Consider the following 68701-nt stretch of genomic DNA (forward strand, 5'->3'; position numbering starts at 1 on the left):
AAGCTTACGGTGTCACCCTTGGTCATCGGATCAAGAGGAACAACAACATTGTTTGGAAGAGATTATGCGAGAGGTCAAAGGTAGATTTGTTTGCATTTACTTCAGTTGCATTGGATATCTCAATGGTCGTGATCCCCATGTAGTTCTAAAGAGGGGGTGGTGTGTCATTATAAACCTTGTCAAAATACAATCTCAAACTCTTACTTGTCTACAAAACCTAGCCAAACCTATTTTTGTGGGGGTGAATCTTCTTGATGTCGTACTTTCCTTATCCAGACTCCAAATTATGTATATTCTATGTATGCATTTCTCTCAACTAAGTCCATTATGCATTTTCACAAAGTTGACAAACTTGGTCCGGCCAGTTTACCCCAAAAAAACCAAGATCAGCCTCCCTCAGACAAGTTTAATTGTCAATATATGCCCCCAGCTTTTTATTAAAGCTTGCATACTAACAAATATCTTCTTAACCAAAATTGATTCATCATGCTGCAATCAAGAATTAAATTTGTATGGGTAATTGACTGGAGATTAACTTAACTTAAAAAAGTGGCTACTATCTGAAGCGGACTGTTACGCCTAAGAGGGGGGGGGGGGGGTTGAATTAGGCAACTTAAAATTCTAACTCTAAACTATGGCCTTTTTTCTAACCTTAGCAAAACCTATGCAAAAGATAAACTATCTAAATGTACAACTACGGTTTTGCTAGTGTGTTGCTATCTATACCGAAAAAGGAGTAATGTAAACCATGTAAATGCGGAAGCTAAAGAGCAAGGTAGAGATACGCAAACTCCCGTCGACGACTCCGGTATTTTTACCGAGGTATCGAGAAGCGTACAAGCTTCCCCCTAGTCCTCGTTGGAGCCCCTCGCAAGGGCCAAGCTCCCGGTCGGGTAACTCCGTGGATAGCCTCAGACCTTCCTCACGCGCAAGTGGGTCTCCGACGTGCCTTCCGGCAAGACTCTTCCAGATGCTCCCCGCCGTCTTCACTATCAAGCTTCCGGCCGAAACGCCACGGGCCTTGTTCCCTCCGGTACACGATGGCGACCACACGACAAACGCGGTTGGTGTGATCTCGCAAGACTACAAGCCCCTCCGATGTACAACATTGGTGTGCGCAAGCACCGAGTGGTAAGAGGTATGCAAACCTCACTAAACACTAGGCCTAAACCTAGAGCAAGCGCATAAGCAGTGGTCTAATCAACCTAAGCACTTCGCAAAGCACCTATGATAACCACCTAATAAATCACTAATCACTATGCAAGTGGAGATCACTAAAATGGTGTATCAACACCCTTGATATGTTTCATCAACTCCACTCCTCTCAAATGGCCGGTTGGGGGTTGTATTTATAAGCCCCACTGAGAAAGTAGCCGTTGGGGACGAAGTTCCGCTTTTCTGCTACTGACCGGACGCTGATCACGTCCTGACTGGACGCGTTCGGTCGTCCCTACCGTTAGAGCTGCGATCAACTGATCGGACGCTGCCAGCGTTCGGTCACATGCCACCGGACACGTCCGGTCGCATTTTCGCCGCTCTGGAACCTCTCTATGGTCGATCGGACGCTGCTGTCCTACGTTCGGTCGATTTGCCGCCAGCGTCCGGTCCAGCGTCCGGTCGCTGCTGCTGATGCCTGTTTGCCGAGCCTCTTGATCGGAGCGTCCGATCACTTTCTTCCAGCATCCGGTCCAGCGTCCGGTCGCTTCTTCCAGCGTCTGGTCCAGCTTCCGGTCACCTCTGTGAGCTCATTTCTTCACGATCTTGCGTACGGCTTGGTTCCTATCTTCGTGCTTGGACTTTGCTTGATATCTTGGGTCTTCTCTTGTGCTCCTAGGGTCTTGCTTATGGTGTTGATCAACGGATCATCATGTCGCCTTCGTCCAAGTCACGTCTTGTACCCTATTGAACTACAAAACAAACACTTGCAAATTCATTAGTCCAATTTGGTTGTGTTGGTCATCAAACATTAAAATCCAAAGTAAATGGGCCTAGGGTACATTTTTCTTACAATCTCCCCCTTTTTAGTGATTGATGACAACACGACCAAAGCAAGCAAATAATAAAATTTTGGAATTTAAAAACCATCTACTTGCTAGAATGCAATGAAAGGGGCAATGTTATATGATGCTAAAAGATACTACATGTAAGACTAAAAGATACTACATGAACACTTATCTTGCCCTTGCAAATGTCCCCATGTGGCATTATGGATTTAAGCTTTGCTTCCTACAAATTCTCCGCATTACTTAGACTAATCCATAATCCACTATCCTCCCTTTCTCGGACCATTATCACTTGTAGACCAATACCACTTGTAAATTAATATGATTTAGCTTTTGGTCCTTCAAATTAATGCTTGCTTTTGGTACTCTAAATTCTTCCCCTTTGGAATCAAACACCGAAAAGGAAGACATTAGTACCACAAGAGAGGATCAAACTTTGTGATCCTTTGTGTGTAGAAAGGAATAGGTCACAAAATTTGACTCTCACATTATATAGATTAAGCTCCCCCTAAATCTATGCATACATATGGTAGAAGGCAAAGCATATGCATAATTGACAAATTATTGCTCGAGGGAATTTAATCTATATAATGCATGGAGAAAGCATATAAATATCAAAATGAAATCAACATGTTGATATCGGTTTAGAAATACCACATGTGGAAATCAATTTGATTTCTACCACTTGCAATAGGTGGTGGATATTTGAAGTATGATGCTTAACTCTGGGGACTCCATTTTCCTTGCAATGAGACTACTACACACATGATAAACTTAAAAAGGCGTTAGTCTCAAAGCATCCAACTTGTAGAGTAACCTCCCCCTAAATTTGTGCACACAAGTGTGGAATACTTGTAGGAATCGTGCATATTGATTTTAGAATCAAAATACCACTTGAAAGATGACATCGCATGAATGTGAGAGTCATTTTTGATGGCGATATTCAGGAGAAATTATCTACAATTTGGACTTTGGCACATATTAGATGAACAATTGTAAGACAAGCTATGTGCTGTGCTCCTAAACAATTTTAAACCATGTAGGTTTGCTCCAAGGGTTAAGAATGAAACCAAGCAAGCCTACCATAAGATATACCTAGTGTATGCATGATGAAAGATATAAGTGTGCAAATGCAAACATAGGCATGAAGAAGTAACTAGATGCTTTAAGATGCCAATTTGTAAGAAATACCACTTGAAGGAAGTACCAATTGAAAGTAATAACATCTAGTTACCTAACATGGGAAGGGGAATTTGGATCCATGGTATTCACTAACCCACTTGGCAATGATCTTGTCCATCGTGATGCACCCCATGAAATGCACCCATACTTTGCTAAGTCTCCAAATTCCCCGAAAGTCCATCAGACTTCTCACTTTCCTTTCGGGATCCAAACCTTCTTGGTGTTCTTCATGTTGGAAATGATTTCCTTTGGCACCCAAAAGAGTTTGACCCCATTATTGGCTTGCTTGTTCACCTTGATGGCCACCACCTTGTCATTTTTCTTTTTCTTTAAGAGATAAGGTGTGGAGGCCTTCTTGTCCACCTTGTTGGTGTAGGTGTTGGAGAGCTTGCTTGTTTGCTTATTCTCTTTCTTCTTTGCTCCTCACCCATTCTTCACCTTGCACTCATAGGACTTGTGACCTTCCTTGTGGCACACGTAGCAAACCATGGTTTGTCTTTCATCAAGCTTCTTCACTCCCTTGGCGGTGTTATCTTGATGAAGTTGGGCTTGCTTCGCTTTGCCTTTCACTTGAGTCAAGTCCTTGGTGAGGCGAGCTACTTCTTGCTTGAGTTGCTTATTCTCCTTTGCAACCTCTTGTGTGCATGTATCTACAACAACTTTCTCAACATAAACTTGGTTGCACAAAGATGAGTCTAAACATAAATCATTACAAGAAGTAGAGGTGTCCTTTTTAAATATGTTAGAGATAGGACTTTTCTTTTTAGATGCCTTGATGGGAGTTGTACTAATGACTTCAAGCTTAGCAACCTTGTTAGTTAGCTCATCACAATGTTTGCACATGGTTTTCATTTTAGTAAGCAAACTTTATAAGCATCTTGTGAGCTAGCTAACTTTTCTTTTAATTTTTTATCTTTCTTTAGAAGTTGCTCATCATTGATTGTGCATGCATTTGTTGTTGCACTAGCGTCAAGTTGCTCAATTTTAGTAGATAGTTCAATATTGAGATTAGAAAATGTCTCATATTGTTCAAGCAAAGTTTTATATGCTTCTTGTGAACTATCTAGCTTCCCTTTTAATTTTTTGAGTTTCTTTTGTTGACTAGTGTAAACTTTAGCATAATTAAGATTTTATTGCACAATTTCCTAATAAGAAGGCATTTCATCATCACTATCACTCTCACTAGAGGGTGAGCTTTCTTTACCTCGTGCCATAAGGCACATACGAGAAGAGCTTGATGATGAGTGCTTGCGCCTTCGCCTCTTGTGATGGTGTTTTTCTTCACTTGAAGAATCCTCCCATGACTTTATTGATGTGATGGCTTGATTCTTGCACACCTTCTTTTTTGTCTTGGGTGTGGGTTTATTTGGACAAACTTCCACAATATGCCCCAACTTGCCGCATCCATAGCATCCTCTCTTTCTTTGCTCATTTCTTTGATTAGTGAAGATGATATCTTGGATTTGGATGGGCACACCCTTGACATCGAGCCTTTGGATCACCTTCTCCACCTTGTTGATAAGTTTCATTGAGTCTTCATCAAGGTCGGAGGTGGAGGAGGAAGATTGATCATCATCACTTGAATCATCATCATCATCATCATCATCCTCATCTTCTTCATCATCTTCACTTGAGGAGCTTGAGCTTGAGCTTGTCTCAACTTGCTTGCCCTTCATCTTCTTTTTCTCACTACATGCGAGAGCTTTGCCTTTGCTTGATGAAGAGGCTTCTTCTTGACCCATCTTGCGTGATATTTCAAATGCCACTATCTTGCCGATTACTATGGCCGGGGTCATGGAGCTCAAGTCCTCCATGTTGTGAATGATGGTGATGATGCTTGCATATTTCTTTTGTGGAAGCACGGAGATGATCTTCCTCACGATGTCCGCATCATCTAGCTTTGTTAATCCTATTGAATGGAGCTCATTGACAATTAGATTCAAACGAGAATACATATCACGAACAAGCTCATCATCATTCATTGTAAAGAAATCATAATTTTATTTAGCTAGACAATGTTTTTGCTCACGGACATTACTTGTGCCGTCATGGAGCTCTTGGAGTTTTAACCAAATTTCTTGTGCCGTATTTAACATGAACACTTGGTTAAACACATCCATGCTAAAAGATTCAAACAAGCAATTCTTAGCTCTAGCATTGAAATGTATTTCCTTTTCATCACTCTTTGTGGGTTTTTCGGAATTCTTAATGGGTTTCATCCCATCACGAGTGACTCTCCAAACTCCCAAATTAACTGCCTCAAGGTAGCAAGCCATTCTAGCATTATAATAGGAGAAGTTAGTGCCGTCAACGTGCGGAGGCCTAGATGTATCCATCCCAACCACTCCAAATAGCGTCGACTCGACGGCGGTTAAGCCAAAGATCCAAATTGAGCCAACCGGCTCTGATACCAAGTGAAGCGGACCATTACACCTAAGAGGGTGGGGGGCGGGGTGAATTAGGTAGCTTAAAATTCTAACTCTAAACTATGGCCTCTTTTTCTAACCTTAGCAAAACCTATGCAAAAGATAAACTATCTAAATGTGCAACTATGGTTTTGCTAGTGTGTTGCTATCTCTACCGCAAAAGGAGTAATGTAAACAATGTAAATGCGGAAGCTAAAGAGCAAGGTAGGGATATGCAAACTCTCATCGACGACTCTGTTATTTTTATCGAGGTATCGAGAAGCGTGCAAGCTTCCCCCTAGTCCTCGTTGGAGCCCCTCGCAAGGAATCTCTCGCAAGGGCCAAGCTCCCGGTCGGGTAACTCTGTGGATAGCTTGGGGCCTTCCCCACGCGTAAGTGGGTCTCCGATGTGCCTTCCGGCAAGACTCTCCCGGATGCTCCCCGCCATCTTCACTATCAAGCTTCTGGCCGAAACGCTGCGGGCCTTGTTCCCTCCGGTACACGATGGCGACCACACCACAAACGCGGTTGGTGTGATCTCGCAAGACTACAAGCCCCTCTGATGTACAACATTGGTGTGCGCAAGCACCGAGTGGTAAGAGGTATGCAAACCTCACTAAACACTGGGCCTAAACCTAGAGCAAGCGCATAAGCGGTGGTCTAATTAACTTAAGCACTTTACAAAACACCTATGCTAATCACCAAATAAATCACTAAGCACTATGCAAGTAGAGATCACTAAAATGGTGTATCAACACCCTTGATATGTTTCCTCAACTCTACTCCTCTCAAATGGCTGGTTGGAGGTTGTATTTATAAGCCCCACTGAGAAAGTAGCCGTTGGGGACGAAGTCCCGCTTTTCTGCTTCTACCCGGATGCTGATCACGTCCTGACCGGACGCGTCCGGTCGTCCCGACCGTTAGAGCTGCGATCAACTGATCGGACGCTGCCAGCGTTCGGTCATATTTTCGCCGCTCTGGAACCTCTCTGTGGTTGATCGGACGCTGTTGTCCTGCGTCCGGTCGCTGCTGCTGACGCCTATTTGCCGAGCCTCTTGATCGGAGCGTCCGGTCACTTTCTTCCAGCGTTCGGTCCAGCGTCCGGTCACCTCTGTGAGCTCGTTTCTTCGTGATCTTGCGTACGGCTTGGTTCCTATCTTCGTGCTTGGACTTTGCTTGATATCTTGGGTCTTCTCTTATGCTCCAAGGGTCTTGCTTATGGTGTTGATCAACGGATCATCACGTCGCCTTCGTCCAAGTCACCCTATTAAACTACAAAACAAACACTTGCAAATTCATTAGTCCAATTTAGTTGTGTTGGTCATTAAACACCAAAATTCAAAGTAAATGGGGCTAGGGTCTATTTTCCTTACACTATCTACGTTTATTGTGAGGTTAAAACAAGATGGAATGTTAGCCACACATGTGCGTGCCAAGTTGTGACACACAAGGGCTTACACTCGGCTCGCTAGGCCCTAACATAAGTGGTGGGTGGTTAGTGAGGTTTTGTAACTTCAAACTAAGTGAGAGACTAATATATAGTCCTCCGAGATTACTCATCGGCGATACAATTTTATTATTATTTTTGGTCCTCGTCTCCAACTACTTTATGGTAATTTTTTTATAAAAAGGTTGTTTACGTTTTTTACAACACGTCTGTTGAAGCGCTTTCATAGAGAGGAGAAAAAAAGGTTGTTTACGTGAAAGCGCAAAAAACAAACTATATGTTCAATGTAGAGTTGCATGCGAGCGAGCAACCAAATGGATCATCCATCTCTTCCTTAGGGCACCCGCAACAATAAGAATCGGTTACTAGCTCTAAGTCAACCTCTCCAAGCTTTAAGTCAGCCTCTCCAGTAGTTGTAGCTTTTAGCAATAGCTCATAGTATGATTAGAGCATCTCCAGCAGTTTCCCAATAGGACCTACAATCCCCATAAACCTGTCATATTGGGGGAGATGAGGCAAATTTCTTTCTCCAACAACTCCCCTGGCCCCATTTTTTAGTGGCCACAAAAAATAGCCCATCTCTGCTCAAATGAAGGGGGAGTTGTACCTCCCCCAATACCGCGGGCCCCACCGTAACTGTCGCTTCCTCCTCTCTGCATAGCCATGGCGCGCAGGATCCGGCCGCTCCACCTCCATCTCCGGGGCATGGCGCCAGGGTTGTGGCCATGGCCGGGGGCGCCATCGATGGCTTGGGCTGGCTGGAGGTGGAGGAGGGCAGGGGCTAGGCGTGTCGATGGTGCGGTGGTGGCCGGGACCGGGACGGGGATCGTGGGTGTGTCGGTGCCTCGGTGGTGCGGACTCGCGGCTGGAAGAAGACGACGTGAAGGAGAAATGAAAGATAAAAAAAATTAATCTGACATGTGGGTCCCATTTTTGGGGGGAGATTTTTGGTGATCTGCTGGAGCATCTCTCCCAATAATTAAAAAGGCAGTATTGTTGGCCACCAATACCATCCTACTGGGGATGAAGTACTGGGGGACTGCTGGAGATGCTCTTTGGCCCACATAACACTCTCAAATGTTCTTAAAATATGTGTACGAGCCTAACTCTTGATCGAGAGCTAGCTTTACTCTCTCTCTTGTATTAAAATATAGAAAAAATCCTTGTAGCTGGCTTATAAGTCAACCATTGTCGGTGCCCTCGAGTTATTTGCATTGGGCTGTGGGTTCCCTTATGTTATTTGCATTGGGCCGTCCGCAGCTAGCATGGCGAATCGATCCGGTTGGCCTGTGTAAATTAAACTCATCAGCTCGGACACGAATACTCTTTCGGTCCAATCCCCGTTAAGCCCAGACAGAGTCCGACTACACCATGTACGCAGGCGGCAGGACGGTCAGCCCCTGCTTTGGCTATAAAATCCGCACCCCCTTTGCTTTGCATTGGCAACCATATCGCGATCCTTCCATCTATCGTCTTCACGACGGACACCACATACATTCATACTCGAGGGCAAATCGCCCGCTGGGCGGGATTGCGATCAATGAACGGCGGTGGCCGCACTGGAGCTCATGCACTACCGCCGCCGGCGGCGGCCGCGGCTACCAACAGTAGTAACCTGGTGATGTCGTCCGGGACGACGAGGAAGAAGAGGCCACCGACCATAGATGAGACGAGGGAGGAGGCGAAGAAACCGCGGCAGCATCACCGTCTACAGGTCCTTCTAGGGAAGAAGAGGAAGTACGAGGAGGACGAGTCCGACGACGAGGTTGGCTGCAGGGAGAACGACAAGATGTTCAAGTGCAACTACTGGGAGGACCCTGCCTACGCCAAGACGCTGCAGCGCGATGGCCTCCAGCGCGCGCGCATAGCCGCGCTCGACAACCAAACCGAGCGCCTCCTCATGTACATGGAGTTCCACGAACCGGCGCCGGACGCGCCTCAGCAGCAGCCAGAGCCGCTGGCCGGAGCCTCCGGTCCACCCATCATCAGCCGCCCGGAAGTCCCCAACTGCCCGGATCGATATCGCCGATTCGACCATGATTATTGGTAGCCGATTGTTCTCTTTATTTTGCTTCCTTTTTAATTGTTTTAGTATCTATATTTTTATCTATTCTATACTAGGTGGAATTGTGCATAAAGGATCAAGAATTTTCAAGAGCCTAGAAAAATATCAGTGTGCTGTAACGGGAATAAAGAAAAGACCATAATAATTGTGCCTTGCACGTGTGGTACCGTAACTAGAAGTCTTGACTCTTGAGTATGATGTTTGCAATATTCTGTTGGTAACTGTCAAAATTATATGAATGTTATGAAGTAGCTAGTCACAATTAGCACTGAAGCGCATACTTCAATTCTTTTTACGAAAATTTTGAGGTTAGAGCGTCCGTAACCGACGCTCAACCCACTCTCTGCGCCACCGCTGCGGCGCCCACCAGCCCTCTACGCCACCGCCGCCCATGCCGCCCCAACCTGCCCTTTGTGCGCTGTCGCCCAGCTCTGCGTTGCCGGCGAGCTCCGCACCGCCGGTGACCGTGATGCGCCACCCACCTGCCCTTTGCGCCACTGCCGCCCGTGACGCCGCCACGCCATCCTCTGTGCACTGCCGCCCAGCTCCACGTTGCCGGTGAACACATCAGCGATCTCAACACGCCGACGAGCTTCCATTCGCCGAAGAAGCAAAGAGATGTTTGTGTTGAGAAAGCTCATGTTGCAAACGTATGTTTCAGATGTTTCATAGATACGTTGCAAGTGTTTTATATCAATGTTGCAAAAGTAGATTGGGATGTTGCAAAATTACATCGAGATGTTGCACATGTTGCAATGGCAACAAGGAGATGTTTGCGCTGAAAGCTCATGTTGCAAACGTATGTTTTAAGTGTTTCAGGTGTTTCATAGGTATATTACAAGTGTTTTATATTGATGTTGCAAAAGTATATCAGGATGTTGCAAAATTACATCGAGATGTTGCACATGTTGCAGTAGCTATACACATATGTTTCAAGTGTATGTCCCAAATATTCCATCTGTATCATACGTATGTTGCAAGTGTTTCATCTAGATGTTGTAAAAGTATATCTAGATGTTGCAAATACATGCTTGTTGCAATCATATATTTCAGGTGTTTCATATGTTTCATACGTATGTTGCAAGTATTTCATCTGGATGTTGCATATGTCTGCAATGGGTTTCAAGTGTTTTTAGGTGTTTTGCAAGTGTTTTATACGTATGTTGCAAGTGTTTCAACTATTTCGGATGTATGTTGCAAGTGATTTATCTACATGTTGCAAAAGTAAATCTAGTGTTGCAACATGTTGCAATGGGACCCATCTGTCGTAGCCACCTGCTGCAGCTGCTGGGGCGCCGCCGAGCGGGCACAGACGGGTGTGCGTGAGAAACCGAGTGGGAGCATGAGAAGCAGAGGATGCACGAGCGGCCCCCGCGCATGGTCTAGCGGCATGGGTGACATCCGAGCGGCACGGGCCCGCTGCTGGGGTGTTGCCGAGAGGGCGTAGACAGCCGCGTGAGAAACCGAGCACAGGTGTGGGGCCCACACGATGGGGCGCGCGAAAAACAAGCGTCGCGGGCTCCATTTATCTTGCACGTGTGGCACCGTCCAACGAGCGCTAGCAAGTCCCATTTTTATGTGAAATTCAAGCAACAAAATTTTTACCATAGTAACCGTGTTCATTAAGACTTTATTATATGACGTCTTGCCCATGATACGGTTAAGATAGTTTTTACTCCTGCAGGAATTAAGAATCTCTTGGAATTGCCATAATAAGTCAATAGATGGATGGACAAGTCCTTCAACAGCCTTTGTCCATCCTATGAACAAGTCAGATATAAAGTTAAAAAATCTCATGTAGAATTAAATAATTTATTCTAAAAGTACATAGGATTATACACCATCATTTCTGCCCACCATATTGAGTTATCTATTATTCCACGCGTGCGCCAACATGTGTATGCTCATAATAAAAGAAGTTGTCACTATCTCCACATAAGAGAATGACTAAATAGGAAACTATATATATATGAAGTGGGATGTGTTTTGCGCACCCCAAACGTACAACATGTGAAGGTAAAACTGTAGAAACTAGAAGGATGCCCCACATATTGCTGTGAGACTTACTTAGAGATAAAACCGTACCATTTTATGTATGAGTTAAACCTACATGTTTTTACGAGAATTCAATAAAAAGCTAATAGAATTGGAGCAAATTATAAGGTGTTGCAAAGACGAAACAAATGGCAATATATGCATGCTTGGATATATTGCATTAAGAGGTTAAAAGTTAGTGGGAAGATATGGCCATTAGTGGAAAATGATTTAGATGGTTAGTAAGAGATGATATGGATGGCTTGCATGTTGAAATAGAACTTATAGTGGGGATATCTGATACCTAAAATATATGTAGAGCCAAATTTGAGTTTTACTGGGGCCACATGTCTGCTGGACAGCTCATTTGCCACCCAAACAGAGAAAAAGAAACTGCAGCCGGGCCTATTTCCTCCTGTCTCTCCTACTGTCACGGTAAACGCGTGATTTCAATGGCGTGTGTTAGTTACAGGTTAATGGCTACAGTTGTCCAATGCTTTCCCGGGAAAATCCAAGAGCAGCACGCCCTCCCGTCTCCCACTAAATGCAGCCAATCGCTGGCTTTCCCTCCGGATTCAAATATCCCTCTCTCCCTTCCAACCTCCCATCCAAACTTTTGGCCACCACCTTCTCCACCCTCCTTCCAAGAGTAACGATGAGGGCGCCTCTCCTCTCCTTCGTCGTCCTCGTCCTCGCCGTCGTCGCCACCGTGCCCCTAGTCCCGGCGGTGTGCATCCTGCGGTACGAGAAGCCCGAGAGCAAAGTTGAAGAAGCAGGCGGATATGGACCACCGGAGAAGGCTACCGAGAAACCCATGGAGCAGACCATGGACGCGCGAGCCACACCAGCGATGACCGCCAACCCCTACGATCAGAAATCCATTGACGAAGCTAACACGGCCACGGCCTCCACGGCTCCACTACAGAGGTAAAGAAAGAGAAATCTGATGATTCAGCTGAATCTGCATATCCTACGAAGGTAAAGAAGGCAAAGAAGGAGAAGTCTGATGAGTCTTCAGATAAGAAGGAAAAGCAGAAATCTGATTATTTGGACGAATCTGTATCTTCCAAGAAGGAAAAGAAGGAGAAATCTGAGGATTCTGGTGCATCTTCATCTTCTAAGAAGAAAAAGTCTGAAGAAGATGCATCTCGCAATAAGAAGGAAAAGAAGGAGAAGTCCAGTGATTCAGACAAACATGCATCTGGAAAGAAAGAAAAGAAAGGCAAGTCAGATGATTTGGACAATACATCGCCCAAGAAAGAAAAGAAGGAGAAATCCATCGATTCCGATGCATCTGCATATCTTAAGAAAGAAGAGAAGAAATCCGGCGCATATCTTATGAAGGAAGAGAAGAAATTCGGTGCGGACGAAGTCACGTCTCTTAAAAAGGAAAAGAAGGAGGAGGAGAAATCTCTTAAAAAGGAAACGAAGAAGGAGAAGAAGAAAGAGGAGGAAAAATCCAGTGATTATTTCGAGAAGGAAAACAAGGAGAAATCCGAGAAGGACGCCACGCCCGTTGACGCCTCCACGGACGACGCATATGTATCGAAAAGCATCTAAACATAATGAATATTATGTCAGAAAGACTAAATGATTGGCTTAAATGAGATATTTTACGAAGCTGACGTGATCAGTGGATATCATAGGGGGATAGGAGGATTGAAGAAACGCTGGGATCATGAGCGTGAAAGCTAGGTGGTCGGTGGGTATTTTTTTTTTGCGAGCAGAGGTCGGTGAAATAAGACGGAGCGTCTTGCTATGTAATTGAACTAGTGATTTGCGCGTGCCCATGCATGCGAGTCACTGGCCATGCTTGTATCTAGGCAATGGAAAATTCGCAATGGAAAAGCACTGATAATGAACACAATAGGCATTTGCCTGCACCGTTCAGCTAAAAGGTAGTCCAGCAATGCATTCTAAAACAACTATGATCACGTGCGATATGTCGAAACAACACATATATATATATTTTACGCGAGACATAAAGAGTGTTCAAATAGTACTTAGTCTTACACAAGGCAGGCCTACACTGACACGTTAGATATCTAAGCGGTACATATATTTTACATAGAACAGTCTTAGGATAGAAGACAAATGAGGCATACACTGCGAGATGACACAACATAGCATACTGCATATAACAAAAGTCATAGTAGTAGATGATAAGATGTAGCCCCTAAGGAAATTGGCATATGCTTGAGAGGCCTCCCTGATCTCCAGTGCCATAGGAGCACCATGCTTAGCACATGTCATAGGAGCACAGGGTTAGCTATAATATTTAAGGGAAGTAGCTGCTGCTCTTGAGCTTCTCCTGATCTTGGTTATGAAATGCCACTGTATTGAAGCATTGGGTTCTAGCTGAATATCATCTCTACGTTGCTGCTCATAAGCTTCTTCAAGGATCTCCCTACCCACGTCGAATTCTTCCGCTGGTATACAAATGTGAGAAAAAGTGTTCATTGAAGTAAACTGGCAGCGAGAATGGTAAATGACATATAAGATGATTGTTTGCTCTGTCTATAAAAAAAAGATGACCATCTGTTCATTACATGTGCTACCACCGAAGCATAGTTTTTTTATGTCGGTATGTAGGTCTGTTAAATCAGAGTGACCGCAAAGGTGAACCTTAATGAAACTATTTTTGTAATATCCCATGGAAATGTGCGAGTAGCTGTGGCTGCAACCTGTTTTCTATTGACTGCAATTTTCCTGGCTTTCAAACTCTAATCTATAAATAGTATATCAACAATAACATATTAATAATATAAATGTTACATCTTATTTTGTGTTATTTTATAATTTGCATAGAGAGTCTAGGTAAGTTATTTTTAGGATGACATACATAATGCATCTGCTTAAAATGGTCTAGACCCTGAAACAAGAGTGATTAAAATACCCCAGCTAGAAGCAGTGTTTCCACTCTATTCTTGGCTTGATATGCTCCTATTAATATCAGTAATTGGATGCCTGATTCTAGGATTTTCCAAACGCAGTGAAATGACAATTAAATTACTTGGGTAAATCTTTGCCAGGCTCCAAACAGTAACAATATTTAATTTAGCTTCAACCTCAATATACACCGGGAAAACAGACCTTTACAAAAATAGAAAGCAAATTAATTTGTGGAGCACATTCATAGGACAACACTAAAATGCTAGCAAAATATATAGAAAGACATGTTAACGGTGCTTAATTGCTCTCAAACTTTAATCTCGTAGAATATAATAGGACATACTCAAAGCATCAGATGATTCAGTGTCAAAAACTACAGAGTTGAACATATAATCATAAATATATTTTATAGACTGGCTGTTCTTTTGCTTCCTGTGCGATAATAACCGTATGACCAGACTGTAATTTAACAACAAAAAAGAGCTGGCAGGAAACATTGTTCGTGCTTTCAGATCTAGACCTTTTGGAACACCAGGCAACATTTAACCCAATTACCCAATATTGTTAATAAAATGTTCATTTTGTTGGCATACATTTAACCCAACATGCTTTATATGCAACACATCGGTTGGTTGTGACAAGAAAAAAAAATGAACACTGTAAGGTAGCTATCAGTTCAGAGCATATAGAGAAGAAAGGCTGGGACTTAAATAGTTTCTAATAAAATCCAATTTTAGAGAATGCGTAAAGTAATCAGGCATTGGACCTGAACACTTTCATATGAAAAAACAACCAGCCTAACATTCATTTATGATAAGTATTTTAAAATATGACTTTCATACAAGGTTAGGGCCAATCATACATTTACCAATAGACCGCTGCAGCTCTTGCTCTGGTTCCTTCCCCTCTTGCTTTTTATCTGTCCAACAATTATTCCATGAAGAAATTAAAAAAAAAGTGTGTGAATGAAACCTAGATTCTAGGAGCAATCTGATAGAATATATGATGGGAGGAACCAAACTGTGATTATTGTAGGATGAGAGCACATTAGGTACTGAAATTATTGTAGTGGTTTGCGCGCGCCCATACGCGTCGAACAGAAAGCCGGATTTCTAAACCATGTAAGACGTTCAAATACTATATATATATATATATTACATGAGACAAACATAAGCCAGATTTCTAAACCGATATGCAAGGTGTCTAAATAGTACATATATCTTGAGACAGTCCTAGGAAAGAAAGCCAAGGAGGCATAAGGTCAATTAACCACAATTAACTAGAATTTGCCACAATACAGAGTAAGGAACATAAGGTCAATCCTAAAAGCAGAATCTCTAGACTGGATGCTGAGATGCTTTGTAAAGGAATACGTACCTAAGGAGGTAATCATCCCTCCAAACAAAGTACCGTGAGCCCATGGCTCCTTCCATTCCTGCAATTGAAATGGTCATATCAGTTAGTGCTGAAAGTTAAAATACGCATCTCAAAAACAAGGTTTACTGGTGGTCTGTTCTTATCAGCACAACCCAACATGGCAACAGTTAACCATATAAGGCTAAAAATGCTAATCTAAACTGAAAGTGAGTGTCTTGCATTAACCAACACATTTTTTTAGCCTGGTAAAAGAACTAAAAGTAAGCTCTGAATATTTATGTTAAGAGTGAGCCATATACATGCTAGGAATCCAAAGTGCATGGCGCCTCTACATGAACATCTTTTCCTGTAGAGTAAAATGGAGAAAGTAGATAAATGAACATGTTTTCCAAAGTGCAAACACCAATGCAGTTGATCCCTTTTTTAACCAATCCATTTCTTTAGCCATCAGAACTGACGAGGTGGTCATGAATATACATGGGCGCGAAGCATCTACAGGACATTTAGATCAAGATGATTTGGACCTGTAAAGACCAACAACTGTAAGCAATCTGATGGAAAACACACATGACCAGACAGAACATGGCAAATCTAAACGAACAAGACACACGAAACAACTGAAAGCAAAGGATGTACGGGTCATCTCTGAACTCTGATTCTAATGGACTGTACGAATCGATTTGTGGAAAGAACCCCCATCCCTTCCTTGACCTCGATGCATCGTAGTACACTGAGGAATAAGCATTAGCAATCAACAAAGGGAAATAGGAAAGCCCAAAATCCTCATGAACATAGAAGCTAAGAGAAGCATAGAGGAAACATGATCCATTTGTCTCTGCGTTTTGGATCAGGCATGGCTCCTCAACTCTCCAACCGCGCAGCATAGAAATCAAAATGAAGAAAAAGAAACGAAAGCACACAGGAGTATAGACGAGAGCACGAACAGATGCATTGAGAAAGAAAATGTGGTCTGACCTCGCTGGAACCCTGCACGCTGGATCTAGGTGGTGTTGCTGGGAGGGGGCCGACTGGCTGGGTCACTGCTGCACCCACCCGCGCCCTCGCCCGGGTTGCCTCCTTCCACTCCCGTCGCTCCATCGGTCGCCCCATCCGGGTCTTCCGCGCCCTCGGTCGGGCTGCCGCCGAAGACCCACCGCCACGCTCGCCCCTACACCTTCCTCCTCGGTCGGGCACACGCGGACTGTAGGGCGGAGGTTGGGGATCTAGCCTCGACGAAGGGAGCGGACGAAGTACGAGCCTGAGAAAGGACTGGGAGATCTGAGCATCACCGGAGCTAAAAAGAATAAGAGCGAGAGAGAGAGGGGAGAGACGGTAGTCTACCTCACCATCGACGCTAGATCCACCGCTACCTGTGCCAGGGCTGCCACGCCGGGCCGCCTGTGACCGGGGCCCATCCATGCCGTTGCGCCGCCATGTCGGAGGCCGCTCAGGCCTCCGCGCGGGGTTCCGCCCATGCTGAGGCCGCCATACTAGGGCCGCTACGCCGCCGCGCCGGCATGCTCGCCCGCACCCTCATCCGTACTGCTGTGAGAGAGAGGAGCGGTGGAGGCACATGAGAGAGAGGGGAGAGCGGTGAGCAGTGTGGAGAGAGGGGAAAACGCGGTAGATAGGGCTGATATTTTCTTTTGCCGCGCGCTCGCGCCACGGGTGTTGAGAAGCGCGCGTCGTGCAGTAGCGTCCCTGGCCAATGGCTGCTCGACAACGGAAAGCGCTCCCTGACGGGTGACCCGGCGCTAGCCATTTCCTGCTCGACAGCACACTAGCATAGTGGGGCCCGCCGGTTTCAGGCCAGCGACGGTCAATGCAAAGAGGGAGGAGGTCAGCCAAATGGGGCCCGCCTGGCCGTACCATCGCCGCCCCTGGTCAACGAAAGCACCGCCGATCATCCGGCATTTGACTCATCGACGTGGCCATCCTGAGGCCGCGCCGGCTCCTGCTGTTATCTTGTCTTTAGATACCTCATGTACTCACTTTTTTTTTGAGCAACATGTACTCACTTTTTTAATCATATATATAAATAAAAGGTCACTAATAGAGGATTGATTATGCGGTCCGATGCTGGTTTTCGACATGAATGTCCAGACTTTGCTTGTTTCTTTCTTTCTTTTTTTTGAGCAATTCAGACTTTGCTTGTTAGGTTCTGGTACAACAAAAAAAGACGCCAGCCCAACCTCACATCTTTTCGTAGCAAGCCAGGGCATGGGCCAATTTTACATGGGCCAGGCTAAGCCCAAATAAGCCATGGGTGCCATTTAATTTGATCATTTGCATCAACAGCTCATAAATTTTTTGTTTCCACCGATACAATTTGCTATGTACTTGCTCATGGAAGATTCGCCATGTTAATTCGCAGAAGAAAAGAAAATTCACTGTGATATCATCCACGGTAAAATTTCTACGCGAGCAAAGATCCGAAGAAGAAAGAGAAGCGCCATTAAGGCATTCATAGTGCAGAAACCCAAGGATAATTTCAACGCCCTAGGATCCTGCATCAAGAAACTATGATTTCACAATGCAACTTTTCTATCATGGAGTCTATGCAATCATTCACCCTCCTCGGCACCGGATCTTCTGCTCCCGAACTGCCCGCACACAACGTGCAGCTGCCTCGTGGACGGCTGCAGCTACCGTGGCACGCTCCTGTCCAAGCATGTTCTAGACATCCAGAACATCCAGGACATGGCCGAGTACATGGACCACGCCGAGTGGTACGGCGCGTCGATGCGCTCCGTGTCCTCCTCCGCCCCTGTCTCCGCCTCCGCCGCCAAGATGCTGTACGCGTACGAAACCGTCTCCGCCTCCGCTGCCAAGACGCCGTGAACCCAGAGGCCCGAGTTCCTGGGCATCGCCGGCGCCCGGCGGGGATGGCGGCGGCCAGCATGCAGGCTCCATGGGCGGCCATCTCCGGCCGGACGCGTTGTCGAGCTGCCTGCGCGGCCGAGGGTCAGGCGCACAGGATCTACACGGTAGAGATGGAAACGAACATGTCCTTCCCAACGCCAAAAATAGCAGTTTCTTCCGCCTCGATGCTCTCGTAGACTTGGTTTACGCCATTTCTTGTTTTTTTCCTTCTTTTTCTTCGATAAATATGGTGCCACATCAGTAAAAATCAATAAATGGAGAGGTAATAAATAGCCATAGAAACCATACCAGAGTCTGCATTGGGAGTGCCCTTACACCGTACAAGCACACATTACAAACTACAAGAGGATTAAATCCATCCGGCCCCCTTTTTCTTCGTCCGGCACCCGCAATGGTTAGAGCTAGTTACTAACTCTAAGCCAACTTCTCTAATAATGCTAACTTTTAGCACATAGCTTTTAACATGAATAGCTCCATATGATATTCTCATATCACCTTGAAATGTGTGCAAGAGCTTAGCTCTTGATTAAGAGCCAGCTTTTCTCCCTCTTCTATTTAAATATGAGAAAAATGCTTAGAGCAAGCTTAAAAGCCAATCGTTGGAGGTGCCCTGATAGCAAATTGCCATCTAATATTAAATAGTAAATTATTCTTATAACAACATTGAAATCAGACGGAGGCAACTTCTATACTGAACTTAACTCTGAATTTGGGGATAAAATTTACAGAAACGTTAGGACCTTGCTTCTCTCAAATTTTTGATTGAATATTAGAGCCTTAAATAAAAGTTCTAGATCTAGATCATTAATTAAAAGTTCTAGATCTAGATCTATACGAACCTTGGACTACTTTACTTAAGGTCAACCAAGCTGTTGTGTGTTAAATCAGGCGATTAGCTAGGTTCGATAAGAAAGGGCAAGTTCAGACTTGATATCATGAACTAGAGGTCATCAGCATTAGCAGCTTGCTGCCACGCTTGCCGACGGCCACCGCTCGGCCGCTGCTTGAGCTCCACCGCGTTCCAGCGCATCGTCACATAGCTATACTCTGCCTTCTCCAACGCAACAGTCACAAGCTGCTGTCGTCAATGTCAACATGTGAGGCATGGCACGCTCGCCTAAGGGACGAGGTGGCGAGCTCGAACTTTTCTTCTTCCTTCTCTATTCCATCGTCGGCGGAATCCTCCACGCCGGCCAAATTTGAGGCACTTACTCAATCCCGTCTCGATTCGTCTTTCCCACAGAACCATCTTGGAGTCACGAAGCCCCTAGCTAGCTCTTGTTGACGAGGGTCCCCAATGTGGCATTCCTGTCCAGTCGAATTCCTGAATTTTTCCACCATGGCCACAACGACGTACTCACCGTGCACTACCACAAAACAGATTAACCTTGAGGGTCGAAAACCCTCAGGAAAAGTAACAAAACCACCAAAGAAATTACTCCTGGCAACCAACACTCAATGAAGGACCGCCAAGGGTAGAGAGTCAAGGAAATAGCTATTACCTTGAGGGACGGCCGCCATAAATCAATTCCTTAAGAGTTGAGCCGCCAAGGAAACAAATAAATGGGCAGATTTTTAACACCGTCAAGGAAATGTAACAACACCCAAGGATATATGTTTCCTTGAGTGTCGATGACACCCAAGGAAATGTAACACCCCTCAACGATGTATGAATATTAAAGAGCCTAAACAATTTCAAATGAAAAAACACTATGCCAGAAAAGCACATTAGTGACGCGTCTAGAGAGTCATTAGCGACGCGGAAAAACACGTCACTTACATAGCCCTCAACAGTGACCTGTCTGGTCAAGATGCGTCACTAATGACCTCTCAACAGTGATGCATACAGCCAATATGCGTCACTAATGAATATTCACTGTGACTCATTCAGCCAAGACGCGTCACAAATGAATATTCACTGTGACCCGTTCAGCTGAGAAGCGTCACTGCTGTGGACCTCATCAGTGACTCTTTCAGCCAAGACGCGTCACTAATGACAATTTACAGAATTAAAAAAAAGAAATATCTCGAACGCAGTACTGTGCTGCTGTTCGGTACCCATTCTTTTCAGCTGCAGAAGCTTTGGCTGCAGATCTTCCTCACACATTACACATGTTTCATCATTTACAAACTTTAGATACAACATATGCTACAAAGTATCTGCCCAATGAGAGGCATTCACCTTATTGATACCACTTCCTGATCTGTTTTTGTGAATCCTTCGTTATTCTTTCTATGCAGCTGGAGACAGCAACGGTTGTACTGCAGACACACAATTTCAGTCATATTTTCAGCTGTTAATATCAGGCACCTAAGGTGCCAACCAGAGAAACATATGAGAGCAAAAACATACTCATATACGGATACACTTTAACAAGTTCAGTGCAAATGTAATACCCACGGTGCAAACATATGAGAGCAATTAAAATTAAGTCTAAATAGCACAGTCCCCAACCTTGGGATTTAGAACAAAGCTGTTAAAATTAATTCTAAATAGAACAGACTGCAAATTAAAGAAAGGACATGTTTATTCAGGTCTTCTTTTGTACAGAAGTTGCCAACACTCTCACGGTGCAACTAGTCAGCATAACACGCCAAAGAAGCGGTTGGCTGAGCCAGCCCGGGTTCGAGTCACGTCACCAGCTTCTTAAGATGAAAATCAGGGGGACATCTCTCCCCCTGGTCAAATCTTTTGTACAGAAGTTTGCATGGAAGGTGTATTCATAATTAGAACCAATCTAGCTCAGGCCAATAACTAGAACCTGATGATAATCTGAATCAGAATGTCTCTAGCACTACTAGTAGCAAGCAACACAAAGTTCCTTCTTTTGGACAGAAGTTGGCATGGAAGGTGTATTCTTAATTTTTCTGTGTTGTCTCTTAAATTTCATTGCTTTTGCAAGATAATCTTAAGAGTTTTTTTTGTGAATAATAATCTTCAGAGTTAGAGTGGTCTGAATTTACTATCAGTTCACTAATATTTAATTTTTTATGATCAGACAATATTTTCTAGAACTGTTATCATACGATAGGTACTTTAATGGCTGATAATTTTGGCTGATAATTTTTACTCATGAATAGCACCAGAAAATTGGCTGTAAAAAAGCCTAGTATATGCTGCAAATAATTAATGCCTACACAGCCTAGTATTTTAACTACTGCTATTGTTGTCCCAGTGGCAGTTTACCTGCAAGAAGAGGCCATTGGGCACCCTGATGCCGGCCTGCACCCAACAAAAAACAACTGGAGCATGTAAATAATAAATTGACCAAAACCACAACTAAGAACCGAAATGGCCTGTACCTAGCAATTGTATTGCCGGTGAAGCCAAGGTCAGTGGAAGTGCTCTCCAAGTGCTTTCTCCAAGGGCTCATTCAACACCCTGCGCCATTACCATCACGGCACCAAATAAGCATAAGTTTCAAATAACAAACTGAGGCCTGCACCAGTATGAGCAGCTGAGGCTGCTTAAGACAAGCATATGGAAGAAGTTTTGGTGATATATAATGTTTGGCACCTGCTATTCAGTTCAGCTAAGTTAGCACTTGGCATTTGCCATTCAGTTCAGTTGACAAAGATAAATAGCAACAGAAGTGCTTGAGACAACTCATGGTCGGCTAATCTCTCTCAGTAATTCTTTTAAAAAAATAACTACAGTTGAACTTTGTTAATCAACAGTGAATCGTTTTTGAGTGGTCGTGCCATCCAAGCAAAACCCAGGTATACATTTGTAGAAAACAAACTGGCAAGAACAGCATATCAAACTGAAATAAAATCCTATAGAATATATGCTTTACCACAAGGCATAGATGACTGATTGACTGAACCACCACCACAAACTTCTTCTGTGACATCTGTGAAATTTTGGGTCCCACTCCTGGGCTGAATTTCCTTCTTGGTGTCACATTTCTCCTGAGGGTTCGAGTTTCTGCCTTGCTGGGACAAACACAGGAAAAGTCATTAAAAAACAGAGATTTTTTGAAAGCGATTCCTGCATGAATTCAGATGTGCAGAAGGAAATCCCCTAGAACTTTCATATTATCACGTTTCAAAGGAAAGGCCATTTAATACATGAATTTATTATCTAAGCCACAACTACACAAGCTGTGATTTCACCAAACTAAATGTTTTTTCTATTGTTTCATCTTGGATGGCTGGACAGCAGCGTGCGTGTTAAAGACAGCAGCATGCACTAGATGGCTGCTGCTGTGTTGGTTGCTCTCCTGGTCCTATCCTCTATTCTCTTGTCCACCTATGCAGGTACGCTCAATCAATAATCATGCATGTAGCTCTACTGCTGTCGTACAACAATTAAGCTTCATATTAATTAATTAATTATTATCAACCTGTCCATCAGTCTCCAATCCCTCCCTTGCATCTCTTCTGTCAAAACAGTATCAGATTTGCAATAGTCATAATGTTTAACCATACTTCAACTAAGTCTACCGTATCATAGTCCTATGGTCAAGCAAGAACTAATCAACTAATCAATCTACACTGCCATTGAAAGACAACATCTATCTAATATGTTCAGTGTTTTAATTGATGTTCCATACAGTCCAGATGTAAAACTTTAAAGTTTAAATCATTAAGCTTGCTTCAGCATTACTATCAGCAGTTCATTTAACTAATTTACCATAAGTGCAGATGCCATCACGGCCATGCTCACAACTGTCACTAGTAGAAAACAGACCTTTTGTCTCGGCATCATTTTCGGAGTTACTCCCGGCATTTTTTGAACCCGGGAGTGAAGGAGATTTAATCCCGGCTATACCCTCGAGCCGGGAGTAAAGGTCGCTGCCCAACACTGCTGGCTCGGCAGGCAAACCTTTAGTCCCGGTTAGAGGCTATAACCGGGACTAAACCGGGACTAAAGATCGACATTTAGTCCTTGCTAGAGCCATTAACCGGGACTAAATGTTTAGTCCCGGCTGGAGGCTTTAGACGGGAATAAATATTGCTTTTTGTTCCTGGTTATAACCTCTAACAGGGAATAAAGCTTCCGCCAGTAGTCATTAAAAAAAACAAATAGTTTTAGTTTATTAGTTTCATTTATATTCTTTTCTTAAGTATACTTTGATTTTTAGAGTCTTTTGTTGAAAAATAGTTTTAGATTTTAGGGGAAAAATATAATTTTCACACAGAAGTTTTTAAGTTTTATTTTACCGTATTTTGACGCAAAATTTTAGTGTTTTCAATCTATAATTCACCGTATTTCGTCTCACGCGGCACAAAGAAAAATGTAATAATAAAAATAATTATCAGAAAAACCTAACATCTTGTGTGGGCCCATATTTTGGGGGTAAATGACTGCCAAAAAAATTTCAAGCCATTTCGACATAGGCGGAGTCGACGTGCTTCACAGAGATATATAGAACCTTTCGTCGAACCCTATCTATACACCTAAGTTCTTTGGGATTCTGAGGTCCATGTGCTTTCTAGTGCCGGATTGGTCTCAAACTTTTTCTCAAGACTGCAAATGCCCTGTGTGAAGCCACCACCAAGTTCGAGATTTTTCTGAGCTAGTTTGGTGCTTTTTGCACTTTAATTGAATTTCTGCGTGAATTCACCGATTAATTATACGTTGAACTGAGTCCACCCCCGAAAAGATCCGGAATGGTGCCAAACTTTGCCAAATGGTCTCTTGTGCCCTAGGAGACAAATATTTGTGGAGGTTGATGCAAAATTATATTGTTTTGAATATGTAATTCGCCGTATTTCGTCTCACGCGGCACAAAGAAAAATGTAATAATAAAAATAATTATCAGAAAAACCTAAGATCTTGTGTGGGACCATATTTTGGGTGTAAATGACTGCCAAAAAATTTTTAAGCCATTTCGATATAGGCGGAGTCGACGTACTTCACAGAGGTATATAGAACCTTTCGTCGAACGCTATCTACACACCTAGGTTCTCTGGGATTCTGAGGTCCATGTGCTTTCTAGTTCCGGATTGGGCTAAAACTTTTTCTCAAAACTTCAAATGCCTTATGTATAGCCACCACCAAGTTCAAGATTTTTCTGAGCTGGTTTGGTGCTTTTTGCACTTTAATTGAATTTCCGCGCGAATTCACCGATTAATTATACGTCGAACTGGGTCCACCCCCTAAATGATCCGGAATGGTGCCAAACTTTGCCAAATGGTCTCTTGTGCTCTAGGAGACAAATATTTGTGGAGGTTGATGCAAAATTATATTGTTTTGAATATGTAATTAGTCGTATTTCGTCTCACGCGGCACAATGAAAAATGTAATAATAAAAATAATTATCAGAAAAATCTAAGATCTTGTGTGGGGCCATATTTTGGGTGTAAATGACTGTCAATTTTTTTAAGTCATTTCTACATAGGCAGAGTCGACGTGCTTCACAGAGGTATATAGAACCTTTCGTCGAACCCTATCTATACACCTAGGTTCTCTGGGATTCTGAGGTCTATGTGCTTTCTAGTGTCGGATTGGGCTGAAACTTTTTCTCAAGACTTCAAATGCCTTATGTATAGCCACCACCAAGTTTGAGATTTTTCTGAGCTGGTTTGGTGCTTTTTGCACTTTAATTGAATTTCCACGCGAATTCACCGATTAATTATACGTTGAAATAGGTCCACCCCCTAAATGATCCGGAATGGTGCCAAACTTTGCCAAATGGTCTATTGTGCCCTAGGAGACATATTTGTGGAGGTTCATGCAAAATTATACTGTTTTCAATATGTAATTCACCGTATTTCGTCTCACGCGGCACAAAGAAAAATGTAATAATAAAAATAATTATCAGAAAAATCTAAGATCTCGTGTGGGGCCATATTTTGGGTGTAAATGACTGCCAAAAAAATTTCAAGCCATTTCAACATAGGCAGAGTCGACGTGCTTCACAGAGGTATATAGAACCTTTCGTCGAACCCTATCTATACATCTAGGTTCTCTAGGACTCTGAAGTCCATTTGCTTTCCAGTGCCGGATTGGTCTCAAACTTTTTCTCAAGACTACAAATGCCCTGTGTATAGCCACCACCAAGTTTGAGATTTTTCTGAGGTGGTTTGGTACCTTTTTAACTTTAATTGAATTTGCGCCCGAACTCACCGATTAATTATACAATGATTAATGAAGAACCTAAAGATTTACATTACAATTACGTGAAAACTAATTTCCTATCGAAAACCAATAAATTTAATAATTTCAATTAAAGTCTACATTTTTGCATTAACGAAAATAGTGAGTATTAGTTGCATTATGTTCAACATTTATAATAAAAAACACAATAGTTTAGTTCATATATTTTTTTTGTGTGCAGTAAATGAAAATAAAGTTTATTACTTTTTCTAAAAAAAATTATGCCTAGTATTGAATTTACTGCATAAATAATAAGACTTAAACATTTAAATACAAAACATATATAAAATAAACTGATCTGCTTAAAAGTTGGTGGGAAATGAAAATATAGCCCACCTTTAGTCCCAGCTCCTACCACCAGCTGGGACTAAAGGTGGGCTGCATTTGGCAGTCTGCCAAAAAATCCTTTAGTTTCGGCTCCTTCCAACAGCCGGGACTAAAGGTCCCCCCTTTAGTCCCGAGCGGTGGATGGAGCCGGGACTAAAGGTGTTTTTGTCCCGGGCGGTGGATGGAGCCGGGACTAAAGGTCTCCCCTTTAGTCCCGGCTGGTGGCAGGAGCCGGGACTAAAGGTGCTTTAGTCCCAGGCGGTGGATGGAGCCGGGACTAAAGGTTCCTCTCGTATAAACCGCCGCATCCCTTCTCTCTTTCTCCTCATCGATCGTCTTCGTCTTCAGCGCGTCCCCAGAGCTCTGCCGCCGCCGATTCGCCTCCCCGGCCACCCCCGATGCCGCCTTCCTCATCAGAGGGCACCCCGAGGCTCGCCCACCTCGTCGGAGTAGCCCCGATGCCGTGCCCATCACCGAGGAGCCCCCGGCCACCCCCGATGCCGCGCGTGCGCGCCACGCCGCCACCGACGCCGCGCCTTCTTCCTCACCGGAGGGCATCGTCCCGATGCCCCCAACGCCACGCCTTCCCTGTGACATCCTGTTGCTCGTAAGCTCGATTGTTTTCCCAGTCGTAGCCCAGTCACGTCGGAGTGTGTCTCGCCGCCGTGGCCGCCATGGCTGACGTAGAGCTTCCTCCGGTGCGTGTGCTGCTGTTCTAGGTGTCGGGGTAAGTTCGCGGGGTGGTGTTGATCATGCTGGTGCAGTCCGCCTCGCCGGAGCCTCGCCGCCGACGAGTTTGGTCGGCCAGAGTCGGCAGCACCGCCGTGCGCTCTGTTTGGGTCGCTGACATGCGGGGCTGGGTCGTTAGTGAGAGAGAGAGGGAGAGAGAACAGGGAGATTTCTTATTTTCTGGATTTTGAATAGTGTAGCAACTTTGGAAATTCATAGGAAAATAATTACAGCTCCAAAAATTTTGAAAATTTATGTGTAGCTTCTGTACATATTCTATCATGGTTTAAAAATATGAAACTTGAAATTTGAATAAATTTTTAATGTTCAAAAATTCAGTCAATTAATTGATAAATGTAATTTCCATGATTTTTGTAGGCCACTGTATAACTCCAAAAATTATGAAATTTGTTTTGGTACACTAATTTGTCATGATGAAGCTTACATAAAATTTTGAGGTAATTTGGAACAAGTTCATTTTGAGCTTATTTCCAAATTAATTCAAAAATGGATAAAAGCAAACCCTAAGTGTTAGGTTTAGGGTTTGATCTTGTTTTGGTCATATTTCATACACCATGAAAGCATCATGTTTACATTATCATCATGTAGAATCCGAGAGTGAACCGATTCTAGTTGAGCAAGTTGTGGAAGAATCCCCGATTGTCTCGGGATTCGATAATTGTGGTACTGATCCGGAACCCGAGATCGTCAACGAAGGCAAGCCCCGGTTTATGCATTAAACCATTACCTTGTTTACTTTAAAAAGTTTATCACCTATGTTACCTATTGCATTAAGTTGATTAATTCAAATTTTACCTACTTGATGTATTGCCTACCTTGTTAATTGTTTACCATCCTTGAAGATGATTTCATTTACAAAGACGTAGAATTGCTTAGTATGCTTTATGGTAGGCTTTCAAAGTAAAAGTTTCGATACAATCAAAGATGGCATACTAGCCAAAGAAAGAAAGAAGATAAAATCAATTGTGTTATATTCTGATACCATGTGGCCTGTACCCTAAACCCTAAACCACCCTAAACCTCCCTGGCCACCGACCCAGTCACCAGGAAGCTCGTCCATGGCACAAAACTCAAAAGAGCAACAGAAAGGTTGATTCAAATTCTAAAAGCTAGAGATAGTGGACTATTCCGGCCCAACATAGAGAAAGATGAACTGACATATTCCATCAGGACCGCTGAGCATTCTGGACGAACTAGAGGCAAAGGGGCCGTTCCGTGGGTGCAAGGTTTCCCTGAATGGATCTATTCATATAGAAGCCGCCAGAGATGGAAGGATGAGGAGGCAGAGAGGATCCGCATCTTGCAGCAATATGTTATTGAGTCATGGGAAGCGATGCTTGAATCACAAAGGCGAGAAAAAGAAATGCAAGCGAAAATGCAAGAGGAAGTCGCAAGGCAAGTGCAAATCCAATTGAGTGCCCACGGGATTACAACAGCTCCGGGAATCAACATTAGCCCCCCCGATTAGTTGAGAAGCAGTTGTGCTTCTACGAAGCTGCCTGATGCCATAAAAGATGCAGAGCTGCGCTTCCCCGTGGATGACGTCACTGAACCTTTTACATCATGTGAGCTACACATTCCAAAAGATAATGGCACAGTGAAGGTGGCTATTGGTGTTGTAAACACTATCGACCGTACCAAGACACCAAGAATCCATGGGGCAGTAGTACCAGCTGGATATACTACCTTCTCGGTGGATAAAGCTATTGAAGGTTTTAGCGATGTGCCTCTTGACATTCATGGAGGTGACGGGGAGAAGGCCGTGGGAGAAGCAGAGAAGTCATTCATTGCATGGCGCAAGCGCTACATCAATATTCCCGGGAAGCCGTTGCTGCACAATAGGTACGGATGAAAGTGAATAAAACAATTTTTTATTAATTTTATATTGCCTCTTAAATAACAATTGACTCATTGTCTTCTGTACGCACACAGCAGGGCCTCCCCCAACCTAAGTCCAATAGTACAATCACCAGACAAGCATAGTGCTCCGGGCGGCGGTTACGATGGGGTAGAAGACACGGCTGCATCCCCATCATCTCCAAGACGGTCTCCACCGCGGCCGCCACCGCCTCTAAGGCGTCCCCAACGCCGCCTTGAAGGTCTCCAACGCCTGTTCCCCCACCTCCAAGGCATTCCCCAACGCCGCCTTGAAGGTCTCCAACGCCTGTTCCCCCACCCCCAAGGCGTTCCCCAATGCCGCCTCAAAGGTCTCTAACACCTGTTCCCCCACCTCCAAGGCGTTCCCCAATGCCGCCTCGAAGGTCTCCAACGCCTGTTCCCCCACCTCCTCCCATGAACTAGGGAAGACGGCTGCAAACAAATAAGCCATCTGCCTCACCGGCGAAGACGACCAAGAAGGCCCCCGTGAAACCAAGGCCAATTCCACAGAAATTGCCTGGTGAAATGAGTAAAGAGGAGTTAGATGATGAGGTTAAAAAAACCGTCGAAGCATTCTTCTCAGGCATAGGGAAGAGGAAGCAGCAGGAGCAGAAGCACTTCCAGCTACCTCCAGCTAAACTAAGGCGGATGGTGGAAGCTGAGCAGAAAAAGAGGCGGCAAGCTCATAAGCCCTCGCCACCATTAGACTTTGACCGCACTCTTAGCAAGATAATCAAGAAAGCTGCTAAAGCAGGGAAAACTGTTGCACAACTCAGAGAACAAGAATTGCAATCAGTCCCTCCTCTAGTTATTGCTAATGAATATGGTTCAAACATAGATATGCTAGATATGATGGAAATACCTGCTGATAAAGAAGTGGATATGACGGAACTTGCTAACTTTTATGCTATGAGAGGTATCGACCTTGGCGATTTCCGCTTCGAAAGTGCGCCGGTAGCAGATGAATGGCAGAAATATGAGCATGGCAGGATTCTATGGAATCCTAAGACCATCAATGAACTGGGTACACAATTGTTCAAGCTAAACACCTTGTACCTCGACGCGTGTCACTGGAAAGAGTTCTATATTTTTGTCAGAATCAAAGACGACCATTGGTTCCATGGCGATGACGTTATGTACACTGAGTTTGCTGAATTACACCAACTAGTCCACCGGAACTCTCTCGACAAGACTCTCATCAACTGCTATTGTCTGTAAGTGATTCTTTCTACTAATTAATAATAAGTCGCTACGTACGTATATGTCTGTGTTTATTATCCTCACTCTATATATATGATGCAGGTTTGAGATGGGAGAGTGCAAAAAGAGAGGGTGTACTGATATTGGTTTCATTGATCCACATATCGTATTCAAAAACCCTAAACCCCATCCAACATGGAAAGCAGAAATGGAGGCCAATATCAAGATGTTCTTAGAGAAGCAACGTGACAAGAAATGTATACTCTTCCCCTACAACTTCAGGTAAGTGTTCATAATGTCGACGATCGTGTATCCATATATATATGTTCACTGTACCTGTTAGCTAATTAATGAGTGTTAATGGACATGGCAGTGAACACTGGATATTGATGGAACTCGATCTGGAGAAAGGTCATCTAGGCATCTGGGACTCGATGAGAAAAGAGCAAAAAGAGTTCCAAGAGATGATAGATATTATTCAGAGGTAATTGCAGTCTCACTAGCAAAACTATTCCAGTCTCTCTGCATGCAAATTAATGGTCCAAATATTTTTTATGTTATTTGGTAGCTGTTGGGAAAAGGTCTGTCAGGAACACCATATGAAACGCAAAGTGCCACTGAAAGTAGTGCTATACAAAGTAAGTACTATATACCTACCTTAGTTCATTCCCCTATGCTCGGATGACGACGAATCTTTTTCTTGTAAAGTGGGTTCTGCTGCAGCCCCAGGGGACCAATCTCTGTGGATACTATGTTTGCGAGTTCATGAGAGTGTGCTAAAAAAGAACTAGTTTCGAGGAAAAAAGGGTACGTGTACACACATATATTTATATATTCTTCATACATATATTTATATATATATATATATATATATATATTCGTGATAGATACAATTTATTTATCATTATTCTTGATACATATATATATATATACATACTAATATACTTTTTCTTTATCTCATATCTCAAATTGAAGACTCGTTGGTTGAAGGAAAAAACCCTGGACACACACCATCTCAAAGCAATCCAAGAGACAATAGGTGGATTTCTGAATGATCAGGTCTTAACTCCCGGCGGCGAGTTTTACTATGACCCAAATATGTGATGATGAAAGCCAAATTTCATATTGATCCAAAGAACATGTGATGATGAAATGTACAATTAATGCAAACTTTACATGTGACGATGAAATGTAATATTATGTTTTAGTTTACTTTTACTTGTGTTGCTTGCGTGCATTGATCGAGCAAAAACTTTACAGTACGCGCGTGTATACGTATATTACTTTGCAGCGAATAATGCGTATTCGAAAACCAAATTAAAACAAAAAAGAATCATCAATTGAAATAAGCAGGAAAAGAAAAAAAAGCCCCTTTAGTCCCGGTTGGTAATACCAACTGCGAATAAAGGGGCCAGCCCAGGCGCTGGCGTGGCTACCTTTTTAGTCCCGGTTGGTATCACCAACCGGGACTAAAGGTCCACTTCTATTCCCGGCTACTAACTCTTTATTCCCGAACTCCTATTCCCGGCTGCATAACCGGGAATAAAGGGGGTTGGCAGCCGGGAATAGAAGCCCTTTTTTTACTAGTGTGTCTTCCCAGGCTGTGGAGGTGCACTGCTATGCTGCCAAGGCTGCAGTGCCCTGGGGCAAGATGGAGACTTCCAAACCATAATGAGGTATAATATCATATCTCGTACTGTCAATCTAAATTGGGAATTGGTAAGTATACATGATTAGTCAACAAGATAGAAGAGATGCTCCAGCAAACCTTTCACAGCTATGCCACTGGAAGGTTCAATACACCAGCAAACCTTTCTTACCTATTACACAAGCAGAAAACTCGTTTTGTCTTCTTATATTAAGCTTAATGAAGGGATGACTACTGCAATTTCAGTGAAAAAATACCAGAATGTACAAAAGCTAACAGGTTCGTCATTTAAAAAACTCACTCTGTGATGTAAGATGGAGATACTTTATCCTCCTCCACGCCAAGAGTTCACTAACCTGCAATTTCACAATAGTGATCAATGAAAGTAGCCTTCCTAATGAGCCACCAAATAAATCTAGATCCATAAACAGAATTTTATCCCCAAATTAAACAACATGCTAGGCTTATTAAAAAAATATCAAACTAACTGCATGTTCTAGGTGTGCATCCAGGGTGCTAAATACTATAAACAACATCTTTATACTCATTTGAGGGACTGATTTAGCAGTTTTCATGGTCCAAAATCAGTGAGAAAATTTACCTGTAACTGCACACAACATACATCTACATAACTTGTGATAGCTTTAAAATAAATAAAGCAATACAAAATTTAAATGTTGGCAAAGGATATATGTAAGATGCAAAGGATATTAGCGGGTACAGAAGCTGAAACCGGGATCCCTTGGGATCAGGCCACGAACGAACAGTATTTTCCTCTCACAACAAATCAGTCAACAGTACTTTCAGCCATGGCTTATCAGCCAAGCGAACAGGGCGTAAGCCTCCAATCTCCTGAACTTGAAGATCATAACCTACTCGTCATACATAACTTCACAAACTCCCACCGGAGACAGCAAATTTATCCCTCCCCAACCACCCAATAATTGCCAACGAATGTGTCATCTACAATTCAATTAGACTGACAAAATAAAGCAGGGAATCGGAATATATTCAAGGCAAATAATGGTGGTAGCACTGTTCGCCTAAACAGTCGTTTAGCCCGTTTAAACACCGTGTAAACGCTACACGGTGGTGCGCCGTTTCCGTTTAATCACCCGTTTACCCCGTTTAATTGGCCGTTTAGCCCGTTTAATAGGACGTTTTGCCCGAATAATGGCTAAACGGTAGGTGACCGACTGTTTACCGTTTAGCGTTTAGGAAAACACTGGGTGGTAGCGATTCCCCAATCCCCCACCCCTCCTTGAACTAGATCTCGTTGTAACCCTCTCCCGCAACAGCCCCGAATCCCACGGCCAACAAGCAGATCGAGAGCGCGAACATGTGGTAAACTGGGCGCAGATCATGGAGGCAGCGAGGAGAAACAGGGCGACCGGGGTCGGTCTAGATCCGCCCCTCATGTTCGGCCTGAGTGCGCCGGTCCCTCCTCCCGCTCGGCTCGCTGCAGTTGGGTGGTGGCCTGGTGTGGTCACCGGGAACTAGGGCGCCGCACCACGCAGTCCATCTGGGGGAGGTAGAGTCCACTGGGCTACTGGGGATCGGACGGGGGCGCCGCACCACCTAGATCCGCCGTCGGCTGTGGCCTCCCCCGGCCAAGCCAACCACCTCGCTAGATCTGCCGAGCGCCAGCTCCCCGGCCGGGCGCCTCCTCAACAGATCCGGCGTCCATGGAACCCTCGTGATGGAGGGGAGCAGCTGTGATAGTGGAGGAGAAAGAGGGGAGGGGGCGACATGGACTCAAACTGGGTAACGTTCCTTTAGCAAGTCACAGCGTAACGTGCGGCCCTATATCCAACGTTGAAACACCATCCGACGGCTGCCAGCTTTCTCCCACAAGATACTTTAGTTTTCCTCCGTGAAAGCTAGGCGGGAGTGGCTGCTCGTTCACACGCGCTGCGCTGGTTTTTGGTGGGCTACGCCGACCCGTGTCCACTGCTCGCCGCCGCCGACCCGAGCAGTCCTGCGCCGCCGCCCGTCGTCCGGAGGGGCCGAGCCATCGATCGAGCTGCATACAACGACGCTGGGACGCTGTTCAGCAGCGTCGCCGTCGGCCTGGGCCAAGCAGTCCTACGATTACCCGAGCAGTATTGCGCCGCCGCCCGTGGTCGCTGTGCCTCAGGGAGCTCCTCCTCGTGTTGCAGCGGTTCAAGGCGCTTGTGGCCGACTGCGCCGCGCGCAGCCGCACGCGCCTGCTGCTCCAGTCGGACAAGGTGGCGGCGCACGCGCGGGAACTCCAGCATGACCTCGCCACGCTCCTCGACCTGCTCCCTGTCACGGACCTCGAGCTCGCCGCCGACGTGTCGGACCTCCTGGGGCTCGCTTGGCGGCAGTGCCGCCGCGCGGCGGCACCGGAACTGGAGCTCAAGGCCGGCGTGCTCGCGCTCATCCAGGAGGTGGAGTGGGAGATCATGCCCGAGCGGGAGAGGCTGGAGGGCGTCCTGGAGGACGTGGGCATCAATGACCCCGCCAGCTGCAGCGACGAGATCGAGACACTGGAGCGGGAGATCGGTGACCGCATCGCCGAGAGGTGGACGTCGTCGATGATCGCCCTCGTCGGCCTCCTCCACTACGCCAAGTGCGTCCTCTTCAGTGCCACCACGCCGCGGTATGTAGACTCCAAGGTGGATCTCGACGACGGCGACGACGACGATGATGCGGAGCCACCGTCGCCGCTGCCGGACTTCCGATGCCCCATCTCCCTCGAGCTGATTGGCGACCCCGTCGTGGCTTCTAGGGGTCAGACACACGACCGCAACTCCAACACGCGGTGGTTCGGCGCCGGCAAATCCACATGCCCCAAGACCAGGCAGGTGCTGCCGAATCTGGAGCTCGTGCCCAACAAGGCGCTCAAGAACTTGATATCGTGGTGGTGCCGGGAGAATGGCATCCCCATGGAGAGCAGCAGCGAGTCTGGGAAAGCCGAGCCGGCGCCGGTGGTGGTAGGCGTGAACAAGGCCGCAACCCGCGCGTTGTCGACAGCGTCGTGCGGCTCGCGCGCACGGGGTCCTCCAGCACCAAGAAGGACGCGCTGGCGGCGCTCCTGTGCCTGTCCGCCGAGTGGGAGAACATCCTGAGGATCGTCGAGGCCAGCGCCACGGAGGCGGCGCTATCCACGATGGGCAGTGAGGCGGAGGCCGTGGCCGCGGTGCTGGCGTCGCTGGCGAAGCGCGGCAGCGATCGTCGCGCTGGGCGACGCCATGGCGCAGCTGGTGGCTGAGATGCGGCGCGACACGGAGTGGTCGCGGGAGTGTGCGGCGGCCGCGCTGGTGCTCCTATGACGGCGCGCGGGCGCCGCTGCGGCGTCGCAGGTGGTGGCGGTCCCGGGCATGGAATGGGCCATCTGGGAGTTGCTGGGCAGCGGCACGGACCGCGCGCGCCGCAAGGCCATGTCGCTGGCGGCGGCGGCGAGAAGTTGGCACGGGTCGGCGCAGCCCGCCGAAAATCAGCGCAGTGCGCGTGAACGAGCAGCCACTCCCGCCTAGCTTTCACGGAGGAAAACTAAAGTATCTTGTGGGAGAAAGCTGACAGCCGTCGGATGGTGTTTCAACGTCGGATATAGGGCCGCACGTTACACTGTGACTTGCTGAAGGAACGTTACCCAATCTGAGTCCGGGCGACAGAGGGGATGAGAGAGAGAGAGAGAGGACCACGGGTCATGGGAGGAGGGGGAGAGCGGACGAGGGTCGTGTTCGGACTTGACCTGAGTTAACCGGTCTTCATAATTTTTTTGGGTCCGCCGTGACGCGTTTGATGTGGAAGAGTCACTGATAAAAGATGTTGATACCAGTGACGTGTCTCGTTGAGAAGGGTCCCAGATAACGCGATATTAGTGACGTGTTTTGTTCTTTGGTCCTGGACAACAACTAACTAGCGACGTGTTCTATTGATCCGCGTCACTAATCTTACATTAGTGACTCATTTTGATTTTATGTCACTGATTATGGTATCTCCTTTGTGCTGTTTTGGCATAGTGAAAGTTTGAACTCAAAAGTTTTATATCTCATCGAGTACTACAACTTTAGTTTAGGTTGTATCTCTATCTGAGGTCATCTAAAAGATTCAAAGAAATTGAAGTCCAAAACTTTGAGAACTTAAAACATAGTTTTGTGGACTTCCAATAATTTCAAATGAAAATGTCATTAACTACTAAGTTGTATATCTCTTTGGGCTCTACAACTTTGATATAAACTTTGCCTCCATACGATATTAGTACGTTGCATGTCAACTTTAAAACTAACTAGGTGTCTCAAGCTAAGTGTTAGTATGCATTCTCTAATGCATAACAACACAAAATTATACCTTTTGTTGGATTAATGTACTAAGAAAAAATGTATTTCATTTCACAAACATGTCAATGGAGCATTTGTGTCTATAAAATACAATGTATAACTAACAAGAATGCAATGAGTTCAATATATTGGTGGTTAAGGAGAATATGATTATAAACTGAATTTTTTCCTTGGCAGCTACAGTATTTTACTTTAGGGTTTACACCCAAGGAAACTAGCACTTCATTGGCGATTTCCAGTTACACCTAATGAAATGTGAATTACCTTGGTGGTTTCTAATAACATTAAAGGAAATATGAATTACCTTGGTGATTTTGAATAGTACCCGAGCAATTGAGGAAATACCTTGGCGGTTTGTAATAACACTCAAGGAAATATATAATTACCTTGGCGGTTCAGACTAGCACTCAAGGAAATATGGAATTAACTTGGTGGTTTCGGTTAGCACTCAAGATCAAGAATATGCATTTCTTGGAGGTTTCATACGACCCCCAGGGTAATGATATATCCTTGGGGGTTCAATTTCACTCCTCAAGGAAATTGGTGGCCCCAAGGATATTCGGTTTTCTGGTAGTGGTGGAGGGCTCACCTCCGACCTATCTTCTTCACTTGATTATGGTTCTGTACTTCTATTAGCTTGATGATCCTGAAACCAGTGTCTCTTTCTTGTTTCCATAGCCGGGTATACGGGAACATGGTCATCGCTCGTTCAGATCTACCATCAATGAGCCTCCTTCCCAGTCGCGGAGCATTTTGAAGTTGGGTATTCCCGGGACCAAAAAAATCCAATGCATAGCAACATAGTTTTAAATATAATTAATAGTAGTATTCTATCCCGCAAACTCTTCAAATCCATTTTCTTCTTCATTTTGCAACCGAAAGCAAACTATAGGAAAAATATATGCACACTATTAACTAAAAATCACTAGCACTAGCACACATTCATATTCGTAAATCCAAATCGGTATTCAGTAAATCCCTCACCGTCGGTTGTCCTGCTGTGTCCTGGTGGCATACAAGCCTGGTGCGGTGGTGCCTGGTGGGTTGGTGGGCGCGCGTCGGTGTCCTGCAGGACGTCATGGCGCTCGGGCGCTGTGCCGCTGCCGCGCTGAGCGCTACGCCCCTCATGGCCACCCCCAACCGGCCCCCTAGCAGGCTAGCACATAGAGCCAGGTGGCCAGATGCAGCCGCCACCGCGACTGCCTATCGCCTTGAGCCTCAGGCCGGCAGGCCCCGGCCGCCCTACGTGGCCGCGTCCCCGGCACCTCCTACCGCCGCTCACCGAGAGTTGAGCATCGCCGCCACTCGTCGGGACCAGGGTCAGGAGAAATGGAGAAGGCGTGAGAAGCGGGATAGGAGATTTTGCCGAAAGGAGGAGCACAGGTGTGTCCGTGTGGCTTAGTGGGCCACTGGGGGCCTGCGCCCTTGCCCCTTGCGGGCTGGCCTGGAAGGCTAGAAAGGAAAGGAGGCCGCGAATAGGAAGCTGAGGGCTGAGTTTCTACTCGAAAATTTAATCGACAATTAACACCAATATATACATTATACATATGAGTATATACACATATATATACACACTAGATAATTGCCCGTGCGTTGCAGGGAGGCAACAAAATTTGTATGAATATTTCGAAGCCAAGTCAAAATGAAGACCCCAATTTGCACACGTTATCTATCTATTATACACCTAAAAAATAACTAAGGGTATCGTCAGCGCAATAATCCTACGTGAAAACTGCAAGGTTACTCTTCTCTCTGTTCCCTATGACGTACATGATTCCGTTTCCTACGTCTTTTTCCCTAAGTGACTGTGCCGCAGAGAAGATGAAAGGCACGGCGACGAAATCGTACGTGGCCTCCGACCCGAACCCCACGGCAACGATCGTGGTCCTAGTCGCCGCCGGCGTGGGCGAGAGTGCGAGACGAAAGGCACGGCGATGAAGTCGTACCTCGTACTTGGCCTCCGACACGAACCCCACAGACCGAACCCCACGGCGACAATCGTGGTTGCCGAGACGCAGGTGGGCATGCGCCCCTCGCCGGTGGACCGGTGGTGGCGGCGTTCTCGTCACGCGGGCCAAACATGCATGACACCAGAGATCCTGAAGCCAGATATAATCGTGGCGCGGTGAACATCCTGGTGGCGTGGATGGAAAGGCCGTGCCGACGGATCTCGCCGTCGACACCTGCTGCGTGGGAAACAACATCTCGAGCACGCCCATGTGGTGCCCGCACGTGAGCGGGCTCGCCGCGCTACTCCAGAGCGTGCAACCGGAGTGGAGCCCTGCCACCGTGCGCTCGGTGCTGATGGCCATGGGTCCACAGCCTACGCTGGGTACTCCGACGGTGTGGGTCGCCCTTGCTGGATGCGGCGACGGGCAGGACAACCACGTCGTTCGACTACGGCGCGGCGTGGGGCACATAGACCCCGTGTGGCCACTGGACCCGGTTCTGATGTGCGAGCTGGGCACCAGCGACTACGTGGACTCTCCGTGCGCGCTCAAGTACAGCTCCACCATGATCGCCGCCTTGGCGCGGAGCCGAGAGTACGCGTGCGCCGAGAACAAGACCTACTCCTTGGGCAGCCAGCTACCCGTCCTTCTCGGTGGTCTACTCGATGGCGGCGGGACCCGATCGACCACCGACGCACACGAGGAAACTGAGTCGCTAACCAACGTGGGCGGGGCTGGCACGTACAAGGTGTCGACATCTTCGCTCGCCGCCACCAAGTGCGTGGCCGTGGAGCCGACGGAGCTGGAGTTCAAGTCGGTGGGGGAGAAGAGATGCAGGGTGAGGTTCACGCCCAAGTCGCTGCCGTCGGGCGCCACCGGTTTCAGGGGGATCTTTTGGTTGCACAGGAAGAACAGCGTGGATGGATGATGGATCATGGATACAACAAGGTTTATTGCTCCTCAGACTCAAAAAAGGCTCATAATTTTGGTGATGGTTGGATGAGAGTGATGGTGCTCGATTGAAATGGAATTATTATTGAGAGGAGATGCAGGTCGGAATGGATGATTTGGGGTACTATATGTCGGACGTTGATAAATATAATTAAGAGAAAAAAATTAGAGAAGGACTGAATAAATTTGAAAATAATTTAGGGTCTCCAAAACAAATTGTTTATTAGTTTTTTTTATTATTTTCAGGAAAGATCAAATCAACTTAAACTTGTAAAATACATAATATAACACATAAGTATTAATTAAAAATGTGAAACCAATTTTGTTAGATTTCTATAAACTAATCTGCAGGATAAGTGATCATAAAGATCACAAAACGAGCATTATATCTTCAATGTAATTAGATTTGTACAATTCTTAATATGTTTGTCAAAGCCAGAAGCCACGAGCGCCACCGCTATAGGTGTGGGGCAAAATTGTGTGACGCCGTACAACACAGGGGTATATATCTAGTATATGCGAGAATTCCCAATGTGATCATGTTAGCGGGCAACGTCGTCATTTGTCTGGACTTGACAATGATTTCAATTCCGTGCACGATAGACGGTTGGAACGGACCAACTCGTTATGGACATAGCGTCCAGGCTTGCAGCCCATGCAGCTGATTGTTTTATTTCTAGTCTAGCGCATGACATATACGTATTGTTTACCTAAGTCCTGATAAATTAAACTTGTTTATATGGTTGTATTGACACATTTTTTTATAGCAACAATGATCACTGTCTTTTCAACAATATTTATGTTGCCCGGTTTATTTTTTAATGTAATCTTCTCGTACAATAAAAAAATTTATATTATTTTATTACATATGTATTTGGTGATTGTTGTACGTACATGTACATATACCTTCCACGGTCGCTGCGTCGTCGCCATGATTGAGGATCTTTATTTATTTTCTACTTCCTCCATGGCATAACTCTTGCACTACCGTACGTATTGAGAAATAAAGCAGTTCAGAAAACGTAAGACGGAAAGGAGCGCCGTGGACGTGGGATCCCAAAATCCATTGCTGCGGTCGTTCATTGGTTCTCGTTCCAGCGAACGATCTGACCGGCGGCACAACCCGCGCCCGCTCAACACTGACGTTACTTAAAAAAAAAATGGAAAAAGTCTACTCCACCCCCCACTATGGGGTGGTCTATATAACCCATCAACTATGAAACGGTCTGATTTACCCCCTGAATTTTCCAAAACCGTCTATTTTACCCCTAGGCGGGTTTCAGCGGCGGTTCGCTACAGTAACAGATGAGTTGCTACAGTACTGTGGGGTTGCTACAGTAGCACAAGTTTTTGCCTTTTTCCTTATTTCCGCTGAATCTTTGAAAAATCATAGTAAATCACAGAAAAATCATAAAATAGAAAATCTAATTTTGTTGGACTCCACATGAGTAGATCTACACAGTGAACATATAATATAGTACGCTTTAGTATAAAGTTTTTGCTGTAGCTTTAGATTAATTGGAAAATCCAATTTTATCTGTAATTAATTAGAATAATTCATAGCTGCAGCTTCTATGGTCCAATTGTGGTGAAATTTTTATGGTAGGTTAATTATTATATGCTTAAACTATAGTAAAAATTTCGTACTCATTGGACCATGTATAACTTAGTTATAGATAAATTCCAATTAATTACAGACAAAATTAGATTTTCTAATTAATATAAATCTACAGTAAAAGTTTGTGCTAAAGTGTACCATATTATATGTTCACTGTGTAGATCTACTCATGTGGAGTCCAACAAAATTAGATTTTCCATTTTATGATTTTCTGTGATTTACTATGATTTTTCAAAGATTCAGCGGAAATAAGAAAAAAGAAAAACCCTGCCACTGTAGCAAACACGCCGTTACTGTAGCAAAACCGCCGCTGAAAACCGCCTAGGGGGTAAAATAGACGGTTTTGGAAAGTTCAGGGGGTAAATCAGACCGTTTCATAGTTGAGGGGTTATATAGACCACCCCCATAGTTGGGGGTGGAGTAGACTTTTTCCAAAAAAAAATAGAATACATTTATTTCATATTGCTATAAATTCTCAACGGTGTATCCAATTTCAATTCCATCTGCACTGGTGTGTTGTACGTTACGAGCCGAATAAAACTAGACCCCACTTGCATATGTTTTGAAGAACTTCTTTCTTGTAGCAATTTTTATGTATTAAATAACTTATGTACCCAAGTTGTATGGACTAACTTATCATAATAACTTATATATATATATATATATATATATATATATATATATATATATATATATATATATATATGTTGTATAGAATAACTTATGCACACAAGCTACTCCCTCCGTCCCTCAATAGAGGACGTTCTGGGATTGAACGCAGAGCCCAAAGCAAGAGCTAAAAGACCACAGCACCCTTATAATGTAATCATTGCTCATGGTGTCAGATTGAAAGACATGCACCATTTTGAAATTAAAAAAAATAGTACAGCCAAAGCTAAAGCCATGCACCAACATTTTTTTAACCTTACACAAAAGGCACTGCACATTCGGCAAACACACTTAGCGCCAAAAATTACAGTTCGCGCTTTTTTACAGAGACACACGAAAATAAAAATTTAAACAACGCGCCAATAAAGCTAGCTAGCTTATCTTGCCTTGCCTGTTTCATTTCAAACATTCACCGGTCGTTCACATGGCCAAGCCCATAGTGGATTTGAATGCACCACCAGAGGACGGAGGAGAGAAGTTGCTTGATCTCAACAGTGATCCTGCTGAAGCTCAAGATGATGATGATCCCTTCCAAGATGTAGCAGGTCAAACTAGTGAACAAACATTTCATAAAGGTTAGCACATCCATCTCTCTCTATCTCTCTCTCTCTCTCCCTCTCTCTCCCCCCTCTCCCTCTATCCCTCTGTCTCTCCCTCTCTCTCCCCCCTTCTCCCTCTCTATCTCTCCCCCATCTCCCCCTCTCTCCTAAGATTAGTTTGTACTCGTTTAATTTCTCCTAGAATAAGTGTGTACTTTCTCCTAAAACTGGTTACTGTAGCAGGTCAGAACCTTGGGCATCCATTTGATCTAAGTGATCATCAACATGAAAGAGACAAGGAAACCTGCTGACAGATGAGTATTTCCATTAATACCACAAAAATCTGCATGATAAAAGTGTCATCATCTATGTACTGACAATACGTACAAACATTGCAAATTTTGGCGTAGGCAATGACAAAGCTTCACAACATGAACAAGATGCCTTACCTGCCCTCTTTGATGATGCAGCAGTTCACAATGTTTGCCATCCCTTTGATTTGAATCATCCTCAACAGGACAGTGAACAAGAAAACATGCTGACAGGTGATTATTTCCAATCAGTGACTCAAGCATAGACCTATGTTTGCTGCAAAAACAGATTTAATGCATTTGTGCACATCCTAGGCAAAATTATTTTTTGTCAATCAACTTGAGCACAGAAAGTAGAACTACCAGCAGAGATTGCCAAAATTACAAAATAATTAATTGTGTGCATATCCACAGCATGTGTGAGCCTAAAAAAATTCAGCAGTGCAGCACATTTATTAGCTCCAAGTCCAAAATAATCTGTATTGATCAGTTATATTTTTCTGTAGAAGATGGCATAGCCTTGCATGTCGAACAAGATGCCTTGGAGGATCTCATAGAGGAGTTTGGCATGTACACCAAAAGAGTTGACATTGCCTTTGATCAAGAGGAGTTGTCGGACTCAGATGGTGAAGAGGATCAGCAAACACATGATGAGCAAGAGAATGCCCAAGCACATGATGATGAAGAGGATGAGCAAGCACATGATGATGTCGATGATGACCAAAGACATCATGATCAGTCCCAACATAGGACGAAGGAGTTAACAGATAGACAAAGACAAGACATATTTGAAGATTTGCTTCGGAGCAGTAAGAATGGAAAATTAAAAAGAAACAGTACAACTATTATTGCAGCAAAGTACAATGTCCCTATACGTACCATACAACGTGTATGGAAGAGAGCAAAAAAGTGTTGGACACAGGGCATACCAGTAGATGTCAATGGTTTGAAACCTAAGAACTGCGGCCGTAAAAAAATTCAAGTGGACCTATCTACAGTTCCAGATATTCCCCTAAACAGAAGGGGTACTATAAGATTACTTGCAAATGCTCTAGGTGTCAATAAAAGCAGTCTGCATAGGTCGTTCAAACAAGGATTGCTACGACAACGCTCCAACTCACTGAAGCCCTATTTGAAGGAAGCAAATAAAAAGTCTAGGCTGCAGTGGTGTGTCTCTATGCTAGAACCAAGTACACTGCCAAATAATCCCAAGTTCAAAGAAATGAAAAATATTATCCACACAGATGAGAAGTGGTTCAATGGGATAAGAAAGAATAAGACTATGTACATGCATCCAGATGAAGAAGACCCACACAGGATAGTGCAAAACAAGAATGCCATTCACAAAATCATGTTTTATTCTGGAGTTACACATCCTAGGTTTGATGCTGAAGGTAGATGGTATTTTGATGGCAAGTTAGGTCTATGGCCTTTTGTCCATGAGGTAGCAATCTTGGTCATGTTTTATTCTTGTTTCGCTACATAAGAATCACTATTTTATTATTTCTCATAAGAATCTTTGCATTTTTAGGAACCGGCACAAAGAAGAAGTGGCAATAGGCCCAGGGCCACACCTATCACGAAGACAATGAAGGTTGACAGACAAACAATGAGATCTTATATGATATCAAAACTTCTTGAAGCTATACGCATTCGTTGGCCTCGAGAACATGCCTATGAGACAATTTGGATACAACAGGACAATGCTCCATCACATGTCCGCGCCGATGATCCAGAGTTTGCTGCAGCAGTTGCCCAAACCGGCCTTGATATACGCATAATGAATAAACCTGCTAATTCACCTGATATGAATTGCCTAGACCTTGGTTTCTTTGCTTCTCTGCAGTCGTTGACAGATAGAACGACATCTAGAAACATGGATGAGCTCATCGCGAATGTGATCAATGAATATGAAAACTACAACCCTGTTCTTCTGAATAGGGTATTCCTCACTCTACAAGGATGCATGATTGAAGTTGTGAAAGATAATGGAGGGAATAGGTACAAGATCCCCCACATGAATAAGGAGAGGCTGGAGGCAGCAGGCATGCTTCCCAAATCTCTTAGTTGTGACAGGGAGATAGTTCAGAAGGCAATTGAGTTGTTGAACAACTAATGGAATTATTTGTTTAGCTTTTGAGATCTGCATCAACTAAGGGATATGTTTATGTAGCAGTTGTATATATGTATATACGTTTATTTTCTTGTAATCATAGTGGAGGCGAAGGAAAGCCTTTTGGTGGTGCTTGTATAAAAACTAGTTTGGATTCTCTGAATTCCTACTTACTTAATCATGTCCTTATATGCTCAAATACATATCCAGAAAACAATATGAATACCCGGTTAATATGACACTATGCTGATAGGCTGTTGGGATCGATAAGCAATGCTGGTAACCAAAAACTAATTTCAATATTGAGCTAGTTAACTGACTAACATAATTCATACCCAAAAGCTAACTTCGATTAGCTAGTTGAAATCTGACCACACTACATATCATAGTCAGTGAGACACACAAAAGCATCACTTCATCATCACAGATACTACGCACACATCACATGAACTAGCTAGTACGTGATGTAGAAGGAAGTGAAGGCAACCTTGATCATGCTAACAAGACTTCCTGGTTGGCCTCTTCGATGCCAGTAAGCCAAAGCTCCATGCACTGAACCATCTCTTCGGTTAGTACGTCATCGGGAACCGTGGTAGCTTTGATTGTGCCCACCTCCAAGGGCACCTCGCCGATTGCAGCAACTCGACGGCCACGGGCCCATCGACCTTGGTGGAGCTTTGGATGGCAGCTCTCCTCCAAGGCACTGTCTTCAGCCTCTGAGTCAAGAACGTACAACTGTCCCTCGTAGTCCACACGCAGCCGACCACGTCCGTTGTGGCGCCCGCGCACGTTGCTCCCATCTCCGACCTGTTCGATCCCATCGCCGCGGCCCATCTCGACGATGTGCTTCGGGCTCCCATTGCGGCCGTAGCTCCCCAATACGGGCTTCAGGCCGCAGCTGCCGCTGGCCCCCACCTCCATGACGTGCTTCGGGCTGCCATCGTAGTCGCAGGTACCCATTTTGGGACCGCAGCTGCCGCCGTCGCCTCCATCTCCAACCTCAACGGCACGCTTTCGGCTAACATCGTGGCTGCCGCTCCCTAGCTTGGGGGAGCATGTACCGTCGCCACCGCCGCCCCCAGCTTCAGGGCATGCTTGGAGGCCACATCGCCGTCGTGGACCGCCGGCTTGACAACGGGCTCAGGGTTCCCATCGTTTTCGCTGTTGCTGCCTCTTAGCTTTGCGCCGTGCTGCTTTGGCCAGGTACGGCGGCGGATCCAGGCCAGGCGGTCGGGTTTAGGGCGGCGCCGCCCAGCGCCAGCCATGCCCGATGGGGAGGAGATGGAAGACGGGGATGCGGCACTGGGATGTGGAGGAGATGGAAGACGGGGAGATGGGGATGCGGCACTGGGATGCGGAGGAGATGGAAGACGGCGAGATGGGGAGGCGGAGGAGATGGGGATGCGGCACTAGGATGCGGAGGAGATGGGGATGCAGCACTGGGATGCGGAGGAGACGGGGATGGGAGCCAACGGAGATGGAGAGGTGGATGCGGATGGGTGTGCTTCCTCCATCCGTGACCGAGAGGATAAGCCTCTGGAGATAATTTTTCCTTCCCACCGGCTGTTTCCTTTTTTTACTTTTTTATTCGTGGAGTGGGAGACAGGAACGTGATGGATGGATGGTTGCAGTACTCATTATAGGGTAGTAGGGGCTAAAACGACATCTATTCTGATACTCCTTTTGAATGCTTGGACGTCCTCTATTGAGGGATGAAGGGAGTATGTTTGATAACTTCTGTACATAAGTTGTGTTTCATAACTTTTATGTTTATAAGTTAATTCGTTCCTTTTATGTGTTAGTAACTTTTGTGTGTGCAAGTTTTGGCATAAGTTGTAAGTAAAATCGTTGCTTTGTGTTTAATAGCTTTTTATAAATAAGTTGTGTTTCATAGCTCTTGAACTTCCAAGTTTTTTTATAAGTTATATGTTATAAATTATATGGTATAAGTTATCCTTATAAGTTATATGTTATAAATTATATATTATAAGATAGTACATATAAATTGTTAATAAAAAAGTTTTTTGAAATATATGTAAGTGTGATCAGTTTTATTCGTCTCGTCGCATAGAACACACCGGTGCAGACGAAATTTAAAACAGAGACACCGTTCAGAAGTTATAGTATTTTAAAATAATGTTTTGCTTTTTTAATTAACGGTGACTTAGCAGCATGGGAAAGCGCGCAGGAAAGAGAACACTGCGGCTCGTGCACGCGCTCTGAAAGAAAATGCTAGACGCGCGTGGTTTAGTATAGAAAAGGAAACAAGTGTTAATTATTTTTTTTTCTCAAAAAGGAAAGAAGGGGCTGTCGGAAAATCATTCATTGGATTAAATTTGGGCGGTCGTTCCCCAATAGTGCCGTCGGATCCAAACGTGGCCGCATCAATCCGGGTCTCGTTTCTAAGGATCAAAACGGTACGGATATTTTTTTTTGACCGTATTCGAAACCGAATTCGTTTAGAGGAGTTGAGATCTGTCCATATCCAAGTCCGGATATCCAACATCCGATACCGTATCCGTATCCGAATACTCAAATCACATATTTATGATATCGATATCCAATCATATCCTATCCGACATAGTTGACACTATTCGTATTCGAATCCGAATCCGGACAGAAATATAAAAACAAATGTAATATCGGTGATATCCGTCCGTATCCGATCCGTTTTCATCCCTACTCGTTTCGTACGAGCGGGGCAGCACACAATAAGCTTAGGAACTTTTTAGGTGCAATAGTTAGCGGTCTGTTCGGTTGGCTGGTTCATATCGTTGCTGATTCGTGAAGAAGTACTGCTGGCTGGTTTGTGTGAGAGAAAAATACTATTCCGGCTGAAAATTTACGATCGTTTACGACAAGCCACAGCCAAACGAGCAGACTGTAGATAGATAAAGCCGTGCCAAAATAGTTAAGTATTTTAGGAATACAGGGAAATTCCCTTGATCCGCCCCCGCTCCTTCCTCAATTCCTCTTTGATCTAGGTACAATCAAAGGATTGGTGGACTGGATTGATGCGCGGGGTACAATGGAGGGAGGTGGGTATGTGGCCACACGGTTGAAGGGACAGCGACACCTAAGATTAGATAGAGGTGAATTAGGCATTTCACTTATAAAAATCTATGCAATAAAGTAATCTATCTAGATAGGCAAGTAAGGTTTTGCTATATGTGTTGTTATCTCTATCGTAAAAGAATCATGCAACTTAATTAGGTCCTAGGCTCCAATCCTATCAATTAGCCTAGCAAAGCTAAACTAGAAATGTAAGCATACAACCCGGGCACACAAATTAAATATGGAAGCTTAACTGAGATAAAGATGCAATTATAATGTCTTGCTGGAAGTATTGATCATCCAGATCAGCAAGTTGCCTAAGCCTAAGTTCACCTTGCATCCATTTGAACTATACCTTATATACTAGCAAATATTGTTAGTCCAAATGGTCATGTTGTTCAACGAACACCAAAATCAAACTTAATGGCCCATATGATCTATTTTCTTAAGAACGGTAAAAAAATCAAGTTGAAGGCCACTTATCCTTCTTTTGTTGACTGGAGATCAATATACGACAGTCCGTTGTTTATTAAAAATATGTGTGACGTAAATGTGGATTAGGACTTCGGCAGATGTAAAACAACATGACTTAAACAAACAAAGAGTAAAATCTATCATAACTTCCTGAGTGTTAAGATCTTATAAATCTTACATCCTCTGGATGATGGAAGGCCCAGATAAGATGACATCTGGATCCAACGAATATTATAGATGGAGAACCTCCCTCAAAGAACTCTCCCTATTATAGTGTGAGATATTAGTTTTTGTTACTATTTTGTACATACCTTTTTAGGGGAATTTTGTACATATATATGTGCTATATATAAATGTAGGCCCCATGTCCAAGCTGGACCCTTAGAATGAAAACCTCCCGTTCACAGCTTCGAATTTTAGTGAAACTAACATAAACTTGTTAAAACTGACTCACTACAACAGCCTACTTTGTGTAGATTCTTGAAAATATTAAATCTATACGTGGGACCCACATCTACATTAGATCCATACCAGACGTACTCTTCCCATGTTGAAAACCTTTTGACCAATTTACAAATCGCCAGAGAGCTCAAAAAATAGGCCAAAGAATATTAACGATATGCATAGCAACCAGATTAATCAAACTAGTGGTTCTATTTCATAATTTAATATGTCAAGTTTGGTTATATCTAATACTCACGTAAAATATATCTCGAGCCTCCTGGCTCTCCTATTCTGACGGTAAACGCGTGATTCCAAAGGCGTTGATTAATGGCTGCCGTTGCCCCATGCTTTCCCGGGAAAATCCAAGAGCTGCATGCCATCCCATCTCCCGCCAAATGTGGCCAGTCGCTGCCTTTCCCTCCGGATTCAAATATCCCTCGTCTCGCTTCCGACCTCTCGTCCAAACTTTTTGGCCACCACCGTTTGCACCCTCCAAGGGCCACGATGAGGGCGCCTCTCCTCTCCTTCGTCCTCCTCTTGGCCGTCGTCGCCACCGTGCCCCTGGTCCCGGCGGTGAGCAAGGGTGAAGAAGCTGGTACCGCCGCTGAGGAAAATGGAGGCTCTATCAAGCCCCTGTCCCTCGACGGATATGGACCACTGGAGAAGGCTGCCAAGAAGCCCAAGGAGCAGATCTTGGACGCGCAAGCTACTCCGAAGATGATCCCCGACACCTATGATCAGAAACCCATTGAAGAACAAGCTCAAAAGGCCACGGCCTCCACTGCTGATGAGCAACCCGACAAATATGTGGCGTCTCTAGTTCCTGATGAGAAGGAGAAGGAGGAAGCTCCTGCAGAGGTAAAGGAGGAGAAATCTGATGAGTCGGCGGATGAATCTGCTTATCACAAGAAGGAAAAGAAGGTAAAGAATGAAAAGAAGGAGAAGTCGGATTATTTGGATGAATCCTCATCATCCAAGAAGGAAAAGAAGGAGAAATCTGATGATTCTGATGTATCTACATCTTCCAAGAAGAAGAAGAAGAAGAAGAAGGCCAAGACTGATGATTCTGACGAAGATGCATCGGAAAAGAAGGAGAAGTCTGCATCTGGCAAGAAACACAAGAAGGACAAGTCTGATGATGATTCGGACAGTACATCTCCCAAGAAAGAAAAGAAGGGGAAATCCATAGATTCGGATGCATCTTATGCATATCTTCAGAAGGAAGAGAAGAAATCCGGGGATTCAGACGAAGCCACGTCTCTTAAAAAGCAAAAGAAGGAGAAGAAGAAGAAGAAGGAGGAGAAATCCGAGGAGAACTCCGAGGAGGACGCTGCGCCCGTCGACGTCTCCACGGACGGCCAATATGTGTCTACTCCCAAGGAGGAGAAATCCGGCGAGGACGCCATGCCGATCGACGTCTCCACCACCGGCCAATACGTATCTTCTTCGAAGGCCGACGGCAAGCCCAAGGGAGGTGAGCGTCAGATCTCCACCAATGCGGATGCGTACGCGTCTCCAAAGCAGGAAGCCAGTAGCCAGCCCATAGCCGGTGGTTCTCCCGACGAGGTTCCGACGGCGGTCAAGAGCCCCGCCACCTCCGACGCATACGCATCTCCAAAGCAGCAGGTCGTCGTCAGCAGCAGCAGCCAGCCCATGGCCGGTGGTTCTCCCGACGAGCTTCCGCCGGCGGCCAAGAGCTCCGCCACACCCGACCCGTACTTATCTTCAAAGCAGCAGGTCCTCAGCAGCCAGCCCATGGCCGGTGGGTCTCCCGACGAGCTACCCCCGCAGGCCAAGAGCTCCACCACCCCTGACCCGTACGCGAACGTGCCCAACGAGCCGGCAGCGGGGAAGCCGAAGCTGTCGATGGAGACGTTCTCGGGGATGATCAAGAGGCCGATCGCGAAGATCCTAAGCCCGGTGATCAAGAGCGTGTGCGCTAAGACGGAGTACCCGGAGGACTGCGAGTCGTCGATCGGCGGCCTCCCCGGGGCCGCGTCGGCGGCGGCGACGGATAGCGTGGGCGTGCTGAAGCTGGCCATGGAGGCGGTGCGGCAGAAGGTGATCGTGGCGATGAACGCGGCGACGGACCGGATGAACGTGCCGGGGACGGACGACACGACCAAGGACGCGCTCGACTCGTGCACGTCGTCGTACAGCGACATCAAGACGAGCCTGGACTCGGTGGACGACGCGCTCAAGCGCGGCGACGTCGACACGGCGCACACCAACCTAGACTCGGTGGAGACGGACATCACCACCTGCGACGACGGATTCCAGGAGCACGGCATCCCGTCGGTCATGACCGACCATGACCAGGAGCTCCAGAAGCTCGCCAGCAACCTCCTCTCCATCGGCGCCGCCATCCATCACTAGAAGGGAGAAGGGAGGAGCGGCCGTGCAGGCGTGCACACACGCGTGCATGCATGCATTTGCGTTTTCATCTGAAGAATGAAATCGGTTGTAAATTTGTAAACGAGGAAGAAAAGCACCTCGATTAACCTGTAGCTGCTATGATCCTTTGATTGGACGAGGTTAATTAATCTGCAGCTTTCACTATGTATAACAGTATATATGATTCTGATTGTGAATGTTTCGAAAAAAAACTAGTATATAATATTTGTGAATTGCCATGTTGTAGCCTTGATACTCCCTCTAATTGTATGGTGACTGTTCGCTGTTGCTGCGATACGGAATTGAAAGAAGAAAAAGGTAAAAAAAAGTTACATAAAAGAAAAAAGTAAAAAGAATAGCAGAAAAGGGGCATTCCGAGAATTGAACTCGGGACCTCTCGCACCCTAAGCGAGAATGCCCTTTGTTGTTTTATTTTGACTCGTAGTTTTTGTAAAATATCCATGTTACAACTACTACAAAAGGCAATTTTAGAGGTGGATTTTTCGATTTATAGAGGCAATACCAGCCAACCATATTTATCAAATGGTTTTTTGTTAATGAATCATTTGTAGAGGTGGTCGGCCAAGCTACCTATATAAACCGATGAAAAAGAAGAAGTATTAACTTGTCTGCCTTTATATTCCATAAAAAAACTTGTCTGCCTTTATAAATAGCATTTACAGAGGTGGTCTTAAATACCACTTTATAAATGTTTTATAAATGCACATTTACCTGCTGGTGCAGCAGGCATTTACTAAGCTTTTTCTATATAGAGAATAAGAAAAAGTAGGAAATATCGTAATTGATGGCATTTACTATATAGAGAATAAGCTTTTTCTATATAGAGAATAAGAAAAACAGTGTCCAGGTTCCACACCGTCAGTGTTCTAAAAAAACAGTGCGTTCTATGCACTGATGGCTATAATATACCGAAAAAAATCTTTGCGAAATGAATAATTTTCCTGTATGGCACTGTAAAAATTCATGATATATCTTTTTTCGAACCACAATATAGATACTTGTTGCGAACCGGCATACATGAATGCCCTACCTTAACTAAGAGACTGAGCTAGTATATCTTAAGATTGACGGAGTCATCTCAAACATATTCTGTTGCCAACGGGCACGTTGCCTACTAAAAAAAAAAAGCTTCATAGTTTCACTAGAGAGAGGAGTGGCCATGGATAAATGCATTGCTTTTCAACCGTGACTGATTCCAAGAATTGAACTTAATTAGGACCTCTCACACTGCAGGCAAGATTTTACCACTAGAACAAAAAGATAATCTTTTAGACACACCATTTTGATGAATATGGCTGTGTGCTACCTTACTCTTGTTAGAACTATTATTCCTGTCGGTGTTTCGGACCGGGGGTCCTCAACCAACTAGTAAATTTGTACTGCGTGTACCCAATCTCGGATGGTGATGCAAAGGGACACAAGGCTTATACTGGTTCAGGTAATAAGCATCCTACGTCCAGTTTGAGAGATCGATCTTGTATTCCTTGTACCGAAATGCTCGTAGTAGGAGGTTACAAGCAGGACGACAGAGGGAGCTAATCCTAGGCCTCTACGTGGAATGGCATGGATTGCTTGAGATGTTGATCTCAGACAGCGGGGAAGCTCGAGTGTTCGTCTGTGCGTGAGTTCGTTGCGTGGGGATAGGCCTAATCGTCCGTCTCCTCCCTCTAGAAACGGCCCTGGTCCCTCCTTTTATAGTTCGAATGGGGGACAAGGGTGATACAGGCGCTAGCTGCATGGCGTCGTGCAAACAGAGGCGGCATGTCCGAGCCCTGTAGCCTATTACTATGGCGGCGTGGGTGACGGAGTGGCCTCGTCCTTGAAGTACTGGGGCGACGCGCCGGTCACATCCGGTCCTGTACGTTGTGGGAGCTCCAGTGTTATCTAGAAGCGGGCATGGTGGTCGGCGCGCTGGTCACTGTGTGTTGACCGCGCGGGGAGCCGAGGCTCAGTTGGTGCCGAGGCCGAGCCATCATGGGAGGCTCGGCAGACGTGAATCCCGGGGTTGCCGAGACCCTGAAGTGGATTACCGAGGCTTGGAGGGAGTAGTTGGTGTTGTACACTGATTCCGAGGCTATGGTGACCCGGACTTGACCCCCCATGCCGCGTTGTCTCTGGGGCGGGGGTTAGGTGGCACAGTGTAGTGCAGGCGCTGATCGTGGGCACAGCACCAGAGCACAGTGGACGGTAATCCCCGCTGTGCCCTGTCTAGGACGGTATGGCGTTGACGTGACTTCCCGTCCCGTCGGCCGCTCCGCAGTGTCGAGCCGTTGTCCGGCTGATATTGCGGGGGTGGTTGGCGCGTTAATGGGACGCGACGCGTTGTCGGGGAGACTGGCCGAGGCGAAAGCGACGGGTCGTTGCCGAGCTGGCTCCGAGCGAGATGGAGAATCGACATCTCGTCCGAGGCCTTACGCGCGGGGCCTCGGGCGAGACGGAGAATCGGTTCCCTATCGAGGCCCCTCTATGCGAGGCCTCGCACGAGGTGGAGATTTGGTAGGCCGCCGAGGCCTCCCGTACGAGGCCAGGAGCGAGGCGGAGAGCCGGTGGGTTCAGACGAGGCTGGGGTTTATCAAATGGCTTATCCTTTGGCTTTGTTTTTGATGGTGTCTAAGTGATTCTTTTCGATGTACGCTCGGGGTACCCCGTTCTATGGTACCCGACAGTAGCCCCCGAGCCTCAGGGAGAGTGTGAGCGCTCTTCTTGAGGTTTTGACGAGGCATGACTTACGGTAGCTTCTGGCAGAATAGTATTTTGTACTTCGAGGTTTTGGTGGGTGCGCGCGAGCGCACCCGCCGGGTGTAGCCCCCGAGGCCCTGGGGGAGTGGAATCACTCGTCCAGGGCCTTTTTCTCATGTTGAACGAGTGATGTTATCGTATTTGCCGAGCCCACCAGTGTGAGTTCGGGTCGCGGGGTCTCGGCAAGTTCGCAGGAAGAACCCCCGTGCCGCTTTACGAAGCGAGAGGGCGATCAGGAGTCCTCCTGACTTTTTTGTGCGACCCTCGCGCTTCCCTTTCGTTCGGAAGGAGGGGTGGAATATGCCAAGCTACCCTCGATGGGCGCGAGCGGTGGCATTTCCGGTGAGCTGTTATCGGGTGAGTCCGAGTGGAGGCCCGTGCCCCGTTCGCTAGGGGTCGGCTAGTGGTCCAGAGACACACTCCAAGAGTACCAGAGAGTTTCTCTAGTGGGTGCCGAGGCCGTTCGCTAGGCCCCGGTGGCTCGGTGCCTCCCTACGGTGGGATCCCAATCGGAGACCTCCCTGCCGGTCTCGGACACGACTTAGGGCATCCCAAGTGTTTTTCTTGCTTAGGCCTTGGCCCCGTACGGGCTCACCCATAGTCGTCCCTGACTCTGTTGCCCTGGGGCGGCTGTCGAAACCCTTAGGGGTCCAGCCTTTGAACCCCTGGACCATAACGGGCTCGATGCCCTTTGTCGCGTTTTCTCGAATTTTCGAGTGCGGGCTTGGGTCGCTTGTCTTTGTCTTGGGTGCAGGAGGAGCCCCCGAGCCTCCGCACGGAGCGAGAGGGCGGTCAGGGGTCCCCTCGACTTTTTTGTTCGACCCTCATACATCCTTTTCGTTTGGACGGAGGGGTTTTTTGCCGAGCCCACTCATGTGCGAGCCTGGGTCGCTTGGTCTCGGCAAAATTGTAGGGAGGGTCCCCGAGCCTCTGCACGGAGCAAGAGGGCGATCAGGAGTCCCCCTGGCTTTTGGTACGCCCCTCATGCATGAGGGTTAGTTTGTCGAGCCCCCTTGGGTGCGAGCCTGGGTCGCGGGGTCTCAGTCATATCTGCAGGAAGCGCTCCCTAGCCTGGGCGAGAGGGCCGTCAGGAGTTCCCCTGACTTTTTGAATCAACCCTCGCGCGTCCTTTTTGTTCAGAAGGAGGGGTTGTTTTGCTGAGCCCCCTCGAATGCGAGCCTAGGTCACTGAGTCTCGGCAAGGTTGCAGGAGGAGCCCCTTAGCCTCTGCACGGGGCAAGAGGGCCATCAGGGGTTCCCCTGGCTTTTCGTATGACCCTCGCGCTTACTTTTCATTCATAAGGAGGGGTGGAATATGCCAAGCTACCCTCAATGGGCGTGAGCGGTGGCATTTCCGGTGAGCTATTATCGGGTGAGTCCGAGTGGAGGCCCGTGCCCCATTTGCTAGGGGTCAGCTAGTGGTCCAGAGACGCACTCCAAGAGTACCAGAGGGTTTCTCTAGTGGGTGCCGAGGCCGTTCGCTGGGCCCCAGTGGCTCGGTGCCTCCCTACGGTGGGATCCCATTCGGAGACCTCCCTGCCGGTCTCGAACACGACTTAGGGCGTCCCAAGCGTTTCACTTGCTTGGGCCTCGGCCCCGTGTGGGCTTGCCCACGGTCGTCCCTGACTCTGTTGCCCTGGGGCGGCTGTCGAAACCCTTAGGGGCCTAGCCTTCGAACCCCTGGACCGTAATGGGCTTGGCGCCCAGTTCCTTCATCCGAAAGGAACAGGGCGGGGGGTATATCTCCCCCATCGGCTTGACAACGGCTGGCGCGCCTTTTGAATCGAATTTCTTGGGGAGGCGGAACGACGCCTGCTGCTACAGCGGTTGGGCGTGACGTGGTGTCAGCGGATGTGACATAACTGTTCCCGCGATTAATGAGGAAAAGGTGGGCACGTGGGCGGTAAAATCGGATCGGGATTAACCGCGCCGGATCTGAGGGAAACTTCCCCGATTTCGCCACCCGTCCGTTTCGCCTTCATCCTGCATAAATACGCAACGAGCCTCGCCCCTCCCCTCCTTACCTTGCCTGCATCAGCTCTGCCGCCTTTGAACCGTCGCTAGAGCAGAGAGCCCCGGGAGGAAGAAGGGAGAGAGGCGAGGCGGAGAGAGAGACTCACCACCATAGTCGAACCCTCCACCGCACTCATGGCCGGCGACATTGTTGTCATCGAGGCGGACCCTTGGGGTCCATCCGACGTCATCGTGGAGATGCTTCAGTCGCTCGTCAATGGCGGGCTCCTTCGTCCGGTTACCGACCCCAACAGGCCAGAGTGGATCGCTCCGTCGAGTGAGCCAGAGCCGAGGCCCCGCGACGGTTATGTCGTGAGCTTCGTGTCTTTTCATGAGCGCGGCCTCGGCCTTCCGGCGGACCGGTTCATGTGGGCGCTCCCGTACTACTATGGCGTGGAGCTCCACAACTTCAACCCCAATTCCATCGCGCAGGCGGCCATCTTCGTCGCTGTCTGCGAGGGGTATCTGGGGATTGCTCCCCATTGGGAGTTGTGGCTCCACCTCTTTCGGGCGGGGCATACCACCAAGCCGACGGGTACGTCGGGCATGAGGAAGGCGGTGAGGGCTGGCGGCTGCACTCTCCAAGTGCGCCAGGACCGTCAACACCTCTACATCCTGGCCCAGCTTTCGTCAACCAATCGCTGATGGTACGCGAGCTGGTTCTATCTTCACAACAACGACGGTGGCCTTCCACCCTACACCAGGCGGATCGTGGGGAGCTGCCCAGAGATGTGGAAGTATGGAGTCCTGAGGGAGGATCAGCCCAAGCTGCAGCCGCTCTTGGAGGGGCTGGAGAGGCTACAGGGCCATGGCCTTACTACAGCCGTGGTCGTGGCCGCCTTCCACCGCCGGAGGGTGCTGTCGCTGATGGCTCGGCGGCGGCGCCTGTTTGAGATGAGGCCGGATGAGCCAATCGAGGGCATCCGGATGTCTGCCTCCGCCCTTTCCGACGAGGAAATTCTTTGCCGAGTGGGGGAGACGGTGGAGGCGAAGCTGAGGGGTAGTAGCCTGACCCCCTTCGCGATGCGCCCGTCACAGGGGTTCCTCTCGCTGGTAAGTCACGTGCTGCTGCAACCCCCGAGGCGTCCCCGTTTCTCATTGTTTCTTGTTCCCTTATCCATGTTCGCCGTCCCTGTAGGGGATAAGGGACGTGCAAGCCTCCCCGCCGCCCGTTCCTAAGGACACAAGGCGGCGGGCGGCTAACCGGGCGCACGCCGAGGCGCAGAAAAGGCGGAAGGATGCTAAGGTGGCGAAGCACACGAAGAAGATCCTTGCGCACGAGGAACTGGATAAGCGTCGTCGGCAGCAAAGGAAGGACGGTCTCCTGTTGGAGGAGTCCCCGTCGCCGTCGCTATCGACGGATGCCTCGGACGGAGATGACGAGGGCGAGATAGGGCGGGGTCCCCTGGACCATCTCCCTGACATCTGGGAGATGGTCCCTGGGGCGTTGGCTAGCAGCCCGATGCTCCTAGGGGGAGGAGGAGGAGCCGACCCGGGGTCGGCAATCGCCCGCCTCGGGGCCAAGGCCGACACGCCCAAGGCGCGGGCGCTGGCAAAGTGTGCTGTCAGCCCGGTGGGCTCGACGGCAGCGATGGAGCAGGTGGCGGCGGGGGTGATGCAACTACCCCCGTAGAGGACCGAGGAGGCACCGAGGTCCATCGAGGACCGGCCGGTGCTGACGGATACAGAGGCCGTGCCTCTGCCGCCGCCACCGCCTTTGCAGACGAGGGTCGCCATGCCGAAGCGGTTGCAGCCCCGCTCAAGGTAAGCGTATTTTTGGTGGAGCCGCAGTGTTTTCCATTCGTTCTTCGGTCTCATGCTGACCCTGTAAGTGTTTTGTCCTTAGCCAGAAATGGCCTACGGAGGTGCCTACTTTAGCACCCCTTAAGGCGCTCAAGGTGAACCCCGGCTCCGCCACCCACTGGGTGGCGGAGGCGCAAGCCGCCATACAACTTGGCACGGCGTCGGCGAGGGCCGATCCGAGGAAGCCAGCCACCCAAGGAGGGGCTACCGAGGTGACCCCGATGCGGATGGGGGAGGGAGCGCCTCCGCCCCGCGAGGGCGAGGCTCGTGGGTTGGATGGGGCCAAGGTGCCCTCAGTGGCCAATGCCCCCAAGGTCGAGGCCCCCGAGGTCTCTGAGGCCGAGGCGACGAAAGCTGAGGCGCCTAGGACCGCCGAGGCTGCAGTGGCGGTGGCCGGAGCTCCCGCGACTACCAAGGCCACGATGGCGGAGGCCGGAGCCCCTGGGACCACCGAGGCCACGATGGTGGAGGCCAGAGCCCCCGAGACCACCGAGTCCGCTGTGATTGCGGCGAGGCTATCGGTCCAAGAGGTGGAGATGAAGGCGGCGGAGACCTCGGTGGCACCCTTGGTGCAAGGCCCGCCGTCGTTGCGGGAGAGCACCCGGGAGGCGGTGGTCCATCCGATCTCCTCCGATGATACTTCCCAGGCGTAGGAGGTGGTCGACACCGAGGTGGCCGGCGCCGTGGAACAGCCGGTTCCGACCTCGGGTGAGGGAAGCTCGGCCCTTGTGCGGGTATGACTCGAGCCCCACGGGTGGGATCACCCGCGTGTCCTATGGCGGAGCCGGGACGACCCTGAGGGGGAGCCTCTATTCGCCCTTGAGGACGCGGCCGAGGGCGGGCGCTGGGACACCTTTGAGCAATACCGCCAGCTGGCGGAGCGGTCACTACGGACGACGCTGTCCATGGTGGCCGATAATCTGCCCAGAGTCGCCCAGGTATGTGCTTTCTTTTCTCATGCGGTTTTGTCTTTTTCCGAGTTTTCTTGTAGTGAATGACCCCTGTTCTACTTACCTAGGAGCTCGAGACCCGGTCCCTTGAGAAGTCGGTCTTTCTCCAGTGGGAGAGGGACGTCTGGGACCAGCTCCAGCAGCAGAAGGGCCTGCTTGCTGGCGCCAACGAACTTCTAGTGGCGCGGAGCGCGGAGGTAGAGGACCTTCGCCTTCGTTGTGCCGATGCAAAGGTCGAGGTGGCCACGGCCTAGGAGCAGGTCACCCCTCTGGCGGCGCGGGTCCAGGAGTTGGAGGAGGAGCTAACCCGCGTGGCCGGTGAGCGGGACACCTTCAGGTCCCGGGCTGGAGAGGCCACGGCCTCGGGCAAGGTCCTTGATGGGCAGCTAGGGGTGGAGCAGAGTGTGCACCAGCTAACGAAAGGCGCCTTGGATGAGGCCCTTACGGTGGCCGAGGCCTTGCGAACCGAGGCTGTGGTCTGGAGGGGAACGGCCGAGGGTGAGTCCTATTCCCCTCGTTTTATTCGCTTTTTCTTATGTTTGCTCCCTAACTCCTTAGTGTAACGCAGAGCTGGGGAGAGAAGCTTCCAGGGTGGCCGAGGCTTCTCGAGTCGAGGCCCAGCGCCTGAAGGAGAAGGCCGAGGCGTCTCGGGTCGAGGCCCAGCGTTGGAAGGAGAAAGCTGAAGCTTCTCAGGTAGAGGCCCGACACTGGGGGCAGAAGGCCGAGGGTGAGTCCTGTAGACTTCCGACCCTGTTCTGGCTTGTATTTCTTTGCGCTCATCCTCATTCCGTTGCGTTTGGCGCAGAGCTAGAGAAGGAGGCTACCCAGGCAGCCGAGGCCTCCGCCGTAGTGCAGGCGGTGCTTGAAACCGAGATCGGGGAGCACGATGTGCTGAAGAGCGCCGCCTGTACCGCCTGCGAGGCCCTGGAAGTCGAGGGGGTCCAGTCAGGAAGCTCCCTCGGGAGCCGCCTGATTGCGTTGAGCGGTCAAGTGGGTGAGCAACTCTAAGGGGCGCTACATACGGGCGTCAAGCGCGCGCTGGCCGTTATCGCTTCGCACTACATTAGCGTTGACCTCCAAGCCATCAGCGATGGCTACGTCCTGCCCGACGATGACGAGGAGGCCGATGAGGCGGTCGCGAAGCTGATAGAAGCAGCGGAGGGCCCCGGCACGGCGCTGGCCAAGCTGTTCGAAGAGGAGGTGGTCCCTCCCCCGCCGTCTTCCGCTGCTAGAGGCCCTGAGCCTTGACCTGGGCCCAAGCGGCCATGTAAATAGAATAGGGATTAACTTTGTATCATAACGCTTGTGGCCGTCGAGGCCTCTTTTTAACGTACTCATGTTTCTTAATCGTTTTTCTTGTATTTCTGAGCCTCTGCCCTCTGTTGTGTCTGATCAGATTTCTTTTGCAAAAATCCTCCTTGGAGCCTAAGCCGCCCCTTGGGCGAATGGTGGTGAGGGAGTGCCATAGCCTAGGGGCGTAGGCCGTCTCGTGACTCTACCGGCCTTCCGTCCTTGGAATAGACTTTTTCGGTCCTTGGGTTTTTTACAACCGATTTGTTAGAGCGTGCTAGAGAGTTTGGCGTAGGAATTTTTTCAAAAAACGACTTAAAGAAATGGTGCATGGGACTTAGGGGGGAGTCCCCCATCTAGCCCCCGAGGGAGGCTCGGTTCTGCAGAGGCAGAGCCGAGTCTCCCTTACAGTGTTATCGTATTGCCGAGACCCGCGGTGGGCTCGGGGGGGGGGGGGGGTCTCGAAAAATTGGAACAACTAAAGAACGCTTCTTAATTGTATTCCGAGAAACAATATATACAATGCTTGGAAATTTAAGGGTAAAAGCGACGTAGCTGTTCTATGTTCCAAGCATTGGTGAAGATTTTGCCCCTCTCGTTGGCTAGCTTGTAGGTCCTAGGCTTCAGCACTTGGGCGACGATGTACGGTCCTTCCCATGGTGGGGTCAACTTATGGCGGCCCTTGTTGCTCTGTGTCAGCCTCAACACCAGGTCGCCTACCTTCAAGTCTCGGCTTCGAATGCACCGGGCCTAATAGCGCCGTAGGGCTTGCTGGTATTTGGCCGAGTGCAGCAGCATGATGTCTCGGGTCTCCTCTAGTTGGTCGAGGGCGTCCTCGCGGGTGGTGCGGTTGCTTTGCTCGTTGTAGGCCTGTAGCCTCAGGGAACCATATTCCAAGTCGGTGGGGAGGATGGCTTCGGCTCCATAGACCAGGAAGAAAGGTGTGAACCCCGTGGCTCGGCTTGGGGTGTTCCTTAGGCTCCAGATGACCGATGGGAGTTCGGCGAGCCATTTCCTACCAAACTTCTTCAACCGGTTGTAAATTCTTGGCTTGAGGCCTTGTAGGATCATGCCATTGGCATGTTCCACTTGGCCGTTGGTCCTTGGGTGTCCTATGACTAACTAGGCCACACGGATGTGGTGGTCATCGCAGAACGTCAAGAATTTTTTGCCGGTGAACTGTGTCCCGTTGTCGGTGATGATGGTGTTAGGTACCTCGAATCTATAGATAATGTCAGTGAAGAATAGCACTGCTTGCTCGGATTTGATTTGGTTGATCGGACGAGCCTCGATCCATTTGGAGAACTTATCGATTGCTACCAGTAGATGGGTGTAGCCCCCGGGGGCCCTCTACAGAGGCCCGACCATGTCGAGCCCCCACACGGCAAACGGCCACGTAATGGGGATGGTTTGAAGGGCTAGGGCCGGGAGGTGCGTCTGCCGAGCATAGTACTGGCATCCCTCGCAGGAGCGTACTAGCTTGGTGGCGTCGACAACCACCGTCGGCCAGTAGAACCCTTGGCGGAAGGCGTTTCCGACGAGCGTCTGAGGCGCCGCATGGTGCCCGCAGGCCCCTGCGTGCAAGTCCCAAAGTAGGGCTTGGCCTGCCTCGGTGGTAATGCATCATTGGAGGACACTGGAGGGACTTCGCCTGTACAATTCGCCATTGCCGAGGGCGTAAGTTTTGGCTTGCCGCGCAAGCCGTCGGGCTTTGGTCCTGTCACTAGGAAGTTCTCCCCGAGCGAGCCAATCAAGGAACAAGACTCGCCAGTCCGTGTCTTGGTCGGCCTGGGGAGGCTCTGCGTCGACTTCCATGACCTCGGGATCTGCTTAGGATGAGCCCGGAGATCCGCTTGGCTTCATCGTAGGGTTAACTGATCCTGCGAATTCCTCCCGAAGCGTGCCAGTCAATTTGACCAGCAATTGACAAGGAGAGAATGTTTATCAATAATTTAAGGTGGAACATGCTGGTCTTTGCCCAGACAGTTCTAAGTGTGCCGCTTCGGTAGCAGCTAGACGGGAAAATCGACTAAATAGCCGACACGCGAAGAAATCGGCTGTTACGGATAGTAAAGCTTATGGATTGCGATTGATTTTATGTTGATAAGTACAATACTCGCAGATGTAAGTGAAATCATCAGCTAGGTGGATATTACCAGTATGAATCATTGAGCCGATGAATCTAACAAGAAAGGATATAACATGCGAACAAATCGACTATTTAGTACGAATGGATCAACAGACACTCTGAATCTAATCTATTACTATCAACAGTGAGGTTCGACCGGATCGATGGCAGCTATAATGATAATAACAAACTAAAACTTTAGAATCCGTAAAACCATCTATACATCGACATGCTTTCCGAAAGACACGCTATATGTGTGAAAGCTCGAGGGAATCGGCTGAAATAGCCGATTCGAGTGAAAAGAGACTACAACATGTGAACAATCGACTATTTAATACGGATAAACCTATGAACTCATCAGACTTAACCTGTTGTCTCTAACAGTGGGGTTCGACCGGATCGATGCAGCCGTGATAAAAACAACAAATCAAACCTTTAAAGTAAACAGATCTATTAACGTTTAACAGAATCCCGGAGACACACTATAGGCATTAAAGCATAGGCGATCGGCTATTTAGCCGATGCAGGCATAGCAAACAGTTAAGGTCACATCTAATCGAGAACAAATCTGCAAACTAGCATCCTCCAATCTACATGACCATCAGTGGGGATCGACCGGATCGTTATAGCCATAATAGCGAACTATAGACCAGATTTAATTAGCCAGCAAACCTCTTCAAGGTCATACGTGCCTTAACCGCGAACTATGCATGATCAAGATCGAAATAAAAACAGCCGATGAAACGTAACCCGTCGCTCAAAGTGAGAAATATCGTGTGATAACAAAGCAAACGACGGATTAAAAGAATATGAGGCCAATCTAGATCGATCTCGACCAGGCAGATTGATGTTGCTACAAATAAATAGCAATAAGAACATCAGCAAGATCGGTAACTTAATGAATCTACCCGAAGGACGCCACCCTTAGATAGAGCCGATAACTTGACCTTAATCTAATTCGAGCAGTGGAGGTCGACCGGATCGATGCAGCCATACTTGAACTAGATAAGAATCGATAACTAGCTTATACTAGAGTTCGCAGTGGAGGTCGAACTTAACCGATGTAGCCGTACAAATAGAAGTATAAGCCATGATGGTAATTAGAGACAAGCTAGAGGTCGGCCGGACCGATGCAGCCCTAATTATTGAAGAACTCGCTGAGATCTACCCTACTCCTACTCCTAAGGGTTGACACAGAGTCGAAAAAAGTAACTTGTATTGATTGATTGGATGTTCTTTTATAATAGCCGGGGAACAATATTTATACCCGGAGCCTAAATATAAATCCTACTCAACTACGACTCATTACAATCTTTGGTACAAAAGAAAACATTCCTAACTTAAGATAACTTGGACCCTAATCTTTCTCTTTTTGTAGAGTCCGATATGTATTTCCCGACGCCAACCGTAGCTCATTGTTGTTATCTGCTGACGTCATTCTAAGAGAGCCGATTCCAGTGTCATATCTGAATCAGCTGATATCAATCCTTATCCAACCGATTCCTTGATTGACACAATCTTAGAAGCTTTGAGTTCCTGCGTTCTTCTTCCCAAATTTTGGTGTAAACAATATGTTTAAAGAATTCAAAATTCATGAGAGTATAAACTTGAAACCAAAAAATAGAAAAAACACTCTAGAATTGCTGCCATATGTCCTAGTCCTAAACAACAACATTAACACGGAGGATGTGGTATAGTGGGTCCGATGAAGAAGCAAACGATTGCAGATACACCTCTTCTGCCATATGACCAGACCGTCTTACGGTGACGTTCATCTAGAAGCACCCTTGGAGGACAGGAGGAGGAACCTCGCCTGCCGGCCTCCGTGCGCCACTACCTCAACTTCATCGACTGCAGCGAACCCAATAGCAGGTGCATGTTTTACCTGCCTGAGTTGTATTTGTCGTGTATCATTGTCATTCTAAAGTTCACGATTCAACAATTTCATCTCTTATTCTGTGTTACACGTCTTGTCACTTGTTTCAATTGTTTGGTTCTACTGTTACTACTCCTAGAATGTCTCTGTTCTATGAGTTAACGACTAGAATTCCGCATCTAGTGTGAGCTCGTTAACAACACTACAAAAAATACCCTTATACATGACGATTTACTTTTGTCACAGACAAGCGAAAATGCGTCACAGTTAACTCACAATGTTGATCGCGAAAAACATCATGTATCCCGCGTCATACATTTGTTGGACCGAATTGAGCCGCACAAATTAGCATTTGTGTCTGTCATGAATTAGTTGTCCATCTCCTATAATCAGCCCAGATCTAAACCATAGTGATGAAAAAGAACATCACAAATTAGTGCCAAATCATCACAGCATTAACGATACAATCAACATTAACCATGTCACACATTAAGACACACTCATGAAACACATAAAGTGGAACAAAGCTCACAATTGACAAAAGAAAACATTCCTAACTTAAGGTAACTTGGACCATAATCTTTCCCTTTTTGTAGAGTCCAATATGTATTTCCCAACACCAACCGTAGCTCATTGTTGTTATCTGCTGACATCATTCAAAGAGAGCCGATTACAGTGTCGCATCTGAATTAGCTGATATTAATCCTTATGCAACCGATTCCTTGATTGACACAATCTTAGAAGCTTCAAGTTCCCGCGTTCTTCTTCCCAAATTTTGGTGTAAACACATGCCCCCCAATTTTAGGATAAAAATGATTTTATTCCAAAATTCCTTATTTATCAGTTTACCATGTCGCAACTATTTTATTCTGAGATATAGGCGTGACTCCTGACTTCCTGGTCTGAGTCTTATATAATATCCCAATAGTATCTTTTCCAACTCACTTGGCCCGTTTGCTTTCCCCTTCTTTCTCGAGCAAATCATAACAGCCGATGCCACCATCGCCAAAGCCTCAACCCTAGCAAATCCTCTATCCTATTAAGCTTTCATTCAAGCGATCTTCCTCATATTCAAATCTATTTTGGCTGCAATGGCGACCAGCGACCACGTTCCTGAGGTATGCTTTCAAGTTTCCCATCCTCTGGGTATCGGTCGCTACCCTGCATTTCTTTTTTTTCTCAATTTTATTTTATTTTATTTTTAGGAAATGAGGAACAAAATCTTGATTCCATCGGCTATTGCTCCCAATGTCTATTGTCTTGAGCATATGGGTGACCCTGATCCATCTGATTTTATCTGTCAAGAAACCAACCAAATCCCCTTCAAACAATCTATAGTGGATTCGTCTTCTTAGAACACCAAAACTCCCTTAAAAAACTGGACCAAAATGCCTAAGGAATGGAGAGACTGGTTTCATAGGGTGTCCGAGAAAAAGGCCGGAGATTGGGGGCTTTATGATCTAAATCAATGCTTGACACTTTCTTTGTCTGGAATGGAGAGGAATGATTCACTCCTGATCTCTGCATCATATTTCTGGTCCAACACCCTAAATGCTTTCGTTTTTTGTCATGGCCCAATGACCATTACTTTGGACGATGTTTATATGCTGACCGGTCTTAGAATAACAGGATCGATGTAGCCTTATGACTTCTTAAGGGTTGGATCTAAGAAATTAGCCAAAATATCAGACTGTACAGGATGGGCAAGCTACATCCTGAACCATATTGGAGACGAATCGACTATTAGTGAAAGAGAATATGTGGCCTTTCTGAACATGTGGTTAGAGAGATTCATCTTCTGTGGATCATCTTGTAGTCGTACTTACAATCACAAACTTATGGCAGAGCATCTGGCAGTAGGCAAGGATATTCCTCTTGGAAAGTATCTGTTAGGAGCTGCTTATCATTTGATGCACCAGGTAGCTGCCCAGTTACTGAAGAATGAACCAGTGCATACTATTAGTGGCCCTTGGTGGTTGATACAGTTATGGCTAAACCTGTATATGCACAAGATTGTAAGGCCTGATCTCAGAAACCTGAGCTTTCCTTCCTCCAACTTTGATGATGAATATAGAGGTGAAGAAGGAAGAACCCGTCAGTGCATGAGTTATGGTGAAGCTGCATCGATCATAACAATTGCTGCCAATGTTGGCCATCTCTTTAAAAAGTTTTATAGAGGGTTTGATGCAGATATCCTGACTTGGCTACCCTATGATGAGGATGAGAACAATGAGCTGATCTTCCCATTTAAATTTTGATTTGAATCAGGCTGTTCAGACGAAACGGCAGCTGCAATCTTTAATTCCTTCATCAAGCCCTATGTTCTTCCAGCCGAATTTCATCATGGCCGCGGCAAAATGTCTGCAGGTTCCTCCCTTCTAGGCAACCTTCCAACCTACGAGTTCTACAACCCTTCTTTTGTAGCTCGTCAGTTTGGTCTTGGTCAACTGCCTCCTCAACTGTTCTTCAAGGATATACTGAGGCCAAGAGAGGATGTTAGTGAAGTAATGGAAGCCTCCAGAGTTTTCCAACTAGGATTAGATCTTCCTTCTCTTTATTTGCATGACTGGACAAGAGTCAACTTCTCTTCCAACCTTTTTGACTATTGGTGGCAAGAATGGCACTCCCATCTCTTCTATAGGCCGGTCCATCCTAGATGCATAGCTCTGGATAGAAAATTTGCTTCTGATAGTGAGGTAACTTACCATTCTCTTTTAGAAAAAATATTTGATTGAGTTCTCCTGCCAACTGTTCTAATAGACCTTTTCAGGATGCTAAATTCGAACCCCCAAGCTTGGATAGGAAGGGGCATTCTATAGATTATCAACCACCATGTCCAGTCTCAAGGATAGGATCAACAGCACCCACGTTGAAGAAACTAATGAAAACTCAAGTTGCCCCTACAATCGTAACGTATCAATCCTCAAAACGTAAGACAACCCAATGGACAACCTAGAAAACTATTACTGGGAAAAGACTTTGCAGAACAAGACCATCAGCTACTCAGGTAAAACAATTACCCCTCATCTCAAAGTGATATTCAACTTCTAATCCCGTTCATTTCTTTACAGTTATCAACCATTATGTCTCAACCTGCTCTGGGTGTGGAACTGCTATCCCAGGCATTCAAGTCAGCATCAACTGACCCTTCATCGACCGATCCTCAAAAGGAGCTGATTTTGGTTGAAACAACCGATGCTTCCAAGGCGGCAGAAGATGTAAGTCCTTCCATTTCACCCCCTGATGCTTCCAAGGCATTTTTCTTAAAATTCTTAATTTTTATTCAGTTTTCAACCTTTTCTGATCATCTGTCATGTCAGACACTTCCTGAGGAAACATTCATGCAAGAGCAGGAGTCCGACAGTCCACCTATTGACAGTGATCCTGTTGGCACTGTCATCTAGACTGTTGAATCCCTAGTCCAACAGACAATTGAAGGTAAGAAAGTTATATGCTTGGTTTATCTTTCTGCATCAAATCTGAGCTAAAGATCTTCCTTGATGTTTGCAGATAATAATGCTGAAAGTTTAGAGCCGATTCAACCAGATATCATTGGTGCATCATCAACTGCTCCTTCTTCCTAGATAGAGACCACCATAGAAAAGGTACTATATCCACTTCACCGTTTATTCTATTATAGACTGATTCAATCTACCTAATCAAAATTTTCTTATATATATATATAGGCACTTAATCTTCTAGCTTCGAGCTACTCTTTCAACCTTGAAGAGTACTTTGATGAAGATGAAATCAGCTCGTCAACCATCTCTTCAAAAAGAAGCTCTATCAGAAGAGACCAGAAATTGGCTAAGGGATATATTGCCAATGCTTGAGAGAAACATAGCCAATTTGGTCCAAGATGTAGATTCAATGCAAAGAGTCTTCTCGGCCATTAAGGATAGTTCATCCCTAGATCTTATCAATGTTTTGTCATCTTTGTCCATCATCGAAGATCAAGCTCCAAAGGTGAAAAAGACTCAGAGGAGACTGTCCAACCGTGAAACTTTACTAGCCAAGAAGAACTCCAATAGGCAAGAGGCCAAAGAGCTGACACAACTGATTGATGATTTGAAGAACTCTTCTCTCAGGATCGATCCAGAGCTAACCCAACTAGAAGCCAGGCATGTAGAACTTGAGAAGGAACTAGAGAATGTGAGGGCTGCCATTGATCGCCACAAGTCCAATCTGGCCCAAATACCTGATGCCATTAAGCAGAAGAAACAACAATTGCTGGCTAAGGTCAGAGAAGGCAGGGCCATCTGCAACAGTCTTGAGGGCATCCCTGGATCAGCTGAAGAAGACAAGCAACAAATCGCAGAAGTCGATGTTATCCGGCTAGAGGCATTGAAAGCGATCTAGGATGTTCTAGACTTGTAATCTGTATGTCAACATGTATCTTGTGTAGAATTAATGACAACCATATTTTTTGTCGCCTTGTTGTATTCCTTGTTTCGGCTAAAGAGCTGATTTGAAAATAGTCGATTCCAGACTTCTAACTTCAATCCGATTAAGTCTGAAAACACGACCTTTATTAAGAAAAACCTCTCAATCTTCTGTTCTCAGCCACCAACGCCGCATTCTCTTCGGTATTAGTGAGGTGGCGCTTCGCCTTCTATTAATTGTGGTTGCCTTTTGCACGTCCCAAGACGTCCACCACCTCGCCTCGTGGCTTCAAATATCAGCCGAGGGTTCCGGCCTCGAACACATCTACACTCACAACCGCTCCTATTCCTTTACACTTGCTCCACCCCCACAAACTCTGTAGTGGCTTTCTTCCCCTTCTTGTAGATCCAACCAAACTTCATGGCCGGCGAGGAAAATCGAGGCAAACATGCGTCGGAGGAGATTCCGGAGGAGGACATGCTGGTGAATCAGCGCCTTCGATGCATGAGGTAAGATCGATATCTTCTGCTCATGGCAATAAACTCTTTTAACTTGTTTATAGGTTCATCTTGAATGACAGCCTTCGTCCTCTTCCCAGGGCCGGCGAGCCCTCCGATGCTGCATCCTCCGCACCGAACTCATCGTCGGACTCCTCTGATTCTTACAATGGCGACGACGCCCGACGTTTCCTCCAAGAGTGGAAGGCAGCCTAGGGCCGTTATTTCGAGGCAACTCAGGAAAACGGTCAGCTTGAGATCCACCTCGAGGTCTCTCAAGCCACCCTTCATGCTGCCGAGGAAGAGGCCAGCGCTGCTCGGGCATGGCTGGCCGAGTCCGATGCCATGGTGGCGGGTAAAAGGGATTCTAGGAACACCTTTACTCTGATTTCCACTGTCTCTGTCTTGATAGCTCTCCTGTTTTTGTGATCGCCAGCCCTAACGGTGTAGTTGGAGTCCCTCCAACTGGCGGCAAACGTGGCTACGGATGCCGTCAACGCTCGGGGCCCCCTCATCAACGTTCGTCTTCACGATGTCCCGGCCCACATCCAGGAGATCGCCCTTCATGGCGCCCATCATGGTGCGTCGGTGGCGTTGGCCGCGGCGCAAGTCCAGACCGGGCATGAGCTCCACACCATGGAGATCGGCTTCCCGATGGGTGATGGCCCCGAGGAGCATGAGGACCTAATCACGGAGTTTGTCGATGCAGCGGAGGCCATCGTGGACATCACATCCGCTCAGGATGTGATAAACAATGTCTTCGATTTGTTTGTATTTAGGGCAAAACTGATCAATGAATGAAGTCCTCTGTTTTTCCATGATCGTATCTCAGCATACTTCTACAGTATCTTTGTATACATCATAATTGTTTTTGTGTTTGTTTTTGCTCTATAGGCGATACATCTTGTATCGGCTTTTCTCCCTTTTGGGGTTAATTTTGAACTAAAGGCGATACCCTTCTAGTACCGGCTATTAGGGCCGAT

At 46.8% G+C, this 68701-nt stretch overlaps 4 protein-coding genes and 1 pseudogene across 4 annotated transcripts; all 5 read left to right on the forward strand.

Annotated features, from left to right (window-relative positions):
* Positions 1 to 11791: 11791 nt before the first annotated feature.
* On the forward strand, positions 11792 to 12696 carry LOC136489806 (uncharacterized). Its single transcript, XM_066486346.1, has 2 exons — positions 11792 to 12049; positions 12115 to 12696. The coding sequence occupies exons 1-2, from the start codon at positions 11792 to 11794 to the stop codon at positions 12694 to 12696; spliced, it is 840 nt and encodes a 279-aa protein (XP_066342443.1).
* Positions 12697 to 32895: 20199 nt separating this feature from the next.
* Positions 32896 to 34696, forward strand: LOC136489807 (U-box domain-containing protein 16-like; annotated as a pseudogene).
* A 3024-nt stretch (positions 34697 to 37720) lies between these two features.
* LOC136489808 (subtilisin-like protease SBT1.7) lies at positions 37721 to 38380 on the forward strand. The gene has a single exon (XM_066486347.1). The coding sequence runs from the start codon at positions 37721 to 37723 to the stop codon at positions 38378 to 38380; it is 660 nt and encodes a 219-aa protein (XP_066342444.1).
* Positions 38381 to 41114: 2734 nt separating this feature from the next.
* On the forward strand, positions 41115 to 43656 carry LOC136489809 (uncharacterized). Its single transcript, XM_066486348.1, has 4 exons — positions 41115 to 41265; positions 41640 to 41774; positions 42047 to 42984; positions 43072 to 43656. Exons 1-4 carry the CDS (start codon positions 41115 to 41117, stop codon positions 43654 to 43656), a joined length of 1809 nt encoding a protein of 602 aa, XP_066342445.1.
* A 4455-nt stretch (positions 43657 to 48111) lies between these two features.
* Positions 48112 to 50192, forward strand: LOC136485859 (lisH domain-containing protein C1711.05-like). The gene has a single exon (XM_066482678.1). It carries the CDS (start codon positions 48130 to 48132, stop codon positions 49999 to 50001), a length of 1872 nt encoding a protein of 623 aa, XP_066338775.1. The 5' UTR covers positions 48112 to 48129; the 3' UTR covers positions 50002 to 50192.
* Positions 50193 to 68701: the final 18509 nt, after the last annotated feature.

Source organism: Miscanthus floridulus, chromosome 10, assembly GCF_019320115.1.
Source record: "Miscanthus floridulus cultivar M001 chromosome 10, ASM1932011v1, whole genome shotgun sequence".
Classification (NCBI taxonomy): Eukaryota; Viridiplantae; Streptophyta; class Magnoliopsida; order Poales; family Poaceae; genus Miscanthus; species Miscanthus floridulus.

Coding starts and splice junctions, on each gene's coding strand:
- LOC136489808 (XM_066486347.1), top strand. CDS start 37,721: ATGTGGTGCCCGCACGTGAGCGGGCTCGCCGCGCTACTCCAGAGCGTG.
- LOC136485859 (XM_066482678.1), top strand. CDS start 48,130: ATGAGGGCGCCTCTCCTCTCCTTCGTCCTCCTCTTGGCCGTCGTCGCC.
- LOC136489809 (XM_066486348.1), top strand. CDS start 41,115: ATGGCCAAGCCCATAGTGGATTTGAATGCACCACCAGAGGACGGAGGA. Junction 41,266..41,639: donor TGAACAAACATTTCATAAAG/GTTAGCACATCC, acceptor ATTTTGGCGTAG/GCAATGACAAAGCTTCACAA. Junction 41,775..42,046: donor ACAAGAAAACATGCTGACAG/GTGATTATTTCC, acceptor ATTTTTCTGTAG/AAGATGGCATAGCCTTGCAT.
- LOC136489806 (XM_066486346.1), top strand. CDS start 11,792: ATGAGGGCGCCTCTCCTCTCCTTCGTCGTCCTCGTCCTCGCCGTCGTC. Junction 12,050..12,114: donor ACACGGCCACGGCCTCCACG/GCTCCACTACAG, acceptor TATCCTACGAAG/GTAAAGAAGGCAAAGAAGGA.